We start from the raw sequence: 72,089 nt of genomic DNA on the forward strand, positions 1-72,089 counted from the left end.
CAAGTAGCACAGCTCCGATGGGATTCATTTTTCGTACTCGGTAGGGTCCTTGACCCAGATACTTCAGTTTTCCCTTGTGTACCTTGGCATTGTATAACAGGACTAAGTCGCCTTCCTTGATGTCTTTAGCTTTCAGATTCCTGTCAAACCATGCCTTTCTTCGACGTTTTTCTGTTGTCATGGCATGATAAGCGACTAGTCTTGTCTCTGTATGCTTTTCCAACTGACAGAACCTTTCTTTCAAGGACTCATGATCACCCATGCGTTCCTGTACTGCGATGCGTAGACTTGGTATTACAAATTCGAGTGGAACCACGGCTTCAAGGCCGTACACCAATTGAAAAGGTGTGTTCCATGTACTAACCTTGAATGTGGTTCTGTATGCCCATAAGGCTGCATTCAATTTCTCTGCCCAATCAGAACGTTGTGGTTCTACTACCTTGGTGAGGATATTGCATATGATTTTGTTTGTGGATTCTGCTAGTCCATTCCCTTGGGGGTAGTAGGGTGTGCTTTTTCTATGGATGATCATGAAGCCAGACAAGAGTTCTTGGATTACCTCATTGACAAAATGTGTGCCTCTATCCGACACAATTTCAATGGGACATCCGAATCGGGTGATCACATGTTCGTATAAGAATCTTGCTGTGCTTTTGGCATCTGCCTTTCTGACTGCTTTAGCTTCAGCCCATTTTGTAAAGTAATCAGTGGCCACAATGATGTAGCGTGCCTGTGTTCCTTTTGCTGCTGGATGTATGGGACCCACATAATCAATCCCCCATTTTTCAAATGGCTGTTGTGCAACAACTGTTGTTAGGGGATTGAAGTCTTTGTGTTGTGGTTTAATAGTTCGTTGGCATACATCACAGCCTTTTACATATTCATAGGCATCTGCCCACAGTGTTGGCCACCAGTAGCCTGCGAGGAGAACTTTTCTTGCTGTGGCTTCCCCTTGGAAGTGTCCTCCTGCAATGCCTTCATGGACTTCACTCAGGATTGGCAAGATCTCATGAGGCATTACACATCTTCTTAATATCTGGTCCTTGCCCATCTTGTATAGTTGTCCTGCAATGAGTTGATATGGTGCAGCCTTTAGAATCAATTTTCTGGCATCTACTGCTTTCATGTCAGGGGGTGGTCTTCCTGCCATCAAGTACCCAATGATATCTCCACACCATTCTGGAATAGCATCTATTTGAAATAGTGTGGCATCTGGTAAGTCGTCTTCTACTCCAGTGGCTTCTTCTCCTGTCTTGACTCGAGACATGTGATCGGCAATGTAGTGTTGGGCACCCTTGCGGACCACGATTTTGAAGTTGAATTCTTGCAGCAAGAGGAGCCATCTGGTTATTCTTCCTGTGGTACACGGACGGTTCACAAGATAAAGCAAGGCTTGATGGTAAGTGTAGAAGACAAAATCATTTGCGAGTAGATAGTGCCGAAATTTCTTTACACTATACACCATTGCTAGGGCTTCTCTTTCTGTGGTTGTATAGTTGATCTCTGCATCATTGAGTTGTCGACTGGCGAAGTAGACGGGGTAGTCTTTCTTATGTTCACCAGGTTGACAAAGCACACTCCCAATTGCATACTTGGATCCATCAGTATGAACATGAAAATCAATATCCCAATTGGGAGATATAAGGATGGGTGCTGTGATTAGGCGCCACTTTAAAAGCTCAAAGGCTTGGTCGCACTCTTCGGTCCATAAGAACTCCACTAATAATTTGTAAAGAGGTCTAGCTATCATGGCATACCACAATATAAATCTTCTATAATAGCTGGCATGTCCCATAAAGACCTGTACACCTTTGGAATTTGTAGGAGGAGGCAATTGCATGATGATTTTGATTTTATCCATGTCAGTTGCAATCCCATGTTGAGAGACGATGTGTCCCAAAACAACTCCGTGGGTGACCATGAACTGGCATTTTGTTGGATTTAGGGAGATGCCATACTCCCTGCATTTGATTAGTACTTCTTCCAGACATTTGAAGTGGTCCTGTTTGGTTGAATGGATGCACAAATCATCCAAGAACACCTGTAAAAACTTATTCAAAAATGACTTGAAAGCTGTGAACATGACTCGCTGGAATGTGGCTGGGGCATTACAAAGGCCGAATGGCATGACTCTATATGCAAAAATACCCCATTCTGTAGCAAATGCTGTTTTTGATTGGTCTTGAGGAGCAATTTGTACTTGGTTATAGCCACTGAAGCCATCCAAGAAGCTATAAATTTCGGATCCTGCCACCTTTTCCAACACTGTTTCTGTTAAGGGTAGGGGGTAGTGATCTCTAATTGTGGCGGCATTCACATTTTTCAAGTTCACGCATATTCTGAGCTTCTTGTTGCATTTAGGTACAATGACAATGGGGGAAACCCAATCAGTGTGCTCTATCTCGTAGATGAATCCGGCATCTAGGAGTTTTTCCAGCTCGTCATAAACCATGGTGCCATATTTAGGATTTGTGCGATAAGGTCCACATACCTTAGGGCGAGCACCTTCCCTTATAGGGATCGTGTGAACTGCCACTTCTGGTGAAATGCCTTTCATCTCTTTGTATGACCATGCTAGGCAGTCATGGTATTCCATTAGGAGGTCGTTGAGTTTGATTTCATCTTCTTGACGGAGCTGTTTCCCAATGAAAACCAACTTTTCTTCCTCCCCTTCAAGGGCGAGGTTTATTGTGCGTGTTTTTGCCGGTCCCTCATAGATTGGAGTTTCTCCAATGCTATCGGTTTCTTGAACTTCAGATTCTCTGATTGGTCTTGGCATTGCTATTGGTGCACTGCTACTTGTATAATTCTTAAAGTAGTCCGGCACTTCTCGAAGATCGGCCTCTGATGGGGTTGAACTAGCCTGACATGAGTCATGTGTACTGGGTGGCATAGTTGCATTTAGGAATTTGTTAGGCTCTTCTTTTCTTTCTTTTTCTGAAGTCTCTTGATCGAGCTTCATCCGCACATGTGGCTTATATTTCCGAAACTTCTTACGTTGGGAACTGTGGGGTAACTTTTCCACTGGTAAAGTGTGTCCAAGTAAGGGTTCATGTGCTGCACATACTCCTTCCAGTCCCTTAGGGGACCATTCAAGAGGTGGTGGTTTTGACTTTGAGGGGACTACCTTTGCAAGATACAATTCCACAATCCGTGTTTGGACTCGTTCGAATTCATTGAAGTGCTCGGCCTTGGCTGCGATTTCCTCCTGCAGCTTTCTTGCGGGATCTTCTGCTGTTATTCAACTGTGGAGGTTCAACTTTTGGGAGCTCAACTGCCATTAGGGCATGGAGAATGGCTAGGTCATTATCAAAGACTTGACCTTCAATCTCAGCATTCGCAGCCTCTGTTTCAAGGTCCCAAGGAAAATCTGAATCATCATTGGTATGGTTACTTTCTTCAGGTTCATTATCCCATTCGAGGTCAGCCATAAAGAATGGCATCTCTAGATCGATTGGTTCTTCATGTGTCGGTGGAGGATCGACCTGTAGTGCATTAACATCTATCTGTGAGAAGATGGGGTCTAATGAATGGCAGTTGTCGATGGTTGCCAATGTTTGTATCCAGTTATTGACATTGCTTTGTGAGTCACCTGCTATGGCATGCTGTTGCAAGGGATCTGATTTGCTCGAGATTGTCGTGGAAGATGTGTCATCCAATGCTCTAGGAACAATTGGTTTAATAGCTCCTGTCTCCACATTCACCCTGACTGCAGTGTCTCGATTCTGGATTGTCAATCTATTAGTTCCCCAGTCATGGAGGACTGATGCTTCCCGTAACCAAGGACGTCCCAGTAAGATTTGATAGGACTTTTTGGGGAGATCCAAGATTGTGAATTGAAGGGAAAAGCGTACTCCTGCGATCTTTGTGGATACGCCATTCACTACTCCCAAGGGTTTAGCCCGTGAATCATCGGCAAGGCGTATGTTGAAATTAGCCTTTTGCATTGGTGGGAGACCCCATTCTTCGTAGAGCTCCTTTGATAGGACATTGACACCTGCTCCACCATCCACTATGGCTTGGACTTCATTATATGCTTTGTGGATTAAAGGCACAGTGATGTTGCGTATGTCATCTCTCTCACCCATCCGCACAGGGATATCTTCAATGTCGTTCATAGGTGGAGGGGGATTTGCGAGTTCAATCCATCCTTTGAAACTCTCCCAGAGATTGGGACAATACCGTAAGAGGATTCCGATGGGAATTGACACAGGGCAACTCAGGATGCTAGAGAGTGCAGCTCCTTCAAGTTGACGTGGCGGTACATTCTGTTGTGGAGTCTGTTGTTGGAACAAAGGCTCGAGTACAGTATAAATACTTTGTGGGGCCAAGTCATAGAGTGGGCCTTGAGCTTGTTTCTGAGCCTCAAATTGAGCTTGTTCATTTTGAACCCATTGCTGAAGTACCTGAAAACGAGCCTTCTCCACCTCTGCATTCGGGAATGGAGCTTCTTGTATTCGAGGCTCGGGAGTGGATGTGGATGAGCTCGGCTGCTCATTGCTTGGCGGAGGTGGAGGCACTTGTGCTTTCTTTCTCAGAAGTCGCTTCGGTTGGATTGGAATGATAGGGTCCTTCGTGGCCTCTTTCTGTTGGCGTGTAATTACATTGATAGGTTGTGACCCTAGACTTGCTGGACCCAGACTTTGATGGTCCACCCCAATGATGCCGATGGGGACGTCAGGCTTAACCTCTGTTTGTTCTGGGACCTTATTTTTCATGGGACAATCCATACAGGCATGTCCTATGCCACAATCTCTGCAAAGTGGTTGGAAAGTAGCGGGGCTACCACGATGAGGGCACTCTGCGATCCTATGAATTTCGCCACAACCGTAACACTTGATTGGTGCTCGAAATGTGTTGGGTCGCACTTGATTTGCATAGACTGGTATTAGACCCTCTGCACCTTCTACATAGTACACTGGGTACTCTGCTTCATACTCAAATAGCGAGTCTACTTCCTCGGCTTGTAATTGATGTATGGGAACTGCCTGAGGAGCTGGATTTGGTGCTCTTGGATACGGTCGTGGATTTGGATTCCTGAGTAGTTGTGGGACTTGTGTCCGAACGGGAACAGGATACGGGAACAGGATTTAGCCTCGGAGCTGGGGGCGCTTGTGCAAGTGCCGGTTGCCTGTATACTGGCATGGGTGCCGCTTGGTATTGTGGTGGTCGAGGCGGATTGTTGCGCATGTTGAAGATGCAACTGGTCTCATCATGGCCGCCGACGACACAGATATGGCACCACAACCGTGGCGGTGGATTTGCTTGTGCAGTGAGCCTTGCTCTTAGGACTGGGCATTCATTTGCTGTATGATTTGCCAAGCAGTGTGGGCACCAGACATTTTCTCGCCGTGGATATGTTTGAGTTGGCGGCTGAGACAAGTGGAGTTTTTGATCCATGGCCTGCATCATATCTTCTTTCAACTTCAAGGTCATGGCTTCTAGGCGATCTTCATTGGATGTTTCGGCAGTGTCCTTTGATTTACCTTTTTTCGAGCGTTTATCTCGTGTATTTGATCTGGCATCATCACTGCTAGTGTCTGAATCTGTCATACCATCTTCGATGTCAATGGCTGCCGCATGAGCAGCACTGAATGTTTCATAGCTACTTATCTTTTTCATATCCTTGCGGATTTTCTTTCGTAGACCTGCTATGAACCATGCCGTGAGGTACTTTGCATCTGGGCGTGGGTCACATTTGGCGATCAATCTCTTCATCTTTCCCAGGTATGTGCGTACATCTTCCCTCCGGCCTTGTTCGATCTTGCTGAATTGGAGAGCGGGATCATCTTGTAGTCGTTCCATTTGAAAGTGACGTTTGAATTTGGTTTGAAGTAGGTCCCATGTAGCACGTTCTTCCACAAGAAGGTCGAGGTACCATTCTGACGCCTCATCAGTTAAGGCCATTGGAAACCAAGCCACCTTAGTTTCATGGGATTGAACACCACCTGCTCGACATGCGGCATCAAAATGTTGGAGGAAGCGAGCAGGGTCTCCCCTACCATTATATTTGGGAAGTTCCAGTTTTCCCAAGGGGCGTCGGCCGTGATTGTTGTGATTTCGTCGATTGAAGAAGTTGTCAGCCTCGGCATCGAGCTCGATGTCCCCATCATGCTCAGGACAACGTCCAGCCATGTTGGGGCGTGGAGGAGTTAAAGGAAGTTGTTGAACCTCAGGGGGGGATTCGGGGTAGAGGATTGGCGGGGGCGGTTGTTGCAGTGGAGTAAGTTGCGGATTGGGCGAGCGTTGGAGTCGAAGTCGTTGGCCGGAACGTAACTGCATGCAGATGGTGCGTGAGTTGCCAAGGGTATCGCTACCCCAAGTGTGGGTGTGGAGGTGGTGTCGTTAGGAGAGTTAGAGTGATGTTAGTTTGTGTAGGGACCGTCGTGTTAATAATGTGCCTAGGATTGTCCTACATGTGTAGGGAAATGTGCCGGTGCAGACGGATCGTTAATCGGAGGTCGCGGCGTGAAAATACGAGTGAATTAATGCAAAATGAGGCCCACACGGGGGCACGAATGAACGTGTGCTAGGGATGCTGAAATGGTGTGCAATGGGCTGGAAAAATACCCCGTAACGTGGTGTTTCCATGTGTGAAATCTGGGTTCAAACGGGGTTCAATTTGGGTCCCAAACGGATGAGTGTCGAGGGGTTAAAGGAGGGCGAAATTTGGCGTTTTGGGGGGTCCTAATGGTGGTGTGAATGGACTTTAAGTCCAACCGAGGGGTTGAAACCAAGTGACTCTAGTTAGACTAACTAACCTAGATCCTCCCAGTTACTGTAACTGGGAGGTTAAACTAACTGCAGTTAGATACTAACCGAAGAGTTAGTCTACCTAACCGAGGGCGGACTAAACTAACCTAACCGCAGTTCCTACGTAACTAATCTAACTTAGGTTAACTAACTAACCTAGTTGGCCTAACCTAACTAACCTAACCTAACTGTAGTTAGGACTAACGAACCTAGGGTTAATCGACTAACCTAACCTAACCTAACCTAACCTAACCTAGGTTAACCACTAACCTAACTGCAGTTAGCAACTAACCGGAGGTTAGTTAAGGTTAGGTTTAGTTATTTTATTTTTTTATTTATTTATTTTTTTTCTTGGTTCTGAGGGGGGCTGCCCGACGGCGGCGCCCTGGGGGGCTGCCCGAGGTGGCGCGGGGGCGAGACGGGGGTGCGTGAGCGGGGGGCGGGACGGGGGTACGTGAGCGGGGGGATGGCGGGGAAGGGCGCATGAGAGTGCGAGGGGGGTGCAGGGGAGTGGCGCAGGGGGGGAGGGTTGTGCGGGGGAGTGGCGCAGGGGGGGAGGGGCATGCGAGGGGGAGGCGCGGGGGGGGCGAGGGGGGTGCGCGGGGCGCAGCGGGGGAGGGCGTGGAGGGGAGAGGGGCGGCGCTGCAAAGCAGCGCCGCGGGGCGGGGCGGGGTAGGCGGGGGCTGGAGGGGCACGGGGCGCAGGCGGGGGGCGGGGGCGGCGGGCGGGGGTGGCGGGGAAGGGCGTGGGCGGGGTGGCGGGCACGGGGCGGGGTAGGCGGGGGCTGGAGGGGCGCGGGGCGCGGGCGGGGTGGCGGGCGCGGGGCGGGGTAGGCGGGGGCTGGAGGGGCGCGGGCGGGGGGCGGCAGCACTGCGTGCGTCGCCGCGGGCGGGCTGGCGGGCGCGGGGCGGGGTAGGCGGGGGCTGGAGGGGCGCGGGCGGGGGGCGGCGGCGCTGGGTGCGTCGCCGCAGGCGGGGTGGCGGGCGCGGGGCGGGGTAGGCGGGGGCGCGGGCGGGGTGGCGGGGGTTGGAGGGGCGCGGGGCGGCGGCGCTGCGTGCGCCGCCGCGGGGGGTAGCGGGGGCTTACAGAGAGGGGAGGGTAAGGGGGAGGGGGTAAGGGGGAGAGAGAGGAGAGGGGGGGTGGAGGGGCGAGCGTAAGGGGGTGGGGGAGAGAGAGAGAGGAGCGAATGAGAGAGAGAGGGGGTGGGGGAAGAGAACGAGGGGGAGGGGGAGAGAGGGGGATGGGGGGGCGAGGGGGGTAAGGGGGAGAGAGAGAGAAGGGGTGGGGGAGGGAATGAGGGGGAGAGAGGAGAGAGTGAGAGAGAGAGGGGGTGGGGGGAAAAGGGGGAGAGAGAAGAGAGAGAGAGAGGGGGGAAGGGGGAGAGAGGAGAGAGAAGAGAGAAAGGGGGATGGGGGAGGGGGAGGGGGAGATGATGGTGGAGGGGGGAGGTGGTGGTGGAAGGGGGGGGAAGTTGGTGGAGGGGGTGGTGGAGGGGGAGGGGGAAAGGGGGAGAGGGGGAGGTGGAGGTGGAGGGGGAGGGGGAAGGTGGAGGGGGAGGGGGAAAGGGGGAGAGGGGGAGGTGGAGGTGGAGGGGGAGGGGGAAGGTGGAGGGGGAGGGGGAGAGGGGGAGGTGGAGGTGGAGGGGGAGGGGGAAGGTGGAGGTGGAGATGAAGGGGGAGAGGGGGAGGTGGTGATGAAGGGGGAGGGGGAAGGTCGAGGTGGAGATGAAGGGGGAGAGGGGGAGGTGGTGGTGGAGATGGAGGGGGAGGGGGGAGATGATGGTGGAGATGGAGGGGGAGGGGGGAGGGGGAGGTGAAGGGGGGAGGTGGTGGTGGAGATGAAGGGGGAGGGGGGAGGGGGAGGTGGAGGGGGGAGGTGGTGGTGGAGATGAAGGGGGAGGGGGGAGGGGGAGGTGGAGATGGAGGGTGAAGGGGGAAGAAAGAAGGAAAATAAAAAAAAAAAACTGAAATCGAAAAGCAAGGAGAGGTGATCACCTGATCGCTCTCCAAGTCTTTCTCGATGTAACAGGATTGTTGCGGAACAATGGACGGTGGGTGGAAGGCTAGGTCATCGCTGCGAGAAGGGCTCGATGTCACTTACATGGCGAGGATAGGAGTAAGGGGGCGGTCGATGGAGAGGGAGGAGTGTCTTGCGTGGGGCTCGGAAGGAGGAAGAGAATGGAGGCAAAAAGTGAAAGATGAAGAATGAGGGGGGGTGGAGTAGGTTTTTATAGGTTTGGATTTTAGGTTTAGGGTTTAGGTTTAGGGTTTAACCCTAAACTCTTCCCGAGCCATAACTCTTTATGGAGAGCTCGGTTTGCCTTTCTGTAAAAAGGTAAAATGATCGTAATTGAAAGCTCTACGCAACTGTGTCCACTACCTAGCCTAATTGTACATCATGTGGCTTTTATTTAAGAAATTAAGAAAATTTCTTAAGGTAGTAACCCAAAGTGGATGTTTGGGGTTGATATGTTTGGCTAGATTTGGAAAAAAAAAATTTTACTCTCCTTGCCCTTGAGTGTTATGTGCGTGAAAGTTTGAAGTAGTGACTTGTTTTACACCTACCTACGCATGTTTACTCGCTACTTGAGATGCTAGTCTCCCCGACAGTGGCGCCAAATGTTGGCTCTTTCCTACTGCTTTCGTAGGAAGAGCTGGGTATTCTATGTTGCAGGGTTCCGAGGCTTTTTGTCACCTACAGATATATTGGGTTTGTCGTTGTAGTATATGTGTAGCTTAGGACCTCGAGTCGTGTTCCGGTGAGAGACGTAGGCTTAAGTGTGGTGAGTAAACAAAATGCAAGCATGTGTAAAAGGCATGTAAACCATTGTTGTTGGGGTAATGAACGCTTTCGCCTTCATTGGGGGTTGTAGGGTTTAGGAGGAGTTTAAGGGTTCAGAAGGAGGTTCCAGGGTTTAGAAAGAGTTCAAGGGTTCAGAAGGAGGATCCAGGGTTTAGAAAGAGTTCAGGGTTAGAAAGAGTTCCAGGGTTTAGAAGGGGGTTCCAAGGTTTAGAAGGAGTCCAGGGTTAGAAGGAGGGTCCAAGGTTCAAAGTAGAGTACATGGTGGAGAACTCGTCTCCCTCGTAGATCATTGAGTTTAAGGGTTTAGGAAAGCATAGGAGTGGGAGAGGAAGAAGGTGTAAGAGCATGGGTGACGTAAGAGAGAGAGGAGGAAGGAGGAGGAGGGAGAGGGAGGAGAGAAGAGGAGGAGGAGGAGGGAGGAGGAGGAGGAGGAGGAGGAGGGAGGAGGGAGGAGGAGAGGGAGAGGGTGGGTTGCAGGGTTGGAGGAGAGGGGAGAAGGGTTGCAAGGTTAGGACATGCTTTTGGACGTGCAGTGCAAGGAAGCATGCACACTTGAGACAAATGCTTGGAATACCAATGTAGACTCAACAGAATGCCCCAAGAGTGTGGGCTTCATTCCATTATGGGGTATTTATACAAGTTGGAGGGCTTCTCTCCCTGCATGTAACACAAAGTTGTAACACAAAGTCGTATCACAAAGTTGTAACACAAAGTTGTATCACAAAGTTGTAACACATTCTCTCTCTACATGTAGAAGTTGTAACACAAAGTTGTTACACAAAGTTGTAACACATTCTCTCTCTACATGTAGAAGTTGTAACACATTCTCTCTCTACATGTAGAAGTTGTAACACAAAGTTGTTACACAAAGTTGTAACACAAAGTTGTATCACATAAGTTCATGTTGGCACAGAGTCAACAATGCCTTGGCAGCACGTCGTGCTATTGTGGCTGCCATTAGTAGACCTCATATGATAGGCCATGTGTGTACCGCTTCACGTCTTCTTCAGATTGCACCGTGCACATTGCGAGCAGGCATGCGAGCAGGCATCATTAGGAGGCAGAGTCTAGAGGATAGTGAGACTGATGCTCTTTGGGCTTCGAGTGGTCGTGCACCTCGCAGCGATCGATTGTTGGATGATTCCACTAGGTCCTTCATACAACAGTTTTGGGAGGAGCATTGCAGAGCATCCCTGGTGTTCAAGAAGGCATTACAGAAGAGGGTGTCACGCGGTGTGTACATTGAGCATGGTGCATGTTTTTTGGAGTGTACCCAGACTGAGTTGTACACTCAATTTGTAGAGGTGCACCCAGAGTTCAAGATTGGGCAGAGGTCCTTTGAGCGATGCAGGCCATGGTTTGTGCGATGCTCTCAGGAGCGTGACACATGCTGTTGTCGCTACCATGTGGATTTTGGATTGATGTATGACATATTCCGTTCCCTTGATGGTCATAGGGGAGTGGTTCCTACTAGCCCTCGCGACTTCATTCATTCCATATTGTGTACATGAGATGGTGATGCTTTATTCCACTCCCTTGATTGTGTGGAAGGCACGTGTACTTTGTGTGGTGACTTTGCTAGAGTGCCACAAGTTGCACTAGATACTTGTGATGTGCAGATGGTTCGTTGGCAGCAGTATGAGTACTGTACCTTGACATTAGATGGTGGTGCACAGTCGAGGAGGTTGCAGCTTGTGGGGAAGGAGACACCACGTGTTGTATTCATTGATAGTTTTCGAGGGAAGCTGTACCGCTACATACGCCACTCGCACACTGCGAAATGGGAGGATCGTCAGTTCTGTGCATGTTTGAGGACATTTCCTACAGGGGTGGTTGTCTCAGTGGTGGACTTTGCGGAGAATTACACCTTTGCACCACAGCATGAGATCCAATTGGAGTATTATTTCTCCGAACAGGTGACGTGTGATTGAGTATTGATTTTTTCCCCGCCTCATTATATTGAATTATTTCAATAGTCATATTTTTTTTCAATGCCATATTACAGGTTGCTATATTTGTGCACATTAGCTATCGTCATTTACAGGCTCATGTGGATGGCATTGATAGCACCATGGACTCACGCGTCATTGTGCGAGAGCATCACTTCTACATTAGTGATGATCGATCACATGATGCCCATTTTGTGCAGCATTGCTTCACTTCGCATGATAGTTTCTTGAGGGATCATGGTGTCACATGGCAGCGGCACTGGATCTGGTCAGACGGTTGCGGTGGTCAGTTCAAATCCGCTAGACAGTTTTATTGGTTTTGTAGATGGCACCGTGAGACAGGCATTCCGATTACATGGAGCTACTTCGAGACAGGGCACGGTAAGGGAGAGCACAATGGTGCAGGTGCTTGCGTGAAGCGTGCTTTGCGTCGATACCAGTTGCGTCACAATGCCGATCGCTTCAAGGATGCACATGATGTGGTGCGGTGGTGCAACCAGCACTTATCCACTAGTGCTACCTCCTCGTTTCAGTCGCGTGACGATAGGGTGGTGAGCCAGTATTTTTGGTGCATGGACATTGGGAGTCTTGATCGGTCTAGGCCTTTTGATTGTCGTTCTGTGCCTGGCACTCTTGATTTCCATTCCATCAAGAGCGTAGGTAAGTCTCACCCCGCGATTTTTTCTCGACGGTTTGCATGTTTTTACTCTGCATGCATTGATGATGATTGGGGAGGGTGCTCCATGATACCATGGGCCGATCCATGGGTACGGCGAGTGCTTTCTCCCTTCCAGCCTTGGGAGGAGGTACATGATGATCAGGATGCGGGATTCAGTTCCTCTAGAGATTATGACCAACTTACAGATATTTTGCATATTGGTGATATCTTCGCGGTTATTGCTTCGGAGGGCAATGAGGAGGGTGTGGATTATTACTTGTTGCGATGCTCTATGCTGAAGAGTGTGCTGAATGAGGATACAGTGGATGGGCATGGGATGCACTTCAATGCTCATAGCATGATTGTAGGTGGCCACTATTTTCAGTAGATACAGAGGCATGGTCGCTATATTGAGTTCCAGGAGTACATGGCGGATCAAGAGGCATACATGTATTCTCATCTTGTTGTTGGGATCAAGATTACTTTGAGTCGTGTTCGCACTCGCAAGGCAACGTCCACTCCACGATGGCGCCTTGCAGTGGCAGATCACGAGAGCATACTTGCAACTATTGGCATGAGAGCTGATCCTGAGGAGTAGCACATTACATATCATATTTTTTGGGATCATCAGTTGATCAGATTGATTTTTATTGGGTATCACTAGTTGATTACACTTTTTTGTATTCGATATGTATAGGCTCACTGTGTGACCGTACCATTGTAATTTTCATGGACTCATATTTTGTATTTCACTATGATGGCTGTATACACGTTCATACACATCATTATATTAGATTCTATTTTTTACATGATGTCCGATGTCTTCTCAATGGGATTTGTTGTGTTTGTAAAACAAAAAATTGTTTATTGGTAGTAATGTTGTAATTTGTTTTGTGCTTTAGGACATTTTAAAAACGTGACTAAGAAAATTCGCGCACGTACTAACGAAATATGCGTGTGGACTTACTTGTTGGGGATGAAACTTCGCACGACTCTTAGGCCACCCTAGACATACATCCACGTGAGATTTGGTCTGAACTGATTTGGTATGCACCACGTGGAAGGTACAATGCGTACATTTTTACAATCCCTACTAGCACGACTGCGGCAAAGCTATGGCACATGTACTAACGAAATATACGTGTGAACTTATCTGTTGGGAATGAAACTTCGCACGACTCTTAGGCCACCCTAGACATACATCCACGCAAGATTTGGTCTCCAACTTATTTGGTATGCACCACGTGGAAGGTATAATGCGTACATTTTTATAATCCCTACTAGCACGACTACGTGTGAAAAATGGCGCATGTACTAACGAAATATGCATGTGGACTTATCTGTTTGAGATTAAACTTTGCATGGCTCTTAGGCTACTGTAGACGTACATCCACGCATGATTTGGTGCCCAACTGATTTGGTATGCGCCACGTGGAAGGACAGCTGCGTACATTTTTACAATCCCTACTAGCACGACTACGTATGAAAAATGGCACACATACTAATGAAATATGCACGTAGACTTATCTGTTGGGGATGAAACTTCACACGGCTCTTAGGCTCCCTAGACGTACATCCATGCAAGATTTGGTCTCCAACTGATTTGGTATGCGCCACGTGGAAGGACAAATGCGTACATTTTTACAATCCCTACTAGCACGACTATGTGTGAAAAATGGCGCACATACTAACGAAATATGCATGTGGACTTATCTGTTGGAGATTAAACTTTGCACGGCTCCTAGGCTGCCATAGAGGTACATCCACGCAAGATTTGGTCTCCAACTGATTTGGTATGCGCCACGTGGAAGGACAAATGCGTACATTTCTACAATCCCTACTAGCACGACTACGTATGAAAAATGGCACACATACTAATAAAATATGCACGTGGACTTATCTGTTGGGGATGAAACTTCACACGGCTCTTAGGCTACCCTAGACGTACATCCATGCAAGATTTGGTCTCCAACTTATTTGGTATGCACCACGTGGAAGGACAAATGCGTGCATTTTTACAATCCCTACTAGCACAACTACGTATGAAAAATGGCACACATACTAATGAAATATGCACGTGGACTTATCTGTTGGGGATGAAACTTCACACGGCTCTTAGGCTACCCTAGGCGTACATCCACGCAAGATTTGGTCTCCAACTGATTTGGTATGCGCCACGTGGAAGGACAAATGCGTACATTTTTACAATCCCTACTAGCACGACTATGTGTGAAAAATGGCGCACGTACTAACGAAATATGCATGTGGACTTATCTATTGAAGATTAAACTTTGTACGGCTCTTAGGCTGCCGTAGACGTACATCCAGGCAAGATTTGGTCTCCAACTGATTTGGTATGCGCCACGTGGAAGGACAAATGCGTACATTTTTACAATCCTTACTAGCACGACTACGTATGAAAAATGGCGCACGTACTAATGAATTATGCACGTGGACTTATCTGTTGGGGATGAAACTTCACACAGCTCTTAGGCTACCTAGACGTACATCCACGCAAGATTTGGTCTCTAACTGATTTGGTATGCGCCACGTGGAAGGTATAATGCGTACATTTTTACAGTCCCTACTAGCACGACTAAACCCTAGACCCTAAACCTTGAACCCTAAATCCTAAATCGTGTTGGGGACAAAAATTCACACTCCTCTTAGGCTACCCTAGACGTACATCCACGCAAGATTTGGTCTCCAACTGATTTGGTATGCGCCACGTGGAAGGTATAATGCGTACATTTTTACAATCCCTACTAGCACGACTAAACCCTGAACCCTAAATCCTAAACCCTGTTGGGGATGAAACTTCACACGGCTCTTAGGCTACCCTAGACGTACATCCACGCAAGATTTGGTCTCCAATTGATTTGGTATGCGCCACGTGGAAGGTATAATGCGTACATTTTTATAATCCCTACTAGCACGACTAAACCCTAAACCCTAAACCCTGAACCCTAAATCCTAGACCCTGTTGGGGATGAAACTTCACATGGCTCTTAGGATACCGTAGACATACATCCACGCAAGATTTGGTTTCCAACTGATCTGGTTTGCGCCATGTGGAAGGTATAATGCATACATTTTTGCAAGCACCTTTTCAATGCTTAATGTTTCCAATTACGACACACGGCATTATTTTTAAAATACATTATGTATTAGATGTGTGAATTGAGATATTTGAAATTCAAAATCATACTCTTAATTTTAAATATGCACATGGGGATGAAACTTCGCACGTAGAAGTTATAATGCATACATTTTTACAACCCCTAGTAGCACGACTAAACCCTAAACCCTGAACCCTAAATCCTAAACCCTGTTGGGGATGAAACTTCCAACGGCTCTTAGGCTACCCTAGACGTACATCCATGCAAGATTTGGTCTCCAACTGATTTGGTATGCGCCACGTGGAAGGTATAATGCGTACATTTTTACAATCCCTACTAGCACGACTAAACCCTAAACCCTAAACCCTGAACCCTAAATCCTAAACCCTGTTGGGGATGAAACTTCACACTCCTCTTAGGCTACCCTAGACGTACATCCACGCAAGATTTGGTCTCCAACTGATTTGGTATGCGCCACGTGGAAGGTATAATGCGTACATTTTTACAATCCCTACTAGCACGACTAAACCCTAAACCCTAAACCCTGAACCCTAAATCCTAAACCCTGTTGGGGACGAAACTTCACAATCCTCTTAGGCTACCCTAGACGTACATCCACGCAAGATTTGGTCTCCAACTGATCTGGTTTGCGCCACGTGGAAGGTATAATGCATACATTTTTACAATCCCTACTAGCACGAATAAACCCTAAACCCTAAACCCTGAACCCTAAATCCTAAACCCTGTTGGGGATGAAACTTCACACGCCTCTTAGGCTACCGTAGACATACATCAACGCAAGATTTTGTCTCCAACTGATTTGGTATGCGCCACGTGGAAGGTATAATGCATACAGTTTTATAATCCCTACTAGCACGACTAAACCCTAAACCCTAAACCCTGAACCCTAAATCCTAAACCCTGTTGGGGATGAAACTTCACATGGCTCTTAGGCTACCCTAGACGTACATTCACGCAAGATTTGATCTGGTTTGTGCCACGTGGAAGGTATAATGCATACATTTTTGCAAGCACCTTTTCAATGCTTAATGTTTACAATTACGACACATGGCATTATTTTTAAAATACATTATGTATTAGATGTGTGAATTGAAATATTTGAAATTCATAATCATACTCTTAATTTTAAATACGCACATGGGGATGAAACTTCGCACGGCTCTTAGGTTTAGTGTAATAATTGCAAGCATTGATATATACGAAATTCAAAATGATATTCAAAATGATAAAGTTGGAACTTGAACACTTTTTCAATGCTTAATGTTTACAATTACTTCACATGGCATTCTTTTTTAAATACCTTATGTATTAGATGTGTGAATTGAGATATTCGAAATTCAAAATCATACTCCTAATTTTAAATGTTTATGTTACATTTAAACAAACTATAAACTGAGATAAACAAAGTGTGAAGAACATCATGAAAGTACGAAAATGCTCATACATCATAAAAGTGGGAACAATATAATGAAAGTACAAAAATGAATCTGTACATCATCATCATCATGCTGCAGAAGTGCATCCCTATACAAGAAACGTGTGAAGCCTAAACAATCATCCTGAATCCGAATCTGATAACTCTACATATGATCCTCTAGTGGAATGCTGACGTGGCTCTTCTATGACCCGCTGCCGAACCGTCCGCTATGTGCCCTCAGGCAAAGCCGGCTCAGATGGGCCAGCCTCATCACCTGCATGAGATGGGCCAGCCTCATCCTGATGAAGAGGAGGGCATGCTGCACGCGCCACTGCTGCCATCTCTACCTCCCTCGCCTCCTCTATGTATGCGCATCTCAGCTCCCATAGCCGTGCATCTGCGAATACTCGTGCCTCAAATCCAGTGCGAGTAATCGTCTCTACATGTAGAAGACGCTGGTCTCGGCCCCGCCCTAGTTGCTGCTCTACCCATTGCTGCAATGATGTCTACAGCTCTGCCTCTCGCTCAATCCGGCGTGCCTCCTCTGCTCGTGCCTCGTCACCTGGCATGAAATCACCATATGAAAAGCATCGTGGAACGCACGCTGCAACCACCGATGTATCAGCACCTTCCTGCATCAGCAACGCTCTCTGTGCCTCCTCCCTGTAGTGCTCTGTCAAGACTACGCAGGCGAATGGATCAATGGCCTGACGATGACCAGGATATAGATCATCCATGCCTAGTCCTCTGTATGTGGCCACATCAATGTCAGCAAAGCATACAGGGCACACTGATCGTGCCACCATGTGGCGGGTCATGCAATGCAGATGTGCGATGTGGCCGCACCCTAGTCCAAACCACCCTACGGTGTCAAACTCCTCATGGCAAAGGACACAAGTGGCAGTAGGAAGCCTGGCTATGACTGCTGCATCTATGGGTGTCCTAGTCGGCACATCTACGCAGGAGCGGGGTATAGGGCCACACTGGGGTCGATCCTATGGCGAGATGGATCACGACTAATATGCCTCAACTGCAAAATATAGTGCTCCGCACGATGGTATGCTATGCGTGTCCGAATCCTCTGCTCCTCCAAATCTGTCTGCAATAGTCATACGCGAGACTCCATCTCCTAACGCAATAGATGTGCCTGCAATGCAAACATGTCGCGTATATGGTGAGAATTAACCAAAAAACTTCAGTTCAAAACACGCTACAAAAAAATAAACTAACATAATCAAAATAACTAACCTCATCCCTAGACTCGGCCAACAATGCCTCCAACTCTGCAATCCGTGCGTCTCGAGCCTCCAACTCGTGCTGAGGCGGTGTAGATGTGGGAGGTGGTGTAGATGTGGGAGGCTCCATCGATGATCGAGGTAGGGGAGGTGGAATCGAAAGTGATCTCGATAGGGCAGAGACCATGTGCTGCAAGGATGATGCCACTGAATGAACATCCCCCCTAATCTTTCCTCTCACCGCTCGCAATGTCGGTGTAGAGATGGTGTTCAACTCTGGTGCCTCGCGTCGATGCCGAACACCTACAATCTGACGCTCCTGACGCCCCATCCTACCATGTCCCGCTCCTGATCTTGGACGGGTACTAAGGTAGTCTACCCGATGACCAAGCACAAACTCAGCGTATAGCTGCATGTGGCAAATGACCTGGCTATCTGACGGTTGTGAGGCAATCGACCACCATTCGCAGCGAGATATCTCGGATAAATGTGTGCTGCTATGATGGGGTGCCTACAACGTAAAATATGCAAGGGGAGCCCTGATCGTGGTCGCATCGCCTCGGTGTGACCATCCCAAAACATATCCTCTAAGGCCTGCCTGTGATGTGACTCACGCTCAAACAACTATCGAATGGCTCTCCAATCCAAGCCACCACCAGTGATCTCCGCCTCAGCCTGTGCCTGAAAGCTATCCACAACGTCCTCAACTGTGTTCCAATCGACCCAGAGCCTCAATAACTGAATCTAGACTCGCAACCAAGTGAGGGGGTGCCCTAGCATCCTGCAGTGCCCTCATCTCAGCTCTCAGCATCTCTATCTGCATATGAATAGTGGTGCTAGAACCTGTGCGCTGGTTGGCGCATGCACAAAAAAAACACATGGAAATTAATATTCTATTTGGGTAATGAAAATAATATTCTATTCAATATGACTTATAATCTATTTACGTAATGAAAACTATTTGTACGTACTCCTTGATGAGGTAGGATGTCGTTGGGATCATCCTATGCACCTACCGGTAGATGGGCCAAATGTGTGGCTCAATATTATGTTTATCAAAGTCAATATTATTAAAAATTCTTAATTTTGATTAAAATTTTTTCAAACTCTAGTTGTTGCATTTTTAAACTTAGATGTCTCAAATATTTTTTCCTTATATGTTTCCCTTTTTTTACTTTTTATCCAATATGAAACTTTTCCACATGTGGTGTAAGGACCACATTGTCCACTTATGACCCCTATACTAAGGACAGATAGTGGAGAGGTTTGGTTAATAAGACCTTCTTTGAATGCTTTACTGCCTTGGGTTTGCAATAGATATGGAGGAGATAGAAGGATACCTAATACATTACTTTGAACGATACACAAGCAAGGCGCATCTAGTATTTCTCGGACTACACATTAGAAAAGAGAGCGGGTTGACACTACAAACCTTTTAAAGCGAGAACTTTGAGAAAATAATTAAGCCTTTTCAATATTATCTATTTTGGTTGGGCAATCCACCTCAACTAGTGGCCATTCCTATAGATCATCACTTGGTTCCCATGCTTGGGGAGAGAGGAGACCTTTGGATAATCATAAATTACGTATGTGTTTTCGATGCGCTGGTGCATTTACAAGATCCAATTAGCCATATGCTTATGCATCTAACCACTCTAGTGTTGGGGTCTTTGCCCATGTGGTGTGATGTTTTAGGGATAATGCTCATGTGGTGTTTTATACAGCCTACTTACTCTACCTAAATTATGAAACAACTCTTAACCAACTATATAATCTATAATATTCCACATAAAAGATGATTTTTTAAAAGATGGTTTTGAAGACTAAAATTTAAACGTTTTTTTATTTAAATAAAAATAGCATAAAACCTACTTTAATCTCTCTTTTTCTTGTTCTTGTTTTCTTGTTTTCTTGTTTTTAATACATGATTTTCTTATTTTAACAAAATTCTTATTTTCTTGTTCTTGATACATGATTTCTAAAAATAAAATTTAAACGTTATATTAAATTCAAAACTTCAGTAATTTGTAAACTTCACTTATAAATTTTTTTTAATAGATTATTTTAAAAAATAAATTATATACTTTTTGACATTTAAATACAAACTTCACTAACTTAAACTCTTATTTTCTTTTTTTTAAAAGATCATTTTAAAAAATAAAATTTAAACGTTTTTTTATTTAAATATAAATAACACTAATTAAAAAAATATCTTTAATCTCTTTTTTTTAAAAGATGATTTCAAAAAACAAAATATATACATTTTCAGGCTTTAAATAAAAAATTACGTAATTCTAAAAATAATTAAAAAAACTTTAAAATGCATTTCAAATTTAGAAATATTTTATAATTATTTCTATAAACTAAAATTGAAACGTTTCTTTATTTAAATGAAAAAAGCACTAATTTAAAAAATAACTTTAATCTCTTTTTTTTAAAAGATGATTTTAAAAACAAAATATTTAGATTTTTACATTTTAAATAAAAAATTATGTAATTCCAAAAATAATTTAAAAAAACTTTAAAATGCATTTCAATTTTAAAAATATTTTATAATTATTCCTATAAACTAAGATTTAAACGTTTTTTATTTCAATAAAAATAGCTCTAATTAAAAATAATAATTTTAATCTCTTTTTTTCCAAAGATGATTTTTAAAAACCTAATTTTTACATTTTCACATTTTAAATAAAAATTTAAAATGCATTTGAAATTTGAACGTTTTTTTAAAAAATAACTTTAATCTCTTTTTTTTCAAAGATGATTTTAAAAAACAGAATTTTTACATTTTCACATTTTGAATTAAAAATGTCGTAATTCGAAAATTTAAAAAAAACTTTAAAATGCATTTCAAATTTAAAAGTATTTTATAATTATTCTTGTGAAGTAAAATTTAAACGTTTTTTTATTTAATTAAAAATAGCTCTAATTTAAAAAATAACTTTAATCTCTTTTTTTTCAAAGATGATTTTAAAAAACAGAATTTTTACATTTTCACATTTTGAATAAAAAATGTCATAATTCAAAAATTTAAAAAAACTTTAAAATGCATTTCAAATTTAAAAATATTCTATAATTATTCGTGTGAACTAAAATTTAAACGTTTTTTAAATTTAAAATTTTCACATTTTAAATTAAAAATGTCGTAATTCAAAAATTTTTAAAAAATTTACAAATGCATTTGAAATTTAGAAATATTTTATAATTATTCCTATGAACGTTTTTTTATTTAATAAAAATAGCTCTAATTAATTTTTTTTTTCATTTTCACATTTTAAATAAAAAATGTTGTAATTCATAAATTTCAAAAAAACATTAAAATGCATTTGAAATTTAGAAATTTTTTATAATTTTTCTTATAAACTAAAATTTAATTAAAGTTTAGAAAAAAAAAAATGCTACATAAAAAAAACCCTACCTGGACTCTCCTGCTCCGTCCATCTCCGTCGATGTCCGTCGGTCGCTCTCCGTCGCTTGCGCAATTCCGTCGACGTCCCGCAAATCGGAAATCGGTCGATGAGGAGGAGCTCGATCGAGGTATGCAGAATGAGGGGGGTCACTCTCCTTTTATAAGAGAATTTAGGGTTTCCCTACCTCGATCAAGGTATTCCGCATGCAACATACATATCGGATCGAGGTATAGACATGCCACGATACCTCGATCGAGGTATTGTGTCATGCCCATACATCCTCCATACATCTACCTCGATCGAGGTATTGACATGCCACGATACCTCGATCGAGGTATTTTGACATGCCCATACATCTCGGTACATGTACCTCGATCGAGGTATTGACATGCCACGATACCTCGATCGAGGTATGTCGACAGCAGCCGGATGCCACATGTCTCGATTGACATATTCGACATGCGGCCAAGTCATCGGTCCAGCATACCTCGATCGAGGTATGTCATCTGCCCTGTCGGCTGGCACATACCTCGATCGAGGTATGCTGGACATGCCACATTACCTCGATCGAGGTTGAGCTGGGTTGCCAGGATACCTCGAACGAGGTAGATGTGGAATGTATAGGTGGCTTGCCAGCAAACCTCGATCGAAGTATAGGCTTGGTCCGGTGAAAAAAGCCCAGCACCTCGATCTAGGTATTGGCTTAGCTCGGTTGTCCTCGTGTGTGATTTTCATTGACCACTAGCCGTGGAGATTTCGATCCCAGCAGCCACAACATTTCTATTACCCAGAAAAGAAATCAAGATAAGAGGCTAGAGGATAGGTATGGTGACGCTCGAGGACCATAGAGGAATAGGGAACGTGAGGGAACGAGGGTTAACATGGGTGGGGAAAAGGGAGTAAGAGGGGAGGGAAAGAAGAGGGAGACTATGGCACAAGGGGAGAGGGAGAGGGGAAAGAGGAGTATGTACATGGGTGGAGGAGGAATGCAGAGATGGAGACATCAAGGGAAGAGGTTCATGCTTTATTTGAAAGGAAGGATGAGGGGGAAATATCAAAGTACTAGCTAGGTGGCTTTACAAGAATGAGCATGTCCCATCAAGGAATAGCCCCCTCCTTTTATAGCCAAGAGAGAGGGTCTCTCCTAATAAATGCATCCTCCCACATGCATGGTGTGTGTGGAAGAGTCTCCAATGTGGGCTAGGCGGTTACGCACTCTCAATTGTGTGCGATAATGCTTGGCCACATTTTTCCACATATATCAACTCCCATATCCCAAGTCTATGATACTCCCTTGGTCTCTTGCCAATTTTATATTACGTTCAAACATCTAGAAGGACAAGTGGAGGGTTGGCACAAGGAATCTTGCCACCTCATCCTACTTTCCCCATTATTTAACTTGCACTCTTGGACCTTCTATACCTCCCCCACATGGGCCTATCCTACATGGAGGGAATAACCTAATATAATATCCATCTCCATCTATTTTATATTACTTCTCCCATGGACTTTGGGCCATGTCTCACTAAATGCAGGCATGGGACCGCCTAGTAGGTCGAGGGGTGGCACATGGAGGAGCCATGCCACCTTAACATTTTATAATATTATAACTACCATGGATTATGTACAACACACCTTATGGGTCCTCTTACGTGGAAGGGTGGCACATGGTCATGCCTTGCCACCTCAACCCTGGGCCCTATGCACTCCATATTTTATTATACTATTGCCACACATACAAGCACACACTCATATTTATGCCCTTTCACTTTGGTCAAATTTATCCATAACACTACTCAAAAATTCCGTGACAAAAGTAAGCTATACGGTAAGGCTTTTTTGAGTATGTACTTTCCCGATCAACAACAAGTCATGAATATCAACTATCGTATTGTGCAAAATTGGTTTGCGAATTCACCTATAGTGAATTCGAGACACAACAAAATGGAACAACAATAAATAAAATCAACTATTGAAAAGCATAAAGCCCTTAGTTTTTGGGGCTACAATTGCAAGATGACATGTACGATTGGCATGTGAGATCACTCCAAGCTAAGAGAAAGTATCAGAAGAAGAAGGGCAAAAACTCATCTTCTCCAAGCCCATTGTTGGCACAAGTAAGTATCTTATAACTAAAGTAATATTATATATATATATATATATGTGATTTCTTTCAATGATATGTATACTAATTGAAATTCAAAATCTTATGTAGGAAAATGATGGGACTTCCTTGGATGTCCCACTTCTTGAACAACCGTCAGAATGCCCAATTGTAGAGGTACCTTTATTGCATTAAAATATCATGTTATTACTTCTATATAGGTATGAAAGTTTGATATTTTTCCTTTATAATAATTGTAATCATTATATTGAACTTTATATATCTAATTTGTTAACATAGGAAGAGGATGTTGGCATTTATATCCCAGAGCTAATCATAGAAAATTCTCCAAGCCTTCAGGTTCGTGACTAGTATAGGTTTCTTATTTTTTGAAGTAATGGTCCTTTTTCTTACCATTTTATCTTTCATTATACCTGATGCATATGTTTTAACTTATTTAATACTCAAATTTTAGCATATCTAATTTTGAATTGTATTTTAATTCAGGATCAATATGATGATTACAACCTAGGTGTAGTCAACAAGAAAACTTTTATAGAAGAGGTATGTATAACTAGTTAATACTATCTAAAGTTCTTTATTATTTATTTCAAGGCACATAGAGTTAGAAGTTAAGTTTCCAGGTTAATGATGCTAACCCCAATACAAAATTTATGGACCTCTTGCATAATACGATTTCTATGGAACCTACGAATGTAAGTAATGTTGTTTTTCTTTAATTGTTATTTGATTCACTTATATCATATGATCTTATTATAAAGAAAAGATATCAAATAGTGTATTCTTGTATTTATATTAGAGGTCCTCTCAGAATTCAAAAGAGGTTGACATAGATGCATCAAGGAAAAGTGGTCGAGCACCCAAGGTATGCTTTGCATTTGGCTAAAGCTATAAACATTCTATCTTGTGTTAAATTATATATTGGTATTTCATAATATGGATTAACTATTATTTATCATTTCAATGTCACAAATGACTATGAAGATGCAACATATTATTAAAAAAAGTAATTCATCAAATGTTGATTCTACTAGAGTGAAGTAATCAAGGGTATATAGTACGGAAACACCTACCTTTCTTTGTTAAGTTACAAAGCTTAACTTGTGCTAATCAATTAAATATTAAATATTAAATTGTTTTGTTAATAGACTCTGAGCAAGATTCCAAATCTAGGCGTGAGTTGTGATGGAGTATCCTCGAGCAAAGTGCAAGTATGTTTTTTATATGCTATAACAATTTTTAGTCAAATAATTAGTTATATCAACGTAACTAACTTCTAACTTGATGTCATTTTGCATGTCAGGTACATGAATTTAACCATGAGGATCAAGAGACAATTTTGATGAAGTACTTTGGTACTCAAAGTGTGCTTGATGCCTATAAGCTTCTCAAATCAAATCATCAATACTTTGAGAAGAGAAATAGGGAATAATGTCAGGAAAAATATGGCGTATGATTTGAAACTTATGAGAGAAGATCTAGTATCTCGTCTTTTGGAGAAACAAAAAGTAGTTGTAAAGAAGATTGGACAACAAGGATTGTCTCTAAATGACATTCATCTAGGAGTTGAATAGCATTACTCATTTTTTAAATGATTCATTTAATTTGGATTGGAATACAAACATTTCTTTTCTTACTCTTGTTTGTAGTTGTTAGTATATAGTGCAATTGAAGCAATGCATGATTTTTCTACATAGTGAATCTTACTTATTTAGTCAAAATTTGTGCCTAAATATTCACATAAAAAATTTTCATTCTATGTTTTCATTATATAGTGAATGTTTAAAAAAATCCCATATGGTGAATTTCCATGGTCCAATTCTCTACATAGATAAATTTGTCTCTAAATACTGAAATTATATTTATATAGTAAAGTTCTCACAATTAAGGACTCTCTAGATAGTGATTGTTTTGTGCATATAGTGAATTTTTTCTCCATATAGTGAATTTTTTTCCATATAGTGAATTTCTCTCCATAAGGATTCTCCATATAGTGGATTTTTCTCATAAGGACTCTCTATACAGTGATTGTTTTCCCCATATAGTGAATTTTTCTCCATAGAGGAACATTGTCTTAAGAAATTCCTATATAGAGAAATTTTTTTCCCTATATAGAGGAATATTCTCTAGGTAAACTATATAGAGACACTCTCACTTTCTCTAGTCTGGACTTTTACAAGATAAGTGTATTTCTATCTAGTAAATAATATAGCAAATCCTTTTTTTTTACTATATAGAGATTGGTCAAAAGTTCCTTGTGTGCGCCTCTTTCTCCATAGCCTCGATTTGCAATTTGTAGCCCTCCATAAACATTTTGGTCTTGGCGTCTTTCATTTCTCCCTTGATGTCACCCTCTGAGACCTTGAAAAATTCCATGATGAGAATTACTAATGATGAGACCACTCAAGAGTTGAGAGTGCGATGAGAACGTCAAGTATGAAGGAGATGCATGCCCAGAACACAAAGCTGGGAAGATTTATAGCTGAAGTGGTGACTCGCATCTAGGTAATCTAATAATCTCCTTGAATCTTGAATCAAATCTATGAATCTTTCTTAAGTGGCGACTCGCATCCAATCTAATCGTCCTTGAAGCATCCTTGAATCTTCAATCTAATCTTCCTCGAAACCGTGATGAGTTGAACTGATGAGTTGAACTATAGGTACGTGATAGATATGAGTTCATGCACCTCTCAGATCTCTTATTAGGTACGTGACAAAGTGGCTAAGCTTGTCATGACTTGGTTTTAGGTGGCCAAATTATTAAGCTTGTCATGACTTGATAAAAGGAGCAGAGTGGCAGTCCACAACCTCCTAAATAAGGGTCAGTTCACACCACCCCAGTAGATATGGATGGAAAATGGTGGGCAGGTTCCTAGTCTGACGTTGTCCAATCGCGATAAGTTGGGCCCAGACATGGACAAAGAAAAAAGGTGGGCGGCCCTAAGGTCATCCTTAGATTTTCATCAGTGTTTTTTTTGCATTCTCCTTCTGAAATAGCTGGGCTCTAAGGCTTTACATGCAACTTCTTTGGTAGTGCATGTTATCAACTTCAAGCTCCTTTATCTCTCTATCGGTTAGCATGCTATGCAAGATGCAACATGCCATGATAGTCTTTGAAAGAATTGGTGGATTAGGGTTGAGGACCTTTTTGTTAAGGCACTACCACTATTGCTTCAACTTCCCAATCATCCTCTCCACCACACTCCATGTGGAGGATAACTTGTAGTTGAATAACTCTTCAGATGTGTCTTATATCCCTTGAAGGAAATGATCACCTAAGGACCGAAGCATGACACTGCCATCATTAAAAATGTAGTCACAAATGCAAAAGTGACCCACCATGAATTCGGGGACATTGATTCTTGCTCTACACACCAAAAGAAAAACTATAGAATTTTTTTAGTATCCATATGTCGTTGGAGGAGGTAGGCACCTAGAGAATGTGTTGAATATGAGCATGTGAGTGTCAACAATTGGTAGTTCTTCTCCTTGTCAAACCAATCCATGGCAAGATCATTTGTGAGTCATTCCATGTCTACAAGAGCTATTTAATAAGCAATAAGAAACTTGGGAGCCATGTTGGACATAATTAGCAATGGTCTCCACGTAATTTAATGGTGAATAGAGAAAGCATGACTGGTTGCAAAGTATTGTAACCACATATTGATATATGATCTTTGTAACCGTGAACTTTGCAAGACCAAAGTGTTCCCTCAACTTTGTCATCTTTGTGCCACTCACTAGATGCTAGACACTAATTACAACCTCCTTTGTAGAGATGAGGCATGCATAATAAGGATGTGCCCTTACTACATCTAGCTGGTGTGTAGCAAAGCAAAAGATTCGGCATAAAGGGAAATGGGTAGTTGGAAGACCTCTATAAAGTGAGCATGCCCATCAATGTAGAGGCCATGTAATCAGGGATTTGGGAGGGAATTAAAACGAGTGTTTTTAATCGGCAAATTAAAATGTTTTAAACATTTTTTGACCCCCCGTGGAGTGATTTAAATCGGGTTTTTCTTCGAGACCACAGCCCGTTACCACACTGTAAAATCACTTACCGTGCTATACAAAGATAGGTATACTACTCGGTATTTATCTATACCATGCAATGATGTATATACCGCACGGTCTATTTCATGTACCACGTGGGTTTGTTGTGCATAACCAGCGATACTCTGAACATATCGCACGGTGTAATTTCTTATATATACTTTGCACCCACCTTGTACTATTTGCATTCCCGAGAATCTAGCTCTGCTTAGAGTCTCGAAGAAACAAAGAAGGACAAGAAAAAAGGAATAAAGAAAGCTTCCAAACTAATTTGTGAGTTTTTATATCCTTTAAAAAGTGTCCAGTAACAATGGTGGGCTCGCTTAGGCCAGCTGATATCTACCCTCACTAGGATGGAAAATGGATAAATGCAAAGCTCTCAGCTTATGGTTTATCGTTTGTGATTTGAAAGGATTATTTTTTAAAGAATGTTTTTTTAAAATAATATATTTGAAGTTATTTTCACAAAAATTTAAGAAAGAAAGAATGTTTTTTTAAAATAATATATTTGAAGTTATTTTCACAAAAATTTAAGAAAGAAAGTTGTTTTTCATAGACATTAGCTTTTAAAATTTAGTGAAATCTTACAGTTTTTGGTATTTACAAACCTATAAAGAAATTACTTGTTTAATAGTTATTAGCTATATAGGTTATAAAAAACTAGTTCACTGGTTGGGCCGCATATTCCGACCGGTAACTACTCGCATATGGATGTGAAATTGTAAATGATATATTATAGTTTATATGTACTTGTTAGGAAGATAAAAATATTTGGCTTTCGTTGGTTGTTGCTTGTATTCGCCAGCTGATAACAACCCGTTGAAAGTCTAGCCAATTGTGTAGCTCGAAATTGCTAGCTTGGATCAACCCAGAAATTACACGCGCTAGAGAATGTTACGGACTATACTAGTTTACTTGTAAGATGAAACTTGTGGCTTTCTATACTATGCATGTATGTGCATAGATTAATACTATCTTATCAGAACAATTAGTTGATCTTATATAGGTGAGATATGTATGTATAAATTTACGTTAGATATGTCTAACCTCAGTAGCATCCTTCCCTTCGTAGATTCAAACAAAGAGTCTTGATAAGTGCACATGTAGGCATTGCTGGCTACTACACTAGTGTGTGTGAAATATCGACATATTCGCTTAGAGAGCATGATGTTGCAAATGATCATAGTGCAAATAGATGCTTACTCGAGAAAGAATGGGACATGGGAAAAGGAAACTTGCCATCCCAGGCCTATTTCTACAGGCAAATTACCACGTCTATAACCATCCAGTTTTGTTGGGATGGGGAAAGCATGGATGGTTGCTCTCTCTTAAGGTCTAGCAAGCTTACATTGTTTTTCGATGACATTTTAATGACATTGTCTTGAATTGCTCAAAACATATTAATGAGCTGAGAGGTTGTTTCTCTTTTACATGTACAACAATCATCGCAGATAGAGAAGATAGGGTAGGCCAACATCAACCACAAAATGAGACTCATGGAGGAGGGCAAAGTGTTGCAAAACTGCAAGATTTTGTTACTACTTTAGGGCGTCAAAAGTGGAAGTGCAACTTTTGCAACCAAGTCTTCACAAGATCGGCCATGAGAATAAGAGAGCATTTGAAGAAAAACTAACAAAGAGATGTGAGGGACCAAGTGTCGAGCCCGTTGTTGGCATCCTACAAGGCATTAACCATGCAAAGAGTAGAGTTACCCATGTACAAGCTGAAGATGTAAATTAGTGAACATTTACTATGTGGAACTGTTCTAATGGAATTTGACATTGATTTGGACCATGGTGTTGTTAATCAATCCTTGCGTATTTATTTGAGTCCATATATTTAAGACTGCTTGTAGCATGAACCAATGCATTTAAATCTTTTGAATAATTATGTCATATGGTTGGGATTTGAAAGTAGAGGGTGTGAGAGAAAGAGCTGCCACATGCATGTAAGCAGTGCTAACTACTGCACTAGCACACGTGTGAAATACCTACTTTCACATACAAAGCATGATGTCGTGAAGGATCATAGTGCAGATAGAACTTAATGGGTTCATCACCAAAAAATTTAGTGTACCATGTGCATTCAAAAGGAGGGGTATTTTAATCCCATTTTTGGAAAATTTTTAACAGGATTACAATAATAGGAGGGGGTTTTTTATTCAATTTCAGAAAAGATTCTCTTAGTTCATAATTGAAGAGAGGTGGTTTTATTGAGGAAAGGAATTTAGTTGAGGGGGATTTTAAATACCCCTTGAACGAACGTGATACCTAGGATTTCCTAGTAGTGCACCCCTTGAGAGATAGATGCTTACTCGAGAAAGAGTGAGATGTGGGAAAATGCAATTTGCCATCCCATGCCTAGGTCCCTGGGCAGATTACCACGTCTACAACCATCCAATCATGTCAGGAGGGGGCAAGACGATTGGATGGTTTCTCCATTTTGAGCTCTAGTGCACTTACTGAGCATTGGTGGAATAAGTGTGAGTGAAATGATTGTTCCATGCAAGACATATTTGCGAAATAAAATTGTTCAAGACTAGACAAATGTTTTGATACGTGGCAATTGATAATTTTGCTTTTGAAACTTTTGCACATTATTGATCTATAAGTATGTGCATATAGACATGAACATGGCTCCAGAGAAATAAGGCCGAAACCTTGCAAAAGCCTGTGATTATGTTACGCTCTCATAGCTACCACAAAGTGGAGATGTAACATCTACCACAAAGATTACATGGGCTCAGGAACTCGTATGCACAAACATTTTCTAGGCGGAAACTGCAAGGGTCCATGGGGAGTGGAAAGGGTGGTAGCCATTTTGGGTGGTTATATATCCACAAGTGCAGACATGATTGTGGATGAAATAGTCACATGCCACCAGTTTGAACTTGTAATTGAAGAAAGAACCATGGGTCTTGAAACCCCGGGCGAGCAATCGGCGATTGTGGAAAGTTGTTCGCAAAGTGCAATCGCACACAGTAGTGGCACGGGATCCCTCAAACGTGCATATGGAAAGAGGACAATGTAGTAATGTGCCTCGTTTGAATGCCCATGTACATGTGCAGCAACAATCCTTGGAAGCTTCCTTCAAAGCACAACATATCTAGAAGTCGCAACAAGATGTGTTTGAAGCTATTTGTCGCACAGGATATCTATTGAGCATGGTGCAAAGCCCACATTGGAAAAAAGCCATGGCCTCTGTCGCTACAGCTGGCCTGGGTTTCACAATGCCTAGTTATGATGCCATCCATAATAGCATGCTGGATGCATACTACAATAGGATGAAAGAGGCTCAATGTAGCAAGTGGTTTATGATGGCGTTGAGAAAAATGCTTGCACCATCGTATCAGATGGATGGAGGAATGTTAGCAAGTGGCCCTTGATTAATGCCATGGTTGTGATGTTCAAAGGGGAGGCATTCCGGCAATCGATTGATACAAGTGGTGAGGCTAAGATGGGAGAATTCATTGCGGACCAGTTAAGTAGATGTATTGAAGACATCGGTCTTGAGAATATTATTCAACTGATTACTGATAATGCTAAGAATTGTTGAAAGGTTGAAAAAATTATACATTGCAAATATCAATGTATTTGGGCATCACCATGCTGGTGTCACTGTCTCGAACTAGTCTTGGAGGATTGGTACAAAACACATGAGACAAACTTCTTCAAAGTTGCTCTGGATGTGAGGCTCAGAAGGTTGTACTTTCTTAACCATGAGCGATTACTGGGTATATTCAACAATCATTAGCCATTGAGTCTCCTACTAGAGCTTCTGAAGCCAGGTGAAACGTGTTTTGGCACAAACTATATAATGATGGAGCGGTTGTTAAAGCAGTAGGCCCTTGTAAACTGAGATGCTATTCACTGCAGAAGCCGTAGAGTGGATAGCCGAGGCATGCTCAAACAAATCTCATAATGAATTTGGAGACCTAAAGGCATTGGTTAATAATCTGGCATTTTGGAAGAGGGTATTTGATGCAGTGGAAGATATGAAGCCAATTTGGTATGCAATTCTTAGGTTGTATGTGAAAGGGCCAAGCATGGGAAGTGCTTATATGGCTTGGTGGACTAGTGAAAGGGATGTTTTGAAGGAAGATGCAAGGCTAGGCAAAGGTGGATACAGCATGACTAAACGAACCACGTTGCAAAAGATGGTGCAAAAACGATGGAATCAAGCTCACAACTCTTTGCAATATGTTGCCCATATATTAGATCTGCAATAATGCGATTATCATATAGAGATGGATGTACAAATTATGCAATCATTGCATGATCTTCTTGGACTTTTCTTTGAGGATAGGACATAGTATGCCTGCAATTTTCAACTTTTAAAATGCATAATTTGTACAGTCATACAAATGCATAATTTTCAACTTTTTAAATTACAAATTTTCAAGTTTCTTTGTTAAGGAACTTTCAACTTTTTGAAATAGAGAAGGACTGTTTGCCTATCCAAGAATCAAATAATTAGCGGAAGATATGCCAGCATGGAGATGGTGGGAAGAGTGTGGAGCATCCGTGCCTCATTTGCAAGCCTTGTCCATGAAGGTGTTGACCTTGTAGCAACTCCTCTAGTGAATGAATATGGAGTAACTATAAGTTTGTGCCTTCCGTCACAAGGAACCACTTGACATCGGAAAGATCAAAGAAGTTGGTTTACCTCTATGCAAATGGTAGAGTGTTGGACGATGTGGAAGGGGTATGTAGTGACGGTGATATGCCAAAGTGGGTACACATAGATCTTCCAGGTCCCTTGTCATTAACAAAATAAAAATGTAACATGCTAACAAGTATACCTCATCGCATCAACTCCAAAATCCATTAACAAAATTGGTATATGTCATTACAATATGGCGTTATAATATATGGAGTCTATAATCTCTGCAACCGAGGATCCACTGAAAACGTTGCTCCAATGCCAAGAACATGATATAATTGCTTGTTTTGAGGAGCATTAAAAGCTGGGCAAGCACTCCTCACCTTCAATGCATTTACCAGGCATACCAGGTGATACCAATGGTGACGTGATAGTGCATAGTATTCGGTTATTGTATCAAAACCGTATTGGCATATTTGACATAAAGGCCCATCATTCACAAATGTGATACGCGATGGAAGGATGCATGGTTTTCTAGCAGCCAAGCGCACAAAATTTGGATCCAAGTTATGAACACGACCTCCATCTTTGATGTGTTGGAGGGCAGCTTGTGCATCTCACGCTTGGTGAGAATATGCAGCAGAGATGCGGCATTGCTCCTCATAGGCATTTTCAAGGTCTTGTCTCTATCTAGCTTGTTGGACATTCAGGTGATTGACATCAGCAAGTAGGTGCTCGTTCTCAGTCATCACTGGTCGATACTCAAACATATCATCACGTACTATGATGCTCGAAAAGGTGAGATCTTCCCCCTATGCACTTTGTGGCACAGGCTGTGGACCCTCTACACCATCACCCTCCACTAAACCTTCATCTCCCACGACTTCAAGCGCGTTCATAAACATTTCAGAGCTTGTCACAGAAACTACACAAACATAGAATATGGCTAATGAGTACACTATGTATGATATAACAACGATGAGCACACATGTAACAAAATGGCATGTACTTCACTTACCTGAAGTCGGCCCTCCCATGTTAGTAAGTGATGTTGCAATGACGGGGATAGTGGTGGTGCCGACTATCCTTTGTTGCATTGGCTTTTTATTGCATGTCCTAGTTTGGGAGGCAAAGTCTATAGGCATGTCCAACACAAACTTTGCATATAACACCTCTACAAAGTAAAGTGGCACAGCTCCACTATGAGGCTTATTAGATTTGATCATGCAATGAATGTAATATGCATTCTCCCTCATATCTGGGTGGCGATAATTTTTGATGGGCCACCGTCCATGTGCGACATCACCGCAATCCCAGAGCAATCCCACACCATTGCTATGTCATCGTTGGAGACCACTACATTGATGTGGTCATATTTCCAACCGTTCGTATCATGAAAGATGCTCACGTTGGCAATTGTGCGTGCCTCATCTCTTCTTATAGATAGGAGGGTAGCATTGGCCATATCCATTATGTGCTTCATTGCTTGCTTCCCCCTCACATATGGATCCTGGGAGGTGTATGTAGCTTGCGTTGATAGTTGCGATGCAGATGCCATGGCGAGTGAGAGATCGAGAGAAGATCTAACAACCATGTGAAAATCGAGTGAGCGACGTGGTATTGAAACATTTAATTGTAACATGCTCATGCAAATTACACCATCTAAGAATTTATTCAACTAATAGGATTGTGGATTGACCATGATTGATTAAATTGTACAAATAGAAAGGGAAAACTCTGGCAAATTGTTACATTTGTTTTAAAGATACATGTCGTCCTAATTTTTAAATCCCTGTGTACAATTTAAGGACATTACAACTTTGGCAATTAAAGTGCAATCATATGGCTCAAGCTCAGAAAAGATGTAGCTTATATTCACCACCATGTCTTCATTTCCTCAATGGATCACATTGGCACATCCTCGTTAACATTAAAACTATGTAATTTTGTTAAAATTGCTCCCATGGAAGGTTGATCCTTTGGATCAATCCTGCATAGTGCATTCCCACAATCAACCAAGAGCTCGATTGCAATGCCTCCCTCATGGAGTTGTCAATAAGATCATCTGTAGCATCTATGAGAAAGTTGGCAATTTCCCTAAATAGATAATCAAAAAAATCAGCATCACCAATGGTAGGCTCGTCCTCATAGGTAATGGCCTCAATATCTATATCTCCTATCTCATGATCATCCTCCTCTCTCATATCACGGTCATTATCACCTCCATGGTCATGATCATCTTCCATATGCTCCATATTAGTAAATGTACTATACATCACTTTGGAATGTGCCGTAATAGGTATGACATGCCATCACCTATTATTATCCACCATTGGTTGATAGAAAACCTAATTCAAACACAAATACAATCACGTTATTTTCCTTGCATCGAAGGTATCAAATATTTAAAAGAGTATTTTTATATGTGTGTACATTACATGTTCACATTGTTGCAATAGTACTAGTGTGTCCTTCTTACTTTGCCAAAACTTTGTGGAGTCAATAGTTACAAAGCCACTTGCATGGCGTTTGATTGTTGCATTAGGGCCTCTTTCCACCACGTCCTTAAACCACTTGACACAAAGAAGCATCAAAAGTCAAGCTTACTAGTATCTTGGATTATGCCACAATAATCATCCATGGCTCCATTGGCTCCCTCAAACCGAGCAATGACGCCGCAATCTTGTGTGTTTCTCTTATCATCAATCTATTTTGTTTGAAAATGCTTGCCCTCACACCATATAGCATTCAACATAGTACACTACACCAGGACAAAATCAATTAAATAAGCAATCTAAATTATTGAAAGCTCCTAACTTATGCATAACATTCTATATACCGACCTTGCTCATGCATCCCCTAGCATACTCCCATTCTTCCATTGTGATATGCATCCCCTCGTCTCTCTTTTGTCTCTCCATTTCGTCAAGTAGCTAATCCACACAAATAAGTGCTCTTAGATGCTGAGGGTATGGCACACGAGATCCGTGGTGTGTACGAAAGAGGGCCCTTTCTCCTTGTCTTCTTGCCTTTGCATCCTCGTATCTTGTCACCCATCTTTTCATCACATCACTATTAAGCATGCAATAAAGGTTGATATTATTAAGCAACTCCGTGTCTATTACTTTGCTCCATCCTTTCCCTTGAGAGGTCATCCTTAGGTTTTCATCATCTCTTTATAGTCATGGGAGAGAGCTATCCACATCAACAAGAAAATCAAAAATATATACAAGTGACTCTTATACCAACCAACCCTTGGCCATGCTACCTTCGGGCCTTGCATTTTGTTTCATGAAACCCTTCAAGGTCTTCATGAAGCACTTGAGGAAGAAACGTGGAAAGATCTCCTCCATCAAACAAACCACCTCCATCAAACCTCGACTGACATAACTCAAGCATTCTCAAGCATGGTGGGATCTATTTCCTGTGAGCTCAAGGAAAAAGTACACCATATTAGCAATATGAAAACCTTGCATGGAGCATTGATACGCTTCACATTTGTATCTTGTAATGTACCTCACAAGCTCGCCCATCCTATAAATACAATCCTTTGATGCACTACGAGAAATGCTAGTAGGTAGTACTCGGGGGGGTCACTATGTACAAACACTCTATATCACGTGCGTTCAAGGCTTATTTGTAAAATCCCTTATTCATATATTTTTTATTAATAAAATGTACCCTTTTTCTATACAAATCTATAGTTTTTTTCTAAAATAATTTTAAATACTCCCTTATGTAAGTTAAATTCTGTAAATTTTGAAAATAAAAAATATCCTTCTGTTGAACTCACATGATAGGGTTACATAAGATGAGTGACCCCCCCGAGAGGTAGTATGAACTAAACACACGAGGAGTGGTTGATTAGTTGCTTCTAATTCACTCACAAATTTGGAAGGAAAAATATATTATGCACATAAAATACTTACTTGGATCATCTTGTGTCAATCATGAGATTTCAAGCCATATAATTGCTCTACACCTCTTTTCTTGCTCTTTGTGAAGGCCCCCTTCAAAAACCTCATGCATCCAGTGGGAGTACGAATTGTAGTGATAGCTTGCTTCACAGCCGCCAATGCTAGCTTTTATAACCTCCACAAAGCACGAGGTAAAAAGACACGCCCATTTGGCCTCTCTTGTGGCCAAGCTTCATGCATCCTCCTTGTGGTTCGTAGATCCCCCCTTATGCCTGCGGAATCTCGTGTCCCATTCAAATGTTCCCAAATGGTAGACACCACATTCTTGAAGACATTCATGGGATCAAGCACGTGATTGTTCTTGAGGTGGGACCAATATGGTAGTCGATAAAAGATGGAGTATCTAAATAAAAGATGGTGTTAGTGTGCAATCTTTATTTCCATTCAATATAGCACACAACAGTTATAAACCCTTACCAGATCATGCCAAGTGGTGGAGGAGTCGTGGAATTGTCCCAAATTCTCATCCAATCTCCTGCAATAAGTGAATGTGGGGGGACTTCATTCCAAGCAGTGACATATCTAGGATGATCAGGTGGGAGAAATCGATGGCGATTCTCATAGATGACCTTATTCAATGCGTCTGCCTGTGAGGCAACTAGCGAAGGACCACAAACAGGATAGCCATGGCAACCCAATGTAGTGAGACTTGAACAATAGATGCAATTAAGAGTTCAAGGTGGGTTCAAGGTGCCACATCGATTGCCTACTCATAATTAAAAGTTCAATGCTTACCTGAACACTCGCCATAGCCTAGGAAGTCATGCATTGTCCACATCAAGACTGCTTTGCAGTTGAAGTCTCGTGATGAGGGAGGCCTGCTCACATCATACACCTTGATACCTCTCCACAGTATCTCTAGCTCATCAATCAAAGGCTCCAAATAAACATCAGGATTTTTGACTTTATGTTTCCATGGAATTAGAAGGGATAACATAACATGTCCTTTCTTAATCGCCATAGAGGGTGGAAGATTATAATTCACCAATATCACTGGACATATACTGTAAGAGGTACTTTTGAGACCAAATGGGTTCACACTGTCCATACCCAATCCAAGTCTCAAGTTCCTAGGTTCTTCCTTGAAGCTTGCCCATGTGTCTTCAATATGCTTCCATAGAGGAGTGTTTGTGGGAGTTCTCCACTTGCCATCAGTGGATCGATAGGAGGAATGCCATGACATGAGCTCTGCAATGGATTTGCACTTGAACATATGTTGGATGCAAGGGATTATGGGAAAATGTCACATAACCTTATGAGGCACATCCAAAGTTTTGAGATCTACTCTATATCTTGCCTCTCCACAAGTAGGACACTCTCTTGCATCCTTATGTGGCCCACGATATAGAACGCAAACATTGACGCATGCATGGATGTGCTTGTAATCTAATCCTCCAAGAGCGGTCACATGTTGCCTTGTGAGGTCGGTAATTTATTCTCCCTTGGAAGCATTTTACACAATAGCCTGCACGTGAAGACCATAAATGAGAAAAAGCATTTGAGTAATTGACCCACTAGCATAATTCACCATGTTTGCAAAATAGAGTTTAAAGTTTACTTGAGTAATGCATTCAAACTTGCATTGCTCCATCCATAGATGGTCTACAAGTTAACTCAAGGGAGGCACGTAGAACAGAGAATGTGCACCCCTCAAATAGTGGAGTCGATGCTACAGTAAAAAGATCGTCTTGCTCCATGCTATCATCCCTACCTGAGGACTGATGGACATATAAATCCCACACCATATCATCAAACACCTCCTCCTCCATGGCCTCATGAGGTAATGGTGGAGGGCTGCTATCACCATCACTCCATGCATTCGTAACGGTCCCTCCTAAAGATCCCACTTCATATCGCCGACACTTCGCCTCCTTTCAAGGAGCATAGGGCAACATATGCGGGTGTGGCACTGCATCGTGTATCAAATTAAAAAAGGATCATATATCAAATACATGAACACCCATAGGTATAACCCTAATGTGAGGACACAACGGAAGTTGAGAGGGGGAGAAGGAGCTTGAGAGACACAAGTTTTGGTGGGTGCAGAACACCCTAATCTTCTTTTTCATCCATATATATATGTGTTTGAGTATTGTACATAACCGGGGTTAAGGTACAGTGGCCTTTAACCCCACAACCTCCCACTTAAAGGCCAATGTGCCTTTAAGGGAGAACAACCAATGAGCATACTATCCAATTCCCATCAATACAGGACAATGCTCAAACCACTGACTAGGCCTATATCTTGATGGATGCAGAAGGGAAGGATATCATGGCCTTCATGCCCTCTGTAATTGCTAACAACTACAAAGATTGCATTATTCACTACAAAGAGCAACCAAAAAAGTTGGCTGATGAGACCATCGATGCTGTTCGCTCTAGGTATCCCAATCCCCCTAATGTTCAGTTCACAGATAAATGGGCAAAGTCAAAGATTGTTATGATACTTGCCAATAAAAGATCATCATTGGTCTTGGGAGATTGGACTTCGTCCACCAGTGGTGATGAATCCTCGTTTGAGAGCTTCACGTCAACCTCCATATGGGTGTCAACTGTCTTACACTCAGCCATGCCAAATGCCTTCAGTATCTCTCCAGCATGCCTCAGCTGTGAGATGAAGATCTATTTTGGCTCTTTCCAAACTTCAATCCCCAAACAGAAATGCATTAGTCTGAGGTCTATCATTTCAAACTCTCTTCCTAGCAACTACTTTGTTTGCGAGATATTTTCTTCATGGTTCCCTATTATGACAACGTCAGAGAGAGAGAGAGAGAGAGAGAGAGAGAGAGTAATATTCTTTAAAATAGCATTTTTTAGGATAAAAACATTTTCTAGGATAATTTTTAAGGATAAAAACGTAGAGAGAGAGAGAGAGCATGCACTGAAAGCATATGGCAGAATGCAATCCAATTTAAATAAACATCCAATCACATCCAAATCATATCTTTATAAGTGCCTATGGTTATGTCTGGAAAACTTGAAAACACAATAAATCTCTCTCTCTCTCTATCCACATTTAATACATTTATAACAACACAAAGCAACTATAGATGCACTTGATAGACGCGCAAAGTAGCAGGCGCATCTATAGGCATTGCTTGAATAGAGAAATTATGGGCGTGTCTAATAGGTTGGTTATTTGCACATGTATTGACACGTCTATTAGTGCATCTACACTGAGAAAATACGGGCCCATCTAATACTGCGTCTGTCAGAGCATCTATTTGCGTGTGTATTAGCACGTCTATTAGCATACCTACACTGGGAATTAGACACGTATTTAGACACATATTTAGACGCAAAATAGAGAATACAGAAAGTGAGATTTTGGTGTACATCACTGCTTTCCAAACATTGCCCATGATTACCAAAGCACATAATTTTAACAAAAACATCAATGCTTTTTTGCAAGCCCAAATATACAAGAATTAAGTGAGATGAGGAGAATGAGACAATATGTAAAATAGTTTTGCCAATATCAATGATGAGCTACGCTTCAATCTCATCCTCAATGAGATCAACCCTTGCCAAACTATCTACTTAAAAATCCAAACAAGTGTTTAGATCTACAAATATATTCAACCCACTACTACTTGTGCTACTCATGTGCTCATCGAAATCAGCATCACCAATGGTAGGCTCGCCCTCACGGGTAATGGCCTCAATATCTGTATCTCCTATCTTGTGATCATCCTCCTCTCTTGTATCATAGTCATCAGCACGTCCATGGCCATGATCATCCTCCATATGCTCCATATTAGTAAATGTACTATACATCACTTTGGAATGTGGCATAATAGGTATGACATGCCACCATCTATTATTATCCACCATTGGTTGATAGACAACCTAATTCAAACACAAATACAATCATGTTATTTTCCTTGCATCGAAGGTATCAAATATTTAAAAGCGAGTATTTTTATATGTGTGTACAATACCTATTCACATTGTTGCAGTAGTACTAGTGTGTCCTTCTTACTTTGCTAAAACTTTGTGGAGTCAATAGCTACAAAGCCACTTGCATGGTGTTTGATTGTTGCATTATGGCCTCTTTCCACCACGTCCTTAAACCACTTTACATCCAAAACATACACAAAGAAGCATCGAAAGTCAAGCTTAATAATATCTTGGATTATGCCACAATAATCATCCATGGCTCCATTGGCTCCCTCAAAGCTAGCAATGACGCCACAATCTTGTGTGTTTCTCTTATCATCAATCCGTTGTGTTCGAAAATGCTTGCCCTCACACCATATAGCATTGAACATAGTGCACTACACCAAGAAATAATCAATTAAATAAGCAATCCAAATTATTGAAAGCTCCTAGCTTATGCATAACATTCTATATACTGACCTTGCTCATGCATCCCCTAGCATACTCCCATTCTTCCATTGTGATATGCATCCCCTCGTCTTTCTTTGCTTTCTCCATTTCGTCAAGTAGCCAATCCACATGAATATCCTTTGGAAGTGCTCTTAGATACTGAGGGTATGGCACACGAGATCAATGGTGTGTACGAAAGAGGGCCCTTTCTTCTTGTCTTCTTGCCTTTGCATCCTCGTATCTTGTCACCCATCTTTTCATCACATCACTATTAAGCACACAATAGAGGTTGATATTATTAAGCAACTCCGTGTCTATTACTTTGTTGCGTCCTTTCCCTTGAGGCACAATAGAGGTCATCCTTAGGTCTTCATCATCTCTCCATAGTCATGGGAGAGAGCTATCCACATCAACAAGAAACTCAGAAATATATACAAGTGACTCTTGTACCAACCAACCCTCGGCCATGCTACCTTCAGGTCTTGCATTTTGTCTCACAAAGCCCTTCAAGGTCTTCATGAAGCGCTTGAGGAAGAACAACCATCGTGCATGTATAGTACCGCATATAGCAATCTCATCCACCAAATGCACTATAAGATGTAGTTGGCTTGTGAGAATAGAACGTGGAAATGTCTCCTCCACTAAACAAACCACCTCCACTGACATAACTCGAGCATTCTCAAGCATGGTGGGATCTATTTCCTTTGAGCTCACATACCTAGAAATGAAAAAGTACACCATATTAGCAATATGAACACCTTGCATGGAGCATTGACACGCATCATATTTTGTATCATGTAAAGTACCTCACAAGCTCACCCATCTTGTAAATACAATCCTTCACGTCCTTCGATGCACTACGAGAAATACTAGTAGGTAGTATGAACTGAACCCACGAGGAGGTGGTTTATTAGTTGCTTATAATTATTCACTCACAAATTTGAAAGGAAAAAGATCTTATGCACATAAAATAGTTACTTGGAGCATCTTGTGCCAATCATGAGATTTCAAGCCATATAATTGCTCTACACCTCTTTTCTTGCTCTTTGTAAAGGCCCCCTTCAAACACCTCATGCATCCAGTGGGAGTACGAATTGTAGTAATAGCACGCTTCATAGCCGTCATCCTTAGCTTTGATAACCTCCATGGTGCACGAGGTAAAAAAACACGACCATTTGGTCTCTCTTGTGGCCAAGCTTCACACATCCTCCTTGTGGTACGTAGATCGTCCCTTATGCCTATGGAATCTCATGTCCCATTCAAATGCTCCCAAATGGTAGATGCCACATTCTTGAAGATATGCATGGGATCAAGCAGGTGATTGATCTTGAGATGGGACCAATATGGTAAATGATAAAAGATGGAGTATCTAAACAAAAGCTGGTGTTATCGGCAATCTTTATCTTCAGCCAATATAGCACACAATAGTTACAAACCCTTACCGACTCATGCCAAGTGGTGGAGGAGTTGTGGAACCATCCCAAATTCTCATCCAATCTCCCGCAGTGAGTGATTGTGGGAGGACTTCATTCCAAGGGCAACATATCTAGGATGATCAGGTGAGAGAAATCGATGGTGATTCTCATAGATGACCTTATTCAATGCATCTGCCCGTGAGGCAACTAGCGAAGGACCACAAATAGGACATGCATGGTAACCCGATGTAGTGAGACCTGAACAATAGATGCAATTAAGAGTTGAAGGTGGGTTCAAGGTGCCACATCAGTTGCCTACTCATAATTAAAAGTGCAATGCTTACCTGAACACTCCCCATAGCCTGGGAAGTCATGCATCGTCCACATCAAGACTACTTTGCAGTTGAAGTCTCGTGATGAGGGAGGCCTGCTCACATCATGCACCTCGATATCTCTCCAAAGTATCTCTAGCTCGTCAATTAAAGGCTCCAAATAAACATCAGGATTTTTGACTTTATGTTTCCCTGGAATTAGAAGGGACAACATAACATGTCCTTTCTTAATAGCCATAGAGGGTGGAAAATTATAATTCACCAATATCACTGGCCATACACTATAAGAGGTGCTTTTGAGACCAAATGGGTTCACACTGTCCATACCCAATCCAAGTCTCAAGCTCCTAGATTCTTCCTTGAAGCTTGGCCATGTGTCTTCAATATGCTTTCACGTAGGAGTGTCTGCGGGAGTTCTCCACTTGCCATCGGTTGATTGATGGGAGGAATGCCATGACATGAGCTTTGCAATGGATTTGCACTTGAACATATGTTGGATGCGAGGGATTATGGAAAAATGTTGCAGAACCTTACAAGGCACGTCCAAAGTTTTGAGATTTGCTCTATATCTTGCCTCTCCACAAGTAGGACACTCTCGTGCATCCTTATGTAGTACACGAAGCAAAATGCATTTGTTGACGCATGCATGGATGTGCTTGTAATCTAATCCTCCAAGAGAGGTCACATGTTGCCTTGCCATATCTCTTGAGGTCAGTAATTTATTCTCCCTTGAAAGCATTTTACACAATAGCCTGCACATGAAGACCATAAATGAGGAAAAGCATTTGAGTAATTGACCCACTAGCATAATTCACCATGTTTGCAAAATAGACTTTAAAGCTTACTTGAGTAATGCATTCAAACTTGCATTGCTCCATCCATAGATGGTTTGCAAGTTTAGTAACTCAAGGGAGGCACGTAGAACAAAGAATGTGCACCCCTCAAACAGTGGAGTCAATGTTGTGGTAAAAAGTCATCCTGCTCCATGCTATCATCCCTCCCTTCACATTGATGGACATATAAATCCCGCACCATATCATCGAACACCTCCTCCTCCACGGCTTCATGAGGTAATGGCGAAGGGCTACTATCACCATCACTCCATGCATCCGTAACGGTCCCTCCTGAAGATCCCACCTCATATCGCTGACGCTTCGCCTCCTCACGACGAGCATAGGGCAACATATGTGGTTGTGGCACTGCATCATATATCAAATTAAAACGGGATCATAACTCAAACATATGAACACCCATAGGTATCTCAATCAATCTTAACTCTTTAACACTTACCATGTTTATGGTCGCATCCCATTCTCCATACTTTGAGATGTGATTGAGTGTAATCCTGCATGCACGATACATGTTTCCTCAACATCGATCACACATACATTTGATTTTTTTCTCCAACCACATTTCACGATGGTGGATACGGAGGGATTCATCCTCACTAGAGCTACTTGTTGAAGATGAAGACATCCTACAAACAAACAACCCAAAAAATTTGCTTTTCTTCAAATATTTAATCTTAAAACTTAGTGGCGTGTCTAAAGGCGCGTCTAAAACTACGTATGTCTGTTCTGTGGTGCGCATCTAAAACCGCGTCTGCTCTGTGTATTTAGACGTGCAATTACATGCATATTTAGACGCATGTATAGATGTGCCATTAGACGCCCTTATAGACGCGGCTTTCAAATCTACCTTTCGCATGGTTCTTGCGTTGTTGCTTTGCTTTTCTTCACATAATCTTCATGCGGCTTGCTTGCTTTGCTATTAACAGATCCACAGTCCCGACACTTATCTCGAGGCACCCACACTTACTTCCAAGCTTACAGAATCATCTCCAAGCACATAGGAGAAGAGGGTGAACAAGCAAGAGAAGCAACTTTGAAGAAGGACAAGAAGCTTCCATACCTCTATCCAAGGTAAGTCCCTTTACGGTTGATCTTCTTTGAAAGTTGCTCTCTTTGGATTCGTCCTTTGTCGTATCCAAGAAACGAATGATTTTGGTATCAGTGTTACGCTTTTGTGTCGGGCGCATGTCCTTTTCGATTTTTTAGAATAGTCAGTCTGTCGGAGCGCATCTATGGACGTGTCTCAGAGCGCATCTAAAACCGCATCTACAGGCACATCTACAGGCGCGTGTACTCTATTTTTAGAAACAGATAGCTGCATCATAGACGTGCTATTATACACAAAAATAGATGTGTTGCTCAGATGCGTCTATAGATGCGCTCCGACAGTTTGACCCTTCCCTTCCCTTCCCTTCTCTTCCCTTCCCTTCTCTTCTCTTCCCTTCCCTTTCCTTTCCTTTCTCTTTCCTCTCCCCTTTCCCTTTCCCTTTCCACTTCCACTTCCAAGAAAAGGATTTGCCTCTCTTTCCTTCTCTCTTTTATCCTCTCTTTCCCTCTCTTTTCGTGGTAATTTTTCTCTCTCCTTTTCTCTTCTTTTTCTCTTCTCAGCTCATCAGTAATCTTCTTTTATTCTTTTTTCCAGTTCATCATGTGGCCAGGAAGCTCTTTAGGCTCACCTGATCTTTGCGAGACCATCTTTCGGGAGTTATATAACCTTTTAGGACACCCTCCCAGTCCTAGGGAGTTATACAGCTACATGACGGGTACTCTAAACACCCCCTAGGAGTCGGCACTATAGACTCCAAACCACCCCAACCCTACACCAGCTGAGATTACCCCAGCAGAGTCAGCACAATCCAGCCAGCTACATAGCTGAGCCCCTTCCCCCATGCCGTCTTATGCCCCTTTCCCCATGCCATCTTATGCCCCTTCCCCCATGCCGTCAGGAGGTCCTTCTGTCTCATAGAGTCGTCGGCGTACTCCTGTTGTGCAGTCGAGACTCGATTCTCCAGCTACGAGTGGTCCACGTAGTCCGGTGCAATCTCCAGCTACGAGTCGCCATCGTACTAGCTCGACACGACACAGTAGCAGGCGTAGTAGGAGGGAGACCAGTGGGTGATGCATGGCACAATGCTTTGGGAGGGGTGGTGGTGGGGGTGAGGGTGATTCAGATGATTTAGACATGCCTCCGGGTGATGGTATGATCTTCTATGACATCACTCAGACAGGAGGCCTCTTGATGGATGCACGGGGGAAGGACATCATGGCCTTCATGCGCTCTGTAATTGCTAACAATTACAAAGATTGCTTTATCCACTACAAAGACTAGCCAAAGAGGTTGGCTGATGAGACTCTCGCTGCTGGTCGCTCTAGGTATCCTAGCCCCCCCAATCTTCAGTTCATAGATAAATGGGCCAAGTCAAAGATTGTTACGATACTTGGCAATAAAAGATCTTCGCTTAAGAGGCACGCACTAGCGGAGCTTGCCAAGCTCGAGGGAGGTCAACCACCAACGGGCCCACCCCACACCCCTCACAAGCATGAGTGGAAGAAAGCAATGAAGTCAGCAAGGGAGGAATGTATTCTGTAGCACGTGGAGGCACGAAGGATCCAAATGGAGCAATATGGAAGCGTGCATTTTGGAGCAGGGGATGTTGAATCATGGGAGGCCCAATTTGTAAGTATCGATCTCAAATTATATTGTTTATTCAGTTTATTAGGAGGTTGTTTCTTTGTACTAACCCCTCTGCAAATTGTGTCATCTTGCAGCTTGATATCGTGGGCATATACCCTACTCGTGTCGAGACAGCCTACCACCACCACCATCACAGAGGAGATACATGGAAGCACTTTTATAATGACGGGTTGATTACTGAGGAGCAGTATATCCGGGCTACTGGAGCGTCCCCCGAGGTATTTGAAAGTAATTAAATAATTTCAATATTATAAGTAAAGATTTGATTTTTCATACATTGATATATGTTGTCCCTTGTTTACAGGCCCCTACACAAGAAGATGAGGAAGGAGGCGGAGAAGGGAGCAAGGATGTGGAGAACTTAGATTAGTCATAGAAGTGGTGCTAGCTACTCTTTTTTGTACTTAAAGCCACTGGCTTGGCTTCATGCCTCTTGTATATACACTCCTCTTATTTTTGGTACTTGAAGCCACAGGATGTGGCTTAGCTTCATGCTATATGTACATACAAGCACTTTTTGAGCTTTCAATTTTTTTGTGCAATGTTCTATCAATTAATGCCTTGTGAACTAAATGTTTTGGAGTTGTAATGTTTTATTTGAAATTGTAATTGTCAGCTATAGACGTGCTTGCAGGATTCCTAATTAAAATGCGGTTGGTTGTAAGAATTGAATTACACAATGTGGAAATGGGATTCTTGTAACTACATAGCATACACAACATACACAGCATTCTATAAATTTAAAAAATATTATGTAGCGCGTCTATCAAACCGTTTATAAACACATCTATATATGCATTTGTCTATTCGAGAAGCATCTATTTGGGTGTCTATAAGAGCGGCTATAAGACCATTTATAAATGCATCTATACACGCGTTTAACGATGCGTCTGTCTGTTTTTTAAATTTTCTATCAAAGCGTCTATTTACGCGTTTATATGTGCGTCTATATGTGTGTCTGTCAGCTATATAGACATGCCGTTAGATGCGAGTCTCTAGACACGTAAAAAGATGTGCAAATAGACATGCTCGTAAGTTTTTTTTAAAGTTCAGTAAACGCATTTGTGTGTGCGTCTATAGGTGCTTTGTCTTGTTGTGATTCTCTTGAATAAAAGCCATATGAAATATTGTCTTAAAAATATTATTATTCTATGAGCTTGTGGCATCATACAATAGCCAATGTTAATGTAGGACACCTTAGAATTAATTTATTATACACCTAAGAAATATTAATTATTATTATCTAATTGCTTCATTTAAAACATCATTTAAAAAAACATAATAAATCTCTCTCTCCACATTGAAAACATATTAAAAATAATATTTTTAATATTAAAAATGCCTAAAAACATAATAAAAACTCTCCATATTTTTTAAATATGTTTTGAGAGAGAGAAGACATTGAAAGAGTGAACCTGCAGAGAGAGAAATACATAGAGAGAGAATGTGGAGATGGAGAGAGGGAGAGAGAGAGAGAGAGATGCTTTCAATACTTGATGGAGGCAGGATGGATTTTGATGGTCATGGGGATGAAATCTGTCAGTGGATTCTGGACACGGAAGGCCGTGGGCTGCCACGTTGACGAACTCCAATGGAAGTTGAGGTGTTGTCAACTGGGGGGAAAGTCTGATGCGAAGTCGTGAGACGGACTAAGCAAGAGCGCACGTCGGACAGTCTGACGCCGTTCGAAGGAGAGGTGTTATCAACACGCGCAAAGAGGCAATGTCAATAGAGTCGGAGGCATCAGAGACGGACGTGAACGGAGGCGGTGTCAATAGAGGTGGAGGTGTCGGAGCTGGATGGAGCGGGAAAATGTATAAGAAATGTGGATCATTAATGCCCATTTTTAAGATATGGCAATATGTTAAACATACATGATAACTATTCTCCTTGCATTCTTATGTAATGAATAGGCTTCACATCCAAATCATATCTTTGTAAGTGCCTATGGTTATGTATGGCAAACTTTTTCTAAAAAGGCCTCAATGTTAGTCTTGTAGGTGCAAAAGCACAATTTTATGGCTACACAACCTAATTAAGCATCTGACTTATATATGTCTCTTTCACACACATATTGATCACCCTAGCCATTCCATGGCGTAAGCTATGTTTTAGAAATGCATGCATGCATGCACTTTATATAATGAAAGCCCTATATTAAGTAACAAACGCTTGATGAGAGCCTTCAGTCTCCCTTAGCATCAAACTATCTAAAAATGCCAGAAATGTTTTTGTTTTAAAAACATGGACATCCCCCTCACCTCTCCTTGCATTTTTCTCTTAGTCCCTGCTCCACCTCTAACTCCCCTCTCCCTATGGCGCAGCTACTCCCTTAGCCCCGCACCTCTACTCACCATCACGGGTTGCTATCTCAACCCCCTTCAACCTCCCTCAACCTCTCCCTCTACCCTTCTCATGGCAACTCCTTCAACTCCCTCACCTCTAATCACTAACCTTTCCTTGTGGCTGTGCCCCCCCCCCCCAACAAAAGAAAAAAGAAAAATTTGTGTCCCACCTTCCCCTCCCCTCTCCTTATGGTTGCTCCCTCTCTCTCTCTCTCTCTCTCTCTCTCTCTCTCTCCTCTCTCTCCTCTCTCTCTCACCCTCTATCACTTTGTTGTCTCTAGCTTAACAAATCATGTGATGGATACAAATTCTTACCATATTAAATACCACTCTCAAATCACACTTTTATAGTTTACGAACATCCAATTTAAATAAGTGCCTATGGTTATGTCTGGCAAACTTTTTCTACAAAGGCCTCAATGTTGGTCTTGTAGGTTCAAAAGCACAATTTTATGGCTACACAACCTAATTAAGCATCTGGCTTATATATGTCTCTTTCACACACACATTGATCACCCTAGCCATTCCGTGGTGTATGCTACCTTTTAAAAATGCATGTGTGCATGCACTTTATATAATTAAAGCCCTATATTAAGTAACAAATGTTTGATGAGAGCCTTCAGTCTCCCTTAGCATCAAACTATCCATAATTTTTAGACTTGTCTAAAGTCTAGTTTCAAAATTCAACCAAATATAGATTACTATGGATCGCTACTCTAAGCTATAAGGAAACTATATAAAACATCATAAGCTTTACCACTCCATCTTTCATAGCTTTTAAATTTAATTAGAAGAGATGCAAAGGTATACCTTATTATTTCTCACCATTTTTTTTTTTGCTGAAAAAATAGTGCTAATTATATTACTTCTCGAAAACAAGATACATGATGTCAGCATTGCAACTGACGGGCTGCGTTCACAGATCGGACGCAGCCCAAAAGGTAACAAAAGTAAAGCTCTCTCTCACGGAGGGATCAAGCAAGTGTGAATGAACAGCCAGAGAGGTGGTGAGTAGCGCCACTGAAGGCCCTGTGAAATTTGCTCGAAGAAGAGGCCCTGTGTGTCCCAAACCTGGAGGAAACGTCTCCGCTTCTCCCGGTCGGCCCGGGAGTCTCCCTGTATCTGGTCCCACTGGCCTCTGAGGGTGTGTATAATCTCACTCCAGATGTTAGTCATGATCTGGGTAGTCGATAAGGAGGTGCCACCAAGGATCTGCGCGCAGCGCGAGGTCCAAATGTGCCATTCTGCGATGCTGCTAATAATCTCCTAGACTAGTTGCCTCTCCGGAGATCCTGTGCCAGCCTCTGCCAGGTGTGGCGGAATGCTCTCGAGCAGCCCCCATGTCCCCTGTGTGATAAGGAATGTGGGGTCCTGCTGACATGCCTCGAACAAGTGATGAAAACCAGGTGCAGTGCTGCACCAGCAAAACGCGCCCCAAGTGATCAAACCTAACTCTGCGCGAGTAAGGATCCTGAAGGTCCACCTCCACACTTCCTGGGCGCGAGTGCAGCTCCATAGGCAGTGTTTTGGTGACTCCTCGTCCTCATGACAGAGCTGACAACGTCTGTCCTGACCTATCTGCCGCAACCAGCTCCCCATTGGAAGAACTTTGTGGGTGAGAAGCCAAAGGAAGTAGGAGATCTTCCGTGGCCGCCAGCTCTCCCACAAGGCCTTCCAGAAGGCCTGTAAAAATAACCTGGAGATACCCTGAGCATACCAACTGGGCCGCTGGGTGGGGGGGCGGCTCTGCATCGTCCCAAGAACTCACCTGCCCAATGTCGTGCTGTAGGCAAAGAAAGAGGTCGGCCCCTGACCTGCGGCCCCTGACCTGCGGCAATCTCTGGCCATCTCCACTCTCCTGGGTCCCAATCAAGCTCCGACAAGGCCCGCCCCTCCCAGAGCCAGAGTTGCCAAAGCTGCAGTTGATCCTGCTCTATATTAGGGTCGGTCCGCCAAACCTTCTCCACGAGGCCTACGACCCTAACCCTCTGCCATGGGAGTAGGGGGTCGATGAGCACATCCTCTCTCCTGAGTCGGCCGTCCCCCATAACCGCGAAGAAGGAAACAGAGGAGTCGTCCATCCGCCCCACCAGTGGGATGCCACGAGGGGTGAACTGTCCTAGCCAACGGTCATCACCAGGCATGAGGATCTGACGCTCGGGTGGAACCAGCCAATCAGTTGGAATCGCTCCGTCTATCTCCATACGTCTCGCCTGAGCTCCACGGGCACCTCCAGCGGCATCTGCTAGATCAGCGGTCTCTAAGTGTCTGTACGTGTCCCTCCAAACTCGAAGGGACCGGGCTGGCCCCCGCATCCAGCCGTCCCACCTGATGTGTGATCTCTCCCCCAGCTGAAGGCCCTCGGCATCTTTGACCTGATTGTTCTAGATAAGCGGCTGGCGATCGATCTCCTCCTGACAGCTAGGAGGGGACTGTATGAGACTGAGGCGGAGCCGCCTCCAAACCATGAGGAGGCTACGAACGAGTGGGGAGCGGGGCTGAGTGAGCGGGACGGAAGTGAAGATCCATCTGAGGGACGGTAGCCACTCTCCACTACGGCGCAGGACACAAGAACCGACCCCCTGCTGAAGTAACATCTTCCACATTTGCCCCCCCGGGGTCAAACCACGGATAACTAGCTTGCCCAGCAGGGCCTGACTTTGAAGCTCTGGATCGATGACACCCAGGCCACCCTCAGCCTGCGGAAGAATGACTGTCTGCCAAGCAACCCTAGCTCTGGTATCTCTGAGACCATCCCCCCCGGACCATAGGAAGTTCTGAACCAACCTCCTGAGCTATGCCACACTGGATCTCGAGAAACACCAACAGGAAGCCACATACCAAGCCATGGCTAGGAGGACCTGGTTGACTACCAGAGCACGACCTGCAAGGGAGAGCTTAGCAGTGCTCCAGAAAGCCAGCTTCCGTCAAATGGAGTCTAGCAGCAGGAGAAATTGCTGAGCTGGGGTGATATCTAGGCCGACCTGAAAGCCGAGATATCTAGCTGTCTGTCCCCGCGAGATCCACCTGAAGCCCAAAAACCTCCCCCACTGAGAGCGCGCCTCGGGGTTTGTGAGAAAACCAACTGATTTGTTCCAGTTGATTTTCGCACCGGCTGCTGAGCAGAAGACCTCTAGGGCCATCCTCACCCTCTCCAGCATCATCTCATCATCCTGGACATACAGTGTTGTGTCATTTGCATACTCCGAGTCTAGGAGCTCCGTGTCCTCCCTGAGGGAAAGGCGAACACCCCGGATCCTAGTAGACCTCGCCCGAAGATAGTATGTCATAGCCTCGGCGAAGAAGAGAAACAGGTAAGGAGCAAGGGGGCATCCCTGACGCACTGATCTCTCCAAACGAAAACGCTCTCCCATCCTGCCGTTAATGATGACCTTGCTAGAAGTTGTCCTGTATAATGCTGAAATACCCTGAATCCATCCTGCTGGGAAACCTAGTCGCTCCAGAGTTTCCAAGATACAATGACTGCACCAAATGCCAGCACAGCCAGAAGCAGGCAGCCTTATCCTTTGCAAAGGGAAAATCCCCCATGATGATAGAGCCTCCATAGACATGTGCCTTCATGTTACTCGTCAGATTGGCTGAGGAATCAAAATCCCCTCAACTCCAACTCTTGCAAGAACACATTATGATCCTTCAACACAACTAAGACAATGCTAAGGACCGCCGACTCAGGGAAACCAAACTGTATGTCTATCTCGAATCCAAGTGATAGGTGAAGTAGGAGTACAAGCTAAGATAGTAGATCAAGACACTAAAGCAAAGCATTAGCATCATATAGACGAGGAGAGCACCTACGTAGAGCCAAGGGAATCCAAATGACATGGGTAGCAAAAGAGTCAGCAAGCATAGAAGGCTGCTCCTCCCCCTCCACCATATATACACAGCATAGTAGCTTCCTCACAACAATGAAATCATGCTCGAGAAGTAGTAGCTCTAGTAGAACCTCATCATTGCCCGACAACAATTGATCTTCAATCGACAGATTGTTGATGATGCTGACATTGGCATCCAATGCCATACTCAGATGGCAGCACACTCATAGATTTGAGAACCCCATGGTATCCAGGGCTCCCCATATTTTTGTAGATACACATGCGTAATTGGGCCACTCTTCTCTTGCTACTACCACCACTGCATCTAGTAGCAATGCCAAATCTGCCAATTATTAAACCTTGTCAGTAGGTGCCTCCACCACCTAGTCAATAGCCCATTACATCAGTGGCCCACCCAGCCGACATCGTAGAGTTAGAGATCACCGGATGACACCCAATATTTTATACAATGGTGGGACATGGATTTTCTCTAGTTGCAGGTACCTAGTACCAGTCTCCCTCCAAAGATCCAACCAGTTCTTTTTTTGTCTTTGGATGCCAGCCTGACTACTACTTAAGTCCCTCATTAGCAACTCAACAAGCTCTAGAATAGTGTGATAGAGCAAACCATGATGTGCATTCTGGAAGCACCCTCCTGCGACATGCTTACACTGATATGCAGCCCAAAGGATGCATCTTCCGATTCATTATCAAATCTTCACAGGCCTTCTTCTGATTCATAACATATCCTTTAGCTAGCATCTTTAGAGTCATTATTTGGGTTCTCAACCTTGGCTATGCCATAAATTGATGTTATTTATTTTCTATCAGTCTTGCTCTTAATTATATCGATTTAGTTCCCCTTCAAGGTATTTGACTTATCCTCAGGCCTTAAGGAGTCTTTGGTTTTTCAAACCATTCTCTTGGGGGTGCCAAAGTGTTAAACTGTCCGATCACCCTGACCGGGTAGGAGTTTCGGTCTCGGGGGGTTCACCTCAAAAAAATTTAGTATACCACATGCATTTAAAAGGAGTGGTATTTTAATCCCACTTTTGGAAAACATTTAAAAACATTACAATAACAAGAAGGGTTTTCCAATCCAATTTTAGAAAAATTATGTTATTTGATAAGTAAAGAGAGGCAGTTTTATTGAGGAAAAAAATTTATTCAAGGGGTTTTTTAAATACCCCTTGAATGCACGTGATACCTAGGACTTATTGGTGGTGCACCCCCCAAGGTTCCGGTAACACCAACAGATCCAACCATCAGCCATCAAAGTCACACAACACATACTTGCCTCTGACATGCCTTTAAGGCACATTCAAGAGGGCATCCACCATTCAATGCGATGGCGCCATTGGTTAATCTAGCAATGCTCGTGCAATTGTAGCCCTTTTAGGATACGGTAGTTAGTTCAAAATCCCATGGCACCTTATGATGATTGCTGGAGAGAAGTAGAATTTATAAGGGGTACCTTGCCCCTCTTTGTAATTTGTTGATTCTAGAATTCTTAAATTTAAGTGACCTTGCTCAGTCAGAGCCATCGGTTTGAGTCGTAATATTCATTTTTGTTTTCTAGCTTAATCCAACCTTGGCATTGCATGTTCTTGCTCTATTTCTTTTAGTACTAAAGAAGTTGTTGCAACTTTCTAAAATTCGGAAGCAAGCCTAGAGAGTTGGCTCTAGAAGTAGATCAAACAACACATTATCTTGGCAATATGTGGATTCCTACACATGGTTTAGTTTACGAGTTCCAAGAGCACACTAGATACACAAGGGACTTGAGGGATTAGTACAATGGGATAGTCAAGCTTATTGAAGATATGGATAAGGAGACTAATAACAAGATTGTTCTTAGAGATAGGGAAGATGCTAATGGGGGTCTATCGGCCATGTTAACCGATTGTATTGGTACAATGTTTCTCTAACACAATCACTACACTACCTTCGTGATGTGGCTATCCCATGATTACTACAGATTTTATAATTGGCTATCTAGATGTCACCTCTGGTTCTCCTTCTTCCTTTTGGGGCTCTAAGAGAGGCCCTATAGGCACATAAGTTGGTGAGAAGGACAGGGGATGAGTAAGTTGACAAGGCAAACTAGGCAAGGGGGTTTGGTTCTCTTTCTACACAAGGGTCTATACATTGAAGATATTTGGTGACAGAGGTAGTCACAACACAAAGCACCCATAGATGCGCACACAGACGTGTTTCCTTAACTAAAAAGAAACTTATGGGCGCGTCTATTTGCATGTCTATTTGTGCATCTACAAACCCGCGTCTATAGGTGCGTCTATATAACAGACAAACACGCTATAGACACACCTATAGACGCGCTTTTAGATGCTCTATAGAAATTTAAAAAAAACAAAAAGACGCGTATATAGACGTGCTTATAGACGCTCTGCAAAATCTTTTTTTTTAATAAAAGCAAAATTTTGTGTGATTGAACAGACTACTATGTATGTTTCCACATTATGCAATTAAATTCTTACAACCAACTGCATTTTAATTAGCACGATTCCAAGCACGTCTATAGTCGACGATTACAATTTTGAATAAAACATTACAACTCCAAAACGTTTAGTTCACAAGGCATTCATTGATAGAACATTGCACAAGGAAATTGAAAGCCAAAAAAATAAAAGGAGTGTATATTAATTCATAGCCCAAAAAGCGCTTGTATGTACATATAGCATGAATCCAAGCCATGTCCTGTGGCTTCAAGTACAAAAATAAGAGGAGTGTATATACAAGAGAGGCACGAAGCCAAGCCAATGGCTTCACGTACAAAAAAGAGTAGCTAGCACTACTTCTATGACTAATCTAAGTTCTCCGCATCCTCGCTCCCTTCTTTGCTCCCTTATTTGCTCCCTTCTTCATCGCCTTCTTCCTCATCTTCTTCCTCCTAATCAGCCCTAGGCCCCTGTAAACAAGGGACAACATCTATCAATGTATGAAAAATCAAATCTTTATTTACAATATTGATATTATTTAATTACTTTTAAATACCTTGGGGGGCGCTCCAGTAGCCGGATATATTGCTCCTCAGTAATCAACTCATCATCAAAGAAGTGCCTCCATGTATCTTCTTTGCAATGGTGGCGATGGTAGGCTATCTTGACAGGAGTAGGGTACCTACCCACGATATCAAGTTGCAAGATGACACAATTTGCAGAGGGGTTAGTACAAAGAAACAACCTCCTAATAAACCACATTAACACAATATAATTTGAGATCAATACTTACAAATTGGGCCTCCCATGATTCAACAGCCCCTGCTCCAAAATGAGCGTCTCCATATTGCTTCATTTGGATCCTTCATGCCTTCACATGCTGGCCTTTGCTACCTTCATTTCTTTCTTCCACTCACACTTATGAGCAGTGTGGGGCTGGCCCCTTGGTGGTTGACCTCCCTCTCTCCTGGCAATCTCGGCTAGTGCCTGCCTCTTAAGCAAAGATCTTTTATTGGCAAGTATCATAACAATCTTTGACTTTGCCCACTTATCTGTGAATTGAACATTAGGGGGATTGGGATACCTAGAGCAAACAGCAGCGATGGTCTCATCAGCCAACTTTTTTGGTTGCTCTTTGTAGTGAATAATGCAATCTCTATAGTTGTTAGCAATTACAGAGGGCATGAAGGCCATGATATCCTTCCCCTGTGCATCCATCAAGATATAGGCCTAGTCAATGGTTTGAGCATTGTCGTGTATTGATGGGAATTGGATAGTATGCTCATTGGTCGTTCTCCCTTAAAGGCACATTGGCCTTTAAGTGGGAGGTTGTGGGGTTAAAGGCCACTGTACCTTAACCCCGGTTATGTACAATACTCAAACAAATATATATATGGATGCAAAATAAGATTAGGGTGTTTTGCACCCACCAAAACTTGTGTCTCTCAAGCTCCCTCTCACCCTCTCAACTTCCGTTGTGTCCTCACATTAGGGTTATACCTATGGGTGTTCATGTATTTGATATATGATCCTTTTTTAATTTGATACAGGATGCAGTGCCACACCCGCATATGTTGCCCTATGCTCCTTGCGAGGAGGCGAAGCGTCAGCAATATGAAGTGGGATCTTTAGGAGGGACCGTTACGAATGCATGGAGTGATGGTGATAGCAGCTCTCTGCCATTACCTCATGAGGCCATGGAGGAGGAGGTGTTTGATGATATGGTGTGCGATTTATATGTCCATCAGTCCTCAGGTAGGGATGATAGCATGGAGCAAGATGATCTTTTTACTGTAGCATCGACTCCACTATTTGAGGGGTGCACATTCTTTGTTCTACGTGCCTCCCTTGAGTTAACTTGCAAACCATCTATGGATGGAGCAATGCAAGTTTGAATGCATTACTCAAGTAAACTTTAAACTCTATTTTGCAAACATGGTGAATTATGCTAGTGGGTCAATTACTCAAATGCTTTTTCTCATTTATGGTCTTCACGTGCAGGCTATTGTGTAAAATGCTTCCAAGGGAGAATAAATTACCGACCTCACAAGGCAACATGTGACCTCTCTTAGAGGATTAGATTTCAAGCACATCCATGCATGCGTCAATGATTGCATTCTATTTTGTGGGCCACATAAGGATGCAAGAGAGTGTCCTACTTGTGGAGAGGCAAGATATAGAGTAGATCTCAAAACTTTGGATGTGCCTCATAAGGTTATGTGACATTTTCCCATAATCCCTCACATCCAACATATGTTCAAGTGCAAATCCATTGCAGAGATCATGTCATGGCATTCCTCCTATTGATCCACCGATGGCAAGTGGAGAACTCCCGCAAACACTCCTCTATGGAAGCATATTGAAGACACATGGGCAAGCTTCAAGGAAGAACCTAGGAACTTAAGACTTGGATTGGGTATGGACAGTGTGAACCCATTTGGTCTCAAAAGCACCTCTTACAGTGTATGTCCAGTGATATTGGTGAATTATAATCTTCCACCCTCTATGGCGATTAAGAAAGGACATGTTATGTTATCCCTTCTAGTTCCAGGGAAACATAAAGTCAAAAATCTTGATGTTTATTTGGAGCCTTTGATTGATGAGCTAGAGATACTGTGGAGAGGTATCAAGGTGTATGATGTGAGTGGGCCTCCCTCATCATGAGACTTCAACTGCAAAGCAGTCTTGATGTGGAAGATGCATGACTTCCTAGGCTATGGCGAGTGTTCAGGTAAGCATTGAACTTTTAATTATGAGTAGGCAATCGATGTGGCACCCTGAACCCACCTTGAACTCTTAATTGTGTCTATTGTTCAAGTCTCACTACATTGGGTTGCCATGGCTGTCCTGTTTGTGGTCCTTCGCTAGTTGCCTCACGGGCAGACGCATTCAATAAGGTCATCTATGAGAATCACCATCGATTTCTCCCACCTGATATGTCACCCTTTGGAATGAAGTCCCCCCACATTCACTCATTGCAGGAGATTGGATGAGAATTTGGGACAGCTCCACGACTCCTCCACCACTTGGCATGATCTGGTAAGGGTTTATAACTGTTGTGTGCTATATTGAATGGAAATAAAGATTGCACACTAACACCATCTTTTGTTTAGATACTCCATCTTTTATCGACTACCATATTGGTCCCACCTCAAGAACAATCACGTGCTTGATCCCATGAATGTCTTTAAGAATGTGGTGTCTACCATTTGGGAACATTTGAATGGGACACAAGATTCTGCAGGCATAAGGGAGGATCTACAAACCACAAGGAGGATGCATGAAGCTTGGCCACAAGAGAGGCCAAATGGGCGTGTCCTTTTACCTCGTGCATTGTGGAGGTTATCAAAGCTAGCATTGGCAGCCATGAAGCAAGCTATCACTACAATTTGTACTCCCACTAGATGCATGAGGTTTTTGAAGGGGGCCTTCACAAAGAGCAAGAAAAGAGGTGTAGAGCAATTATATGGCTTGAAATCTCATGATTGACACAAGATGATCCAAGTAAGTATTTTATGTGCATAATATCTTTTTCCTTCCAAATTTGTGAGTGAATTAGAAGCAACTAATCAACCACTCCTCATGTGTTCAGTTCATACTACCTACTAGCATTTCTCGTAGTGCATCGAAGGATTGTATTTACTAGATGGGCGAGCTTGTGAGGTACATTACAAGATACAAATGTGAAGCGTATCAATTCTCCATGCAAGGTTTTCAAATTGCTAATATGGTGTACTTTTTCTTTTCTAGGTATGTGAGCTCAAAGGAAATAGATCGCACCATGTTTGAGAATGCTTGAGTTATGTCAGTGGAGGTGGTTTGTTTGGTGGAGGAGACCGTTCCACGTTCTATTCTCACAAGCCAGCTATTTCTCATAGTGCAATTGGTGGATGAGATTGCTATATGCGGCACTGTACATGCATGATGGTTGTTCTTCCTCAAGTGCTTCATGAAGACCTTGAAGGGTTTCATGAGACAAAATGCAAGGCCCGAAGGTAGCATGGCCGAGGGTTGGTTGGTACAAGAGTCACTTGTATATATTTCTGAGTTTCTTGTTGATGTGGATAGCTCTCTCCCATGACTATGGAGAGATGATGAAGACCTAAGGATGACCTCTATTGTGCCTCAAGGGAAAGGACGGAGCAAAGTAATAGACACGGAGTTGCTTAATAATATCAACCTTTATTGCATGCTTAATAGTGATGTGATGAAAAGATGGGTGACAAGATACGAGGATGCAAAGGCAAGAAGACAAGGAGAAAGGGCCCTCTTTCGTACACACCACAGATCTCGTGTGCCATACCCTCAGCATCTAAGAGCACTTATTTGTGTGGATTAGCTACTTGACGAAATGGAGAGACAAAAGAGAGACGAGGGGATGCATATCACAATGGAAGAATGGGAGTATGCTAGGGGATGCATGAGCAAGGTCGGTATATAGAATGTTATGCATAAGTTAGGAGCTTTGAATAATTTAGATTGCTTATTTGATTAATTTTGTCTTGGTGTAGTGTACTATGTTCAATGCTATATGGTGTGAGGGCAAGCATTTTCAAACAAAACAGATTGATGATAAGAGAAACACACAAGATTGTGGCGTCATTGCTAGCTTTGAGGGAGCCAATGGAGCCATGGATGATTATTGTGGCATAATCCAAGATATTAGTAAGCTTGACTTTTGATGCTTCTTTGTGTATGTTTTGGATGTCAAGTGGTTTAAGGACGGGGTGGAAAGAGGCCCTAATGCAACAATCAAACGCCATGCAAGTGGCTTTGTAACTATTGACTCCACAAAGTTTTGGCAAAGTAAGAAGGACACACTAGTACTATTGCAACAATGTGAACAGGTATTGTACACACATATAAAAATACTCTTTTAAATATTTGATACCTTCGATGTAAGGAAAATAACGTGATTGTATTTGTGTTTGAATTAGGTTCTCTATCAACCAATGGTGGATAATAATAGGTGGTGGCATGTCATATCTATTACGGCACATTCCAAAGTGATGTATAGTACATTTACTAATATGGAGCATATGGAAGATGATCATGACCATGGAGGTGATAATGACCGTGATACGAGAGAGGAGGATGATCATGAGATAGGAGATACAGATATTAAGGCCATTACCTATGAGGACGAGCCTACCATTGGTGATGCTGATTTTGTTGATTGTTTATTTAGGGAAATTGCCAACTTTCTCATAGATGCTATAGATGATCTTAGTGACAACTCCATAAAGGGAGGCATTGCAATCAAGCTCTTGGTTGATTGTGGGAATGCACTATGTAGGATTGATCCAAAGGATCAACCTTCCATGGGAGCAATTTTAACAAAATTACATAGTTTTAATGTTAACGAGGATGTGCCAATGTGACCCATTGAGGAAATGAAGACATGGTGGTGAATATAAGCTACATCTTTTCTGAGCTTGAGCCATATGATCGCACTTTAATTGCCAAAGTTGTAATGTCCTTAAATTGTACACAGGGATCTCAAAATTAGGACCACATGTATCTTTAAAACAAATGTAACAATTTGCCAAAGTTTTCCCTTTCTATTTGTACAATTTAATCGATCGTGGTCAATCCACAATCCTATTAGTTGAATAAATTCTTAGATGGTGTAATTTGCATGAGCATGTTATAATTAAATGTTTCAATACCATGTCGCTCACTCGATTTTCACATGGTTGTTAGATCTTCTCTCGATCTCTCACTCGCCATGGCATCTGCATCGCAACTATCAACGCAAGCTACATACACCTCCCAGGATCCAAATGTGAGGGGGAAGCAAGCAATGAAGCACATAATGGATATGGCCGATGCTACCCTTCTATCTATAAGAAGAGATGAGGCACGCACAATTGCCAACGTGAGCATCTTTCATGATATGAATGGTTGGAAGTATGACCACATCAATGTAGTGGTCTCCAACGATGACATAGCAGTGGTGTGGGATTGCGGTGATGCCGCACATGGATGGTGGCCCATCAAAAATTATCACCACCCAGATATGAGGGAGAATGCATATTACATTCATTGCATGATCAAATCTAATAAGCCTCATAGTGGAGCCATGCCACTTTACTTTGTAGAGATGTTATATGCAAAGTTTGTGCTAGACATGCCTATAGACTTTGCCTCCCAAACTAGGACACGCAATAAAAAGCCAATGCAACAAAGGATAGTCGGCACCACCACAATCCCAATCCCCGTCATTGCAACATCACCTACTAATGTGGGAAGGCCGACTTCAGGTAAGTGAAGTACATGCCATTTTGTTACATGTGTGCTCATAGTTGTTATATCATACATAGTGTACTCATTAGCCATATTCTATGTTTGTGTAGTTTCTGTGACAAGCTCTGAAATGTTTATGAAAATGCATGAAGTCATGGGAGATGAAGGTGTAGTGGGGGGTGATGGTGCAGAGGGTCCACAGCCTGTGCCACAAAGTGCATAGGGGGAAGATCTCACCTTTTCGAGCATCATAGTATGTGATGATATGTTTGAGTATCGACCAGTGATGACTGAGAACGAGCACCTACTTGCTGATGTCAATCACCTGAATTTCCAACAAAAGCTGGACAGAGACAAGACCTTGAAAATTCCTATGAGGAGCAATGCCGCATCTCTGCTGCATATTCTCACCAAGCGTGAGATGCACAAGCCGCCCTCCAACACATCAAAGATGGAGGTCGTGTTCATAACTTGGATCCAAATTTTGTGGGCCTGGCTGCTAGAAAACCGTGCACCCTTCTGTCGCATATCACCTTTGTGAATGATGGGCCTTTACATCGAATATGCCAAGACGGTTTTGATACAATGACCAAATACTATGCACTATCGCGTCACCATTGGTATCACTTGGTATGCCTGGTAAATGCATTGAAGGTGAGGAGTGCTTGCCCAGCTTTTAATGCTCCTCAAGACAAGAAATTATATCATGTTCTTGGCATCGGAGCAACGTTTTCAGTGGATCCTCGGTTGCAGAGATTATAGACCCCATATATTGTAATGACATATACCAATTTTGTTAATGGATTTTGGAGTTGATGCGATGAGGTATACTTGTTAGCATGTTACATTTTTATTTTGTTAATGACAAGGGACCTGGAAGATCTATGTGTACCCACTTTGGCATATCACCATCACTACATACCCCTTCCACATCGTCCAACACTCTACCATTTGCATAGAGGTAAACCAGCTTCTTTGATCTTTCTGATGTCAAGTGGTTCCTTGTGACGGAAGGCACAAACTTATAGTTACTCCATATTCATTCACTAGAGGAGTTGCTACAAGGTCAACACCTTCATGGACAAGGCTTGCAAATGAGGCACGGATGCTCCACACTCTTCCCACCATCTCCATGTTGGCATATCTTTCGCTAATTATTTGATTCTTGGATAGGCAAACAGTCCTTCTCTATTTCAAAAAGTTGAAAGTTCCTTGACAAAGAAACTTGAAATTTCGTAATTGAAAAAGTTGAAAATTATGCATTTGTATGACTGTACAAATTATGCAGTCATACAAATTATGCATTTTAAAAGTTGAAAATTGCAGGCATACTATGTCCTATCCTCAAAGAAACATCCAAGAAGATCATGCAATGACTGCATAATTTGTACATCCATCTCTATACGATAATCGCATCATTGCAGATCTAATATATGGGCAACATAGTGCAAAGAGTTGTGAGCTTGATTCTATCATTTTCGCACCATCTTTTCCAACGTGGTTTGTTTAGTCATGCTGTATCCACCTTCGCCTGGCCTTGCATCTTCCTTCAAAACATCCCTTTTAGTAGTCCACCAAGCCATATAAGCACTTCCCATGCTTGGCCCTTTCACATACAACCTACGAATTGCAAAACCAAATTGGCTTCATATCTTCCACTGCATCAAATACCCTCTTCCAAAATGCCAGATTATTAACCAATGCCTTTAGGTCTCCAAATTCATTATGAGATTTGTTTGAGCATGCCTCGGCTATCCACTCTACGGCTTCTGCGGTGAATAGCATCTCAGTTTACAGGGCCTACTGCTTTAACAACCACTCCATCATTATATAGTTTGTGCCAAAACACGTTTCACCTGGCTTCAGAAGCTCTAGTAGGGGACTCAATGGCTAATGATTGTTGAATATACCCAGTAATCGCTCATGCTTAAGAAATTACAACACAACCTTCTGAGCCTCATCCAGAGCAACTTTGAAGAAGTTTGTCTCATGTGTTTTGTACCAATCCTCCAAGACTAGTTCGAGACAGTGACACGAGCATGGTGATGCCCAAATACATTGATATCTGCAATGTATAATTTTTTCAACCTTTCAACAATTCTTAGCATTATCAGTAATCAGTTGAATAATATTTTCAAGACCGATGTCTTCAATACATCTACTTAGCTGGTCCGCAATGAATTCTCCCATCTTAGCCTCACCACTTCTATCAATCGATTGTCGGAATGCCTCCCCTTTGAACATCACAACCATGGCATTAATCAAGGGTCACTTGCTAACATTCCTCCACCCATCTGATACGATGGTGCAAGCATTTTTCTCAACGCCGTCATAAACCACTTGCTACATTGAGCCTCTTTCATCCTATTGTAGTATGCATCCAGCATGCTATTATGGATGGCATCATAACTAGGCATTGTGAAACCCGGGCCAGCTTTAGCGATAGAGGCCATGGATTTTTTCCAATGTGGGCTTTGCACCATGCTCAACGGATATCCTGTGCGACAAATAGCTTCAAACACATCTTGTTGCGACTTCTAGATATGTTGTGCTTTGAAGGAAGCTTCCAAGGATTGTTGCTGCACAGGTACATGGGCATTCAAACGAGGCACATTACTACATTGTCCTCTTTCCATATGCATGTTTGAGGGATCCTGTGCCCCTACTGTGTGCGGTTGCACTTTGTGAACAACTTTCCATAGTCATTGATTGCTCGCCTGGGGTTTCAAGACCCATGGTTCTTTCTTCAATTACAAGTTCAAACTGGTGGCATGTGACTATTTCATCCACAATGATGTCTGCACTTGTAGATATATAACCACCCAAAATGGCTACCACCCTTTCCACTCCCCGTGGACCCTTGCACTTTCCAATCTATCTTTGAGGGTCGCCTAGAAAATGTTTGCGCATACGAGTTCTTGAGCCCATGTAATCTTTGTGGCAGATGTTATATCTCCACTTTGTGGTAGTTATGAGAGCATAACATAATCATAGGCTTTTGCAAGCTTTCGGCCTTGTTTCTTTGGAGTCATGTTCATGTCTATATGCACATACTAATAGATCAATAATGTGCAAAAGTTTCAGAAGCAAAATTATCAATTTCCATGTATCAAAAACATTTGTCTAGTCTTGAACAATTTTATTTCACTCACTCTTATTCTACCAACGCTCAGTAAGTGCACTAGACCTCAAGATGGAGAAACCATCCAATCGTCTTGCCCCCTCCCGACATGATTGGATGGTTGTAGATGTGGTAATCTGCCCAGGGACCTAGGCATGGGATGGCAAATTGCATTTTCCCACATCTGACTCTTTCTCAAGTAAGCATCTATCTCTCAGGGGGTGCACTACTAGGAAATCCTAGGTATCACGTTCGTTCAAGGGGTATTTAAAATCCCCCTCAACTAAATTCCTTTCCTCAATAAAACCACCTCTCTTCAATTATGAACTAACGGAATCTTTTCTGAAATTGAATTAAAAAACCCCTCCTGTTATTGTAATCCTGTTAAAAATTTTCCAAAAATGGGATTAAAATACCCCTCCTTTTGAATGCACATGGTACACTAAATTTTTTGGCGATGAACCCCCTAAGTTCTATCTGCACTATGATCCTTCACGACATCATGCTTTGTACATGAAAGTAGGTATTTCACACGTGTGCTAGTGCAGTAGTTAGCACTACTTACATGCATGTGGCAGCTTTTTCTCTCACACCCTCTACTTTCAAATCCCAACCATATGACATAATTATTCAAAAGATTTAAATGCATTCGTTCATGCTACAAGCAGTCTTAAATATATGGACTCAAATAAATACGCAAGGATTGATTAACAACACCATGGTCCAAATCAATGTCAAATTCCATTAGAACAGTACCACATAGTAAATGTTCACTAATTTACATCTTCAGCTTGTACATGGGTAACTCTACTCTCTGCATGGTTAATGCCTTGTAGGATGCCAGCAACGGGCTCGACACTTGGTCCCTCACATCTCTTTATTAGTTTTTCTTCATCGCCAATCAAATGCTCTCTTATTCTCATGGCCGATCTTGTGAAGACTTGGTTGCAAAAGTTGCACTTCCACTTTTGACGCCCTAAAGTCGTAACAAAATCTTGTAGTTTTGCAACACTTTGCCCTCTTCCATGAGTCTCATTTTGTGGTTGCCCTATCTTCTCTATCTACCATGATTGTTGTACATGTAAAAGAGAAAAACCATCTCAGTTCATTAATATGTTTTGAGCAAGTCAAGACAATGTCATTAACATGTCATCGAAAAAAAATGTAAGCTTGCTAGACCTCAAGAGAGAGCAACCATCCATGCTTTCCCCCTCCCAACATAACTGTATATACATCATTGCATGGTATAGATAAATATCGAGCAATATACCTATCTTTGTATAGCACAGTAAGTGATTTTACCGTGTGGTAACGGGGGCTGCAGCCGGTCTCGAAAAAAAACCCGATTTAAATCGCTCCATGGGGGTCAAAAAATGTTTAAAACATTTTCATTTGCCGATTTAAAACACTCGTTTTAATTCCCTCCCAAATCCCTAATTACATGGCCTCTACATTGATGGGCAAGCTCATTTTATAGAGGTTTTCCAACTACCCATTTCCCTTTATGGTGAATCTTTTGCTTTGCTACACACCGGCTAGATGTAGTAAGGGCACATCCTTATTGTGCATGCCTCATCTCTACAAAGGAGTTTGTAATTAGTGTCTAGCATCTAGTGAGTGGCACAAAGATGACAAAGTTGAGGGAACACTTTGGTCTTGCAAAGTCCATAGTTACAAAGATCATATATCAATATGTGGTTACAATACTTTGCAACCAGTCATGCTTTCTCTATTCACCATTAAATTACGTGGAGACCATTGCTAATTATGTCCAACATGGCTCCCAAGTTTCTTATTGCTTATTAAATAGCTCTTTTAGACATGGAATGACTCACAATTGAGCTTGCCATGGATTGGTTTGACAAGGACAAGAACTACCAATTGTTGACACTCACATGCTCATATTCGACACATTCTCTAGGTGCCTACCTCCTCCAACGACATATGGATACTAAAAAAATTCTATAGTTTTTATTTTGGTGTGTAGAGCAAGAATCAATGTCCCCGAATTCATGGTGCGGCACTTTTGCATTTGTGACTACATTGTTAATGATTGCAGTGGCATGCTTCGGTCCTTAGGTGATGATTTCCTTCAAGGGATGTAAGACACATCTGAAGAGTTATTCAACTACAAGTTATCCTCCACATGGAGTGTGGTGGAGAGGATGATTGGGAAGTTGAAGCAATAGTGGTAGTGCCTTAACAAAAAGGTCCTCAACCCGCACTACCAAAGAAGTTGCATGTAACGCCTCAGAGCCCAGCTATTTCAGAAGGAGAATGCAAAAAAAACACTAACGACAATCTAAGGATGACCTCAGGGCCACCCATCTTTTTTCTTTGTCCATGTCTGGGCCCAGATTATCGATTGGACAACGTCAGACTAGGAACCGGCCCACCATTTCCCATCCATATCTACTGGGGTGGTGTGAACTGACCCTTATTTAGGAGGTTGTGGACTGCCACTCTGCTCCTTTAATCAAGTCAAGACAAGCTTAACAATTTGGCCACCTAAAACCAAGTCACGACAAGCTTAGCCACTTTGTCACATACCTAATAAGAGATCTGAGAGGTGCATGAACTCATATATTTCACGTACCTATAGTTCAACTCGTCACGGTTTCTAGGAAGATTAGATTGAAGATTCAAGGATGCTTCAAGGATGATTAGATTGGATGCGAGTCGCCGCTTAAGAAAGATTCACAGATTTGATTCAAGATTCAAGGAGATTATTAGATTACCTAGATGCGAGTTGCCACTTCAGCTATAAATATTCCCAGCTTTGTGATGGGCATGCATCTCCTTCATACTTGACGTTCTCATTGCACTCTTGACTCTTGAGTGGTCTCATGGTTAGTAATTCTCATCATGGAATTTTTCAAGGTCTCAGAGGGCGACATCAAGGGAGAAATGAAAGACGCCAAGACCAAAATGTTTATGGAGGGCTACAAAGCGCAAATCGAGGCTATGGAGAAAGAGGCGCACATAAGGATTTGCTAGATTATTTACTAAATAGAAATGCACTTATCTAGTAAAAGTCCAGACTAGAGAAAGTGAGAGTGTCTCTATATAGTTTACCTAGAGAATATTCCTCTATATAGGGAAAAAAATTTCTCTATATAGGAATTTCTTAAGACAATGTTCCTCTATGGAGAAAAATTCACTATATGGGGAAAACAATCACTATATAGAGAGTCCTTAGGAGAAAAATCCACTATATGGAGAATCCTTATGGAAAGAAATTCACTATATGGAAAAAAATTCACTATATGGAGAAAAAATTCACTATATGCACAAAACAATCACTATCTAGAGAGTCCTTAATTGTGAGAACTTTACTATATAGATACAATTTCAGTATTTAGAGACAAATTTATCTATGTAGAGAATTGGACCATGGAAATTCACCATATGGGATTTTTTTAAACATTCACTATATAATGAAAACATAGAATGAAAATTTTTTATGTGAATATTTAGGCACAAATTTTGACTAAATAAGTAAGATTCACTATGTAGAAAAATCATGCATTGCTTCAATTGCACTATATACTAACAACTACAGATAAGAGTAAGAAAAGAAATGTTTGTATTCCAATCCAAATTAAATGAATCATTTAAAAAATGAGTAATGCTATTCAACTCCTAGATGAATGTCAATTAGAGACAATCCTTGTTGTCCAATCTTCTTTATAACTACTTTTTGTTTCTCCAAAAGACAAGATACTAGATCTTCTCTCATAAGTTTCAAATCATACTCCATATTTTTTCTAACATTATTCCCTATATCTCTTCTCAAAGTATTGATGATTTGCTTTGAGAAGCTTATAGGCATCAAGCACACTTTGAGTACCAAAGTACTTCATCAAAATTGTCTCTTGATCCTCATAGTTAAATTCATGTACCTGACATGCAAAATGACATCAAGTTAGAAGTTACTTACATTGATATAACTAATTATTTGACTAAAATTTGTTATAGCATATAAAAAACATACTTGCACTTTGTTCGAGGATACTCCATCACAACTCATGCCTCGATTTGGAATCTTGCTCAGAGTCTATTAACAAAACAATTTAATATTTAATATTTACTTGATTAGCACAAGTTAAGCTTTGTAACTTAACAAAGAAAGGTAGGTGTTTCCGTACTATATACCCTTGATTACTTCACTCTAGTAGAATCAACATTTGATGAATTGCTTTTTTTCATAATATGTTGCATCTTCATAGTCATTTGTGACATTGAAATGATAAATAATAGTTAATCCATATTATGAAATACCAGTATATAATTAACACAAGATAGAATGTTTATAGCTTTAGCCAAATGCAAAGCATACCTTGGGTGCTCGACCACTTTTCCTTGATGCATCTATGTCAACCTCTTTTGAATTCTGAGAGGACCTCTAATATAAATACAAGAAAACACTATTTGATATCTTTTCTTTATAATAAGATCATATGATATCAGTGAATCAAATAACAATTAAAGAAAAATAACATTACTTACACTCGTAGGTTCCATGGAAATTGTATTATGCAAGAGGTCCATAAATTTTGTATTGGGGTTAGCATCATTAACCTGGAAACTTAACTTCTAACTCTATGTGCCTTGAAATAAATAATAAAGAACTTTAGATAGTATTAACTAGTTATACATGCCTCTTCTATAAAAGTTTTCTCGTTGACTACACCTAGGTTGTAATCATCATATTGATCCTGCATTAAAATACAATTCAAAATTAGATATGCTAAAATTTGAGTATTAAATAAGTTAAAACATATGCATCATGTATAATGAAAGATAAAATGGTAAGAAAAAGGACCATTACTTCAAAAAATAAGAAACCTATACTAGTCACGAACCTGAAGGCTTGGAGAATTTTCTATGATTAGCTCTGGGATATAAATGCCGACATCCTCTTCCTATGTTAAAAAATTAGATGTATAAAGTTCAATATAATGATTACAACTATTATAAAGGAAAAATATCAAACTTTCATACCTATACAGAAGTAATAACATGATATTTTAATGCAATAAAGGTACCTCTACAATTGAGCATTCCGATGGTTGTTCAAGAAGTGGGACATCCAAGGAAGTCCCATCATTTTCCTACATAAGATTTTGAATTTCAATTAGTATACATATCATTGAAAGAAATCACATATATATATATATAATATTACTTTAGTTATAAGATACTTACTTGTGCCAACAATGGGCTTGGAGAAGATGAGTTTTTGCCCTTCTTCTTTTGATACTTTCTCTTAGCTTGGAGTGATCTCACATGCCAATCGTACATGTCATCTTGCACTTGTAGCCCCAAAAACTAAGGGCTTTATGCTTTTCAATAGTTGAATTTATTTATTGTTGTTCCATTTTGTTGTGTCTCAAATTCACTATAGGTGAATTTGCGTACCAATTTTGCACAATACGATAGTTGATATTCATGACTTGTTGTTGATCGGGAAAGTAAATACTCAAAAAAGCCTTACCGTATAGCTTACTTTTGTCACGGAATTTTTGAGTAGTGTTATGGATAAATTTGACCAAAGTAAAAGGGCATAAATATGAGTGTGTGCTTGTATGTGTGGCAATAGTATAATAAAATATGGACTGCATAGGGCCCAGGGTTGAGGTGGCAGGGCATGACCATGTACCACCCTTCCACATAGGAGGACCCATAAGGTGTGTTGTACATAATCCATGGTAGTTATAATATTATAAAATGTTAAGGTGGCATGGCTCCTCCATGTGCCACCCCTCCACCTAGGCGGTCCCATGCCTGCATTTAGTGAGACATGGCCCAAAGTCCATGGGAGAAGTAATATAAAATAGGTGGACATGGATATTATATTGGGTTATTCCCCCCATGTAGGATAGGCCCATGTGGAGGAGGTATAGAAGGTCCAAGAGTGCAAGTTAAATAATGGGGAAAGTAGGATGAGGTGGCAAGATTCCTTGTGCCAACCCTCCACTTGTCCTCCTAGATGTTTGAACGTAATATAAAATTGGGAAGAGACCAAGGAAGTATCATAGACTTGGGATATGGGAGTTGATATATGTGGAAAAATGTGGCCAAGCGTTATTGCACACAATTGAGAGTGCGTAACTGCCTAGCCCACATCGGAGACTCTTCCACACACACCATGCATGTGGGAGGATGCATTTATTGGAAGAGACCCTCTCTCTTGGCTATAAAAGGAGGGGGCTATTCCTTGATGGGACATGCTCATTCTTGTAAAGCCACCTAGCTAGTACTTTGATATTTCCCCCTTATCCTTCCTTTCAAATAAAGCATGACTCTCTTCCCTTGATGTCTCCATCTCTACATTCCTCCTCCACCCATGTACATACTCCTCTTTCCCCTCTCCCTCTCCCCTTGTGCCATAGTCTCCCTCTTCTTTCCCTCCCCTCTTACTCCCTTTTCCCCACCCATGTTAACCCTCCTCCCCTTACGTTCCCTATTCCTCATGGTCCTCGAGCATCACCATACCTTTCCTCTAGCCTCTTGTCATGATTTCTTTTCTGGCTAATAGAAATGGTGTGGCTGCTGGGGTCGAAATCTCCACGGCTAGTGGTGTTAAATCTATTACTCCTATGACCGGGTGCGGCTCTACGGCCTCTTCCGTGTGCAATTCTCTACTTTTGCACCTCCAAACTACGTGCCTTCCCTGTCTCTACAGCTGCAAAACCTCCCTGCTTCTGTACTTCCAGTCTGCCTGCTTTATGCTCGTGGTTCCTATGTGTATTCTGGCTGGCGAATCTTCTGCTCGTACTAGTCACATCTATAAAACTGTAACATTCGTGCTTCCTCTAAGTTCCTGCGTGCGCATTTGCGCGTCTACTGTGTACATCTGTATGCATCGTGGATAGATCGCGATGGTTTTCTGCGCTCCTGCGTCTTCTGGTCACATATAATTTTTTCGGGCTTTTGCAAAACTGTAATAGATCCCGCGTCCCCCTCTCTTCTTCTTCTTCTCCTTCTCTTTCTCTTCTCGTCCTCCTCTCCTCTCCTCTTCTCTCTTTTTATCAAAGAGTGGGAATTGAACCCAAGACCTCCCCCTTCACAAAAGGCAGACTTATCATTGGGCCAGCAGATAAGAAGTGATGAAAATATACTGATATTGCTTATATATTGAAATCCCCTAAATTGTAACTCTCTAACTGTGGGGATTTTTCACATGACGTAAAAAGCAAAAGTACTTCACTTCATGTAGTCTACTCATATCTCCTACTAGATCGCATATTCTAAACTTTTTCAAGTTCACTTCATAGACACACGCCGCAAGAGGAGGGTGGATATTTATGTCACTTCTCGATGAGCTCAAGGATTTGGTGCTTGGTCCTCCACACCTTACGGCTATCAATGGGCGAGATCTCTTTCTTGATCTTCATGTCGATCTTCAACAACTGACAGTGCATTGCTCAAGGAGACGACGAGTGGGATGATACACCGTGGATGATTCAAGGTGAAGAACTAGTGATATACTGGGAGGACTTTGATTTCAATTCTACTCATTGTGCGATGATCGAGCTACTTGCTGCTTCGGAGGTAATTAAAAGGGTGTCCTTCTTCGAAGGGTGGGATTCTTCCCAAGCTTGGGGGAAGATTTGGCACATCTGCTTACTAATTCCTGTGGATAAGCTCGTCTTGAATGGTTTATTCTCAATCTCACTTCAAAGGTTTCTAGGGCTCGGCTGTGGTTGATAATGTTTCGACCAAGGAATCCCTTTGTACCTAATCAACCCTTTGTGCCTCATTTTGAGCTTCAAGTTGTAATTCTTTTTGGTCTAAAGATAAACTATCAATAAAGGATTGCAAGTTTATTTGGTGCTGAATGTTTGGCTCAAGTATTGAATTCTCCCCACCCTCTCCTTCTACCTATCTTGGACTACCGAGAAACTTGGGATGTCCGGATTTTAGTCTTGGTGTGATGACATCTTGGCTCCTCCAATTTGACAACGCATACGAACCTTCGACCAAGGCTGCTGGTGTGGGTGTGAAGCTCACTTCACCAGGGGGTAAGTGTATTGTTATAGTTAGTCTGCACCAACGAGTACTTGCAACCAAGCTGAGTACTCGACACTCTTTTTTGCGCTACAAAAGACGTAAGAACATCACATCAAGCAACTTGAGGTGCAAGGAGATTCTCAACTCGTGTGTGAACAAGTTAGTGGAAGCTGGAAGGTGTGGAGCGAAGGCTTGGTTCCACGACATTAAGAAGCATTGGAACTTTACCAACAATTTGATGAGGTAAAAATTCAGCATATCCCTCGAGCTCAAAATATAGTTGCTGATTTCTTAGCACGTGAAGCTTGTACTTCAATCACACATGA

The sequence above is a fragment of the Dipteris shenzhenensis genome, chromosome 11 (assembly GCF_047967505.1).
Source record: "Dipteris shenzhenensis isolate YYH24624 ecotype China chromosome 11, Dip_SZ_1.0, whole genome shotgun sequence".
Lineage (NCBI taxonomy): Eukaryota > Viridiplantae > Streptophyta > Polypodiopsida > Gleicheniales > Dipteridaceae > Dipteris > Dipteris shenzhenensis.